This window comes from Lethenteron reissneri, chromosome 32, assembly GCF_015708825.2.
Source record: "Lethenteron reissneri isolate LAM-NWPU_2019-01 chromosome 32, ASM1570882v1, whole genome shotgun sequence".
NCBI lineage: Eukaryota > Metazoa > Chordata > Hyperoartia > Petromyzontiformes > Petromyzontidae > Lethenteron > Lethenteron reissneri.
Genome location: NC_083810.1, coordinates 14,053,032 through 14,112,064, shown reverse-complemented (window position 1 = coordinate 14,112,064; position 59,033 = coordinate 14,053,032). Strand labels below are relative to the sequence as shown.

At 49.0% G+C, this 59,033-nt stretch overlaps 1 protein-coding gene across 1 annotated transcript; it reads right to left on the bottom strand.

The window, feature by feature from the left end:
- Positions 1-2,696: 2,696 nt before the first annotated feature.
- Positions 2,697-52,239, bottom strand: NPNT (nephronectin). Its single transcript, XM_061564083.1, has 12 exons — positions 51,804-52,239; positions 45,991-46,133; positions 36,240-36,332; positions 34,963-35,082; positions 24,605-24,724; positions 16,659-16,793; positions 14,664-14,786; positions 13,042-13,704; positions 11,510-11,578; positions 10,362-10,457; positions 9,008-9,273; positions 2,697-5,628 (listed from the first exon to the last, which is right to left on the bottom strand). Exons 1-12 carry the CDS (start codon positions 51,893-51,895, stop codon positions 5,524-5,526), a joined length of 2,025 nt encoding a protein of 674 aa, XP_061420067.1. The 5' UTR covers positions 51,896-52,239; the 3' UTR covers positions 2,697-5,523.
- Positions 52,240-59,033: the final 6,794 nt, after the last annotated feature.

Below are 59,033 nucleotides of genomic sequence, written 5' to 3'. Positions count from 1 at the left end.
CAAGACGTCTCCCACCTGAGGACGACTGCTTGTGTGGCAATCGAAACGTCGTGATCTATTATTTTTAAATCCTTTATATTAAGTTCGCTTGCTTGCTTGCGTGCTTGCTTACGACCGTGCAAACCTTTCGGTCGTTTTTTAACCCATTTCCCGTGATCCAATCGAGCTGACATTTTGCACACAGACTCGTTGTGCGAGACAATTAATGTTCGTGAAAAAAAATTCCAAAATTTTACACTGTTTAGGGAAAACAAATTAAATATTTAATTACCAATTGTTTAATACTGCAGACAATCATCTGACCCATAGGTGGCAGCCATCTCAAGCCAGAGGACGAGAGGACTCTAGCCGCCACGCATATAAAGGATTTAGAGTGAAAAACTTTGTTTTTACGGGTTATACTTATTTCTCCCTACGTGACTTTACCGAAAGAACCACAGAGTATATATGTAGAGTTAATTTACTTTTTCTTCAATGTGCTGTGAATAGTTTTGTACGACGTTCCTTTATCATTGCCTCGTTGTGCCACCCATTAGTATCATCAGACAATGCGACTAACTGTATCGACGTCGTGTTGTTGCCTCTCCCCGTGAAGACCGACATTTCAGAGGGCTCCCTAAAAAGTAGGCTCGGGTCACATGGCCATACCTGAGCTGCTGTGCTGGGTAATCCCGGGCCACGGCAAAGATCAGCACGGAGTACAAACACGAATCCTTGAACCAGGTCAGAATGTGCTGCAAGCTACTCGCAGTAATTCACTTTTACCGATCGGCTGTTTAGCGCATTCCGAGCGGTGCTTTTCTCTCGCCGGACAGATTTAGTTTCACGTCTTCAGGCGGTGATGGATAAAACGAGTGAACTATTTTCACAAATTCTGCGACGCTAAAAGGCTGCCCCAGCTTGTTATGACTCATGGTGGCATAAAGAGAATACATCTCGAAGCTTTAATTTCATAAACCTTTACTTCTTGCATCTCCATATCTTGAAATATATTTACGTATGCATACCAGGGCAAAAATCGAAATATACCTTCGTGAAAATGCGTTGAAGGATGTGAAGCACGAATGATGCTGGTGAACAATTATTTCCCGTCATGTCACGTGGAGATTGCCTGGTGACTGAAAACCAATGACCCCGCACAGCGAGCGACACGGATCGCGGGTTGACCTGGCCGATGGCCTGCCAGGGTGCATCACGATATTTTACCACGCCGATTCACACTGCTGGCCAGTCCACATGACAACCTCTTGCAATTTAAGGGTGTCACATGGTAAACCCTTGCAATCCAAAACACGCCTCGCGATTTCTCAATCGTGTTCCAAAAATACAAGTTGGTGATAAATCTTGTAAAATGGAATGACATTTTAATCTGCCCTAGATTTATCATCCATGACATCTCTGTCAAGTTTCATTACACAGAGTAGATCACCGAAACGACAACATGGAATCGAGATGCTTTGTTAATTCATGATGCAGGACATTGTGAAGTGTTGACAATTTTATTATTTCGACAAACGTAATAATCAGCGACTTAGTGCTGCAGGAGACTAGTTGGCCAATGTGTATGATGTTAACTCCGAGCACTGCACCTCTGCAATGTGTTAGTGTGAAATGCACGGCTTGAGATGTTTGTATTTTCATTATTTTTAATACATTGCTGATTTTTTTAAATAATTGTTTCCCTCTCGTGTTGTTCATTTGTCTGCACTAAGATGAAGTTGTACTTTACTGTGCAGCCCAAGTTTGCCTCCCAAGACAGACTCGTCTCAGTGGACTCTCACGGGGTCATAAACAACGGTCATGCATTTGCTGCGCAGTCCATACGGATGCATGTACACACAAACATACGCAGCGGATCCCACACTTTGGCGAGAATACACAATTTAGCTTCAGGGCAGAGCATTTCCAATTGAGTCATCCAATGAGCTGAAACACACAATTGTGCCACGTGGAGGTGACCGAATCACTCGAAATGCCTCCATCATCATCACATTTCAGAAGCTCAGCAACATTTTGCCGTGGATCGTGCTCGGATTGGGTGACCACCGATCATCGGCCGGGCAGCGTGGGTCTCTACACGGCGATGTTACCAGCAGAGGGCACTGCAGGAGGTTCCGGCTGTTCAAGACTTTAACGCAACCATCACATTAAGCTCCATGCTTGCACCAACCCATTCTGACCATCATGGTGAAGAATTGTCATTACAACCCCCACCACTTGTATGAGGTGGGGGGGGGGGGGCTAGTTAAATATTAACATAATTGGTTCGATAAATTGTAATGTCACTTCATTTAATGGACCTGCCCAATCCCTCATATACCAATTATAACAAATTAACATAACTTAAAAAGGCTGATCATGCATTCTTATTTGGATTTAATTTGGATCAGCATTCATTAGATAACACATATCATCATGTGATGTAATTATGATATCTGTGTACAAACACTCTTGAGTCGGTATAGAGTTCAAAATCTCTGCGAAAACATCTTAATGCTGGGCTGTCAAAGGAAATTCTGAAAGTTTCAGCTTGAAATTCTTCTTAAACAGTAAATATAAAAACAATTACACGTGACATATTTTCAAGAGCAGCAGATGGGATGAGAATCATTTGAGACGTGTCACCTTGGGTGAACTACAATTCCCGTTGTTTCGCGAGCAAATGAATCATCCAAAGAGATATACGAGAGCAAACGTGATCTGTACAAGTTTATAAACCAGCGAGGAGACGTAAAATGCAATGAGCTGCAAGACAGCATCGAAGCCAAAGAGCAATTGTTGAAATAACTAGTAAATTCAGGAAAAGGTATTCTAAATTGATCATTCATTGGTATGAACACAAATGTTATAGGCAGAATAAAATAGTTTACTGATAAGCAGTTGATATAGAAATAGAAAAACACAGTTGGAAGCTAAGGAGTACACAAATATTTTAAAATTATAAACACAAGTCTTACAGCTAATTGGATATGTGTGCTACCCTCAAATTGTCTTTAAAATAATGTTAGTTTACATAAAAGGGCACCATGGGCTTGTGGGTCACTTTGCCGATTGAGACACACCATAAACATTGTGAATGACCACAGAAAGTGTCAGTAAGCTACTGGGAAACACGCTGGAAAAACAATGACGCATAACCTCTTTAGAATGTCAGTGTTTGTGAGAATTAAACGAACTTAAAAGTAAAACTACCACATTAAATTCGAATTTAACTTCTGACAAATATTCTTAATTAAAATCAAGTGCCCGTCACAGGATAAAACAAAAATACCCAAAGCGCGACTGTGATGGCACGAGACGAGAAGAGAATCGAAGCGCTGTTTTATTTCGCATGACATGTTTAAGTCGGTCTAATTCTATCCCACTGCGCGTAACAATTCATAGCCCATTGGCAATCCATTTCTGGATGAAGACCTCCCCCCCCCACACTGTGTTGTCCGTGGAGGTTGTTTTGACCATACTTCACCGCAATGGTCAGTGCACACTGGTGAATGGGGGAGCCAATACTGATGCAATTTATCAACGTCCACCGATGTTTGCCCAAGTCAGGAATAAAACTCAAATTCGGTGGGTTAATAACGGCCGTGCATTAACCAATGTGGCAACAATTCTAAAGTGTGGCTCTTGTGTTAACAAATAAAAATTGTTGAAGAAAAATAGAACAAACAGTTAGAAATGTTCTCTCAACATTTTAGGAATATTTAATCTACTTTGTAACCGCAGATGAAATATCTAAGAAGTTCAAGCAGACTTTGAAGGTAGGATAAAAAAACGTGGTATGTTATGCTCGGCAGTTATTTATAGTATGTATGCATGAATCTCACAAAGTATTCGGAAATAGCACCCTTTAAAGTTGTTGTTGTCATGATTTATGTAGAGCCCAGGTTTAAACAGGCATAATGTAAAGTAAATATACAATATCCACACGTAAATGTGTCTGAATCGAAACGTTACTAACACACTAATGCAATAATACAATGTATGCAACGATATAACTTGTTTAAAAAAACACACAAATATGTAGGACACAATAAGAGCTACAAATTTTTAACTTTGAACGACTTTGTTCATTAACAAATTGAAGTACTGTGGCGATAGAAAACATGACACACCGGGTCAATATTATCACAATCGTTGATGTCAATTGTCACAAACTACACGTTCGCTTTGAGCAACCTGGTATGTGTGTCTAATCGATTAAAACAGCTGAAAAGCAGATTTGATGAACAATGATTTGGTTTACAGAGCCCACCACTTTGGGAGTTCTCGTGACCTATGCTCACTGCAAACAGATTTGAAGTTCACATCAAGCTTGCTCATGGGGACAGCAGTGATCAGATCTGTCCAGACACGAGCAACTACATGTTTACACTCGGAAATGGAGCACCCAGCATTGCCAGCGACGACTTGAACTAAAACTGTCCCGGTGTACCGTGAGGTTGAGTGTATCGCAAGTAGCAGTACCACAGCACTGACAGTTGCTTCAATAAGCACAGTGGGAACTCCTGATGCTCATCACAGCTCATTTAAAGATTTTAATTGTCAAATGATAACCTTACAGCCAGCGGTCTCTGTAATAGAATGAAATAAAAGCATAGTGCATATTTAAATGCTTCAGTGGACTAGCCTTTCCATGAAACTGTGATCTTTTCAACGCAACGTTTGTCTTTCCAAATTTGAATGGTGAGCTATCACTTGGAAGAAGATGGAATAATTTATAATTTTAAAAAAACATCTGCGCCGATTCACCATTTGCAAGCCTCCTCTTAAACATGTTACGAAATAAAATAAAAATCGAGGATAACTACTGAATTGGACAATCCAGAGAGATGGCAGAGTTTACTGAAAAATGCCCATTTTGAAAAGACACGGGACTGCCCCCGCAAATCTCACCACAAATCTATGCACCCCACAGTTCCTTTAATTGGGGCAACAATTGTGATCCCCTGATCGTAGAGTGCACCGTTCTTCTCAAGGGGCATTTCTGTCGTACTGCTCCAATTCCATCCGTATCCATCCACCGTCGAGATTAATGCAATAATAGCAAGCTAAATGAGTTAATGGTTTCAACTAAATAAAATCCTACTACATGTACAACATGAAATTATCTTCAAGGTGTGCCCATACATAGATCTGTACTGGAGCACTGGTAAATTGTCGTGTGTCTCCCATAACAACAACAATAATAATATTAAGGGCTAAGGCATGAATAAAGACACTCACTGTTACGTATATGTATTTAAATAGCGGTTGGCCGAAAGTGCAATGAGAATTATGGACTGGGAGGGTAAAGTGGCAGAATGAAAGCTACCACAGGAACTGCTTTTGAAATGCATTTCTGGTTTGTCTTTATGCCAGTGTAGAATCACACCCGGTGTATATACACGCTGCAAGTCCGACGCACGCAGATGTGGGTGTGTGCGTGTGCGTGCATGTTTGTGCGTGCGCCTATGCGCACGTGTGTGTGTTGGTGTGTGCGTGCGTGTGCGTGCGCGTGCACGCACGCCGGATCGCCGCCCTCCACTAATCTTCCATGAGTTCTTCGGGGCAGGGTCCGGACTTGAGCATCACGTCGCCCAGGCTGATCTCTCCATTCCTCCCCTTCCCTCTCTCGGCTTCGAAGACAATCTGCACACACGAGCCGGGCACACGGGCAGAGACGCGGGTTATTGTGGTCGGTGGCCGCGCACAGCACCCTTGTCAATCCACTTGCGGCACGAAGACCTCCCCAGGCCACGCGGGTCGCAGCTGTGACTTGACCATACTTCCACTTGCTGCTCAGCGTTGATTGGTGAAGCTGGACAGCATAGACTGTGGGAGCACATTAGAGTGCAACAAATGCTTTTGTCACAAAGATACACATCCAGTCATGCATGTGGAAATTGATAATTACACTGTACCTAATTCTGGCATTTGCAACGGTTAAGTTAAAAGGAAGTCGCGTTCTCAAATAACACACACACACATTGACCTGCCACCTGTGCTCCATTGAATTTCGGTGTGTAATCGCACCCACATGGGAATCAACAGCACACCTGAAATTCCGAACATTCTGCTGGCAATCAAACTAGTCCGTGAAGCACAATGTAGGGGGTGCACTGCACAATGGCCCAAGCAGAGATAAATACAGCCCCAATCCTCGTTTCAAATTCTCTGCCAAAACCAAGGTTCAAGTTAAGCCCTATCCCGCTGTGGCACACACATCCCGCACAGTGTTTCTCAGATGTCGCAAATCGTTGTGTACCGCCATGCCACCTTCTCTCTGTCGCCCCCCGGACTGAGAAAGTAATCCCCATCTCCATATCCTTTACATTAGAATTGTGACCTTGTCAGTATTTCATGGAGCTTTCAACCCGGTCTCGTTCCAGTGAGACTGCCGTGTAATTGGATAGCTTAATAACGCGGTGAACGAGAATTGATGAACCCAAGGAAGACGCGTTACGTAAAATACAAAACCAAAGTCGGAGTTAAAACTAATGTATTTAAAAATAATAGTAATAAGAACCATTAACAAAATTGAAACAGCGAAAATGAGATTGCACAACGCAAGTGAAGAAAGCAACTAAATAGACCTGGCAGTGCCAAGCAGCAGGCGCGGGAAACGACCCCAGAGTTTAAAACAAGACACAAACACGTGCGTTAAAACCACCCAGCAGCAGCTTTCCGTGAACACGACATCAACAATGCAAGCAGTTACACCATTGGAACCTCATTTGCCAGTAAAAAAATATGATAATTGTTTTTTTACCCTTCTATCTGGCAACAAAACTGACACCTATTTTTTTTTTACAAGGGTAAAAAAACAATTATCATATTTTTTTTACTGGCAAATGAGGTTCCAATGGTGTAAATGCTTACCCCGAGCTCTCATACTCTGATGGTGCATTGTCTTTGAGTTGTGCGCCTTTTGGCGTCATCTGGTCCAACCCATGTGAGACTAGGCTCTAAGGAAAGCTGTCTCGGGTGTGGACCAATCAACTTCAAGGACAGTGCATACATTATCAGAGTTGTGTTTTTGTTTGCATTATGACTGCAGGTATAGTGGTCTATGCAAACATGACTCCATGTAAAAAAGGTGTCAGTTTTGTTGCCAGATAGAAGGGTAAAAAACCAATTATCAAAGCAAGCAGTGTTATGTTTAATGGCACTACGGCATTGATAGCGTACAACCATTATTTTTGCGGCAGAAATAAGACGCAGGGGCTTTATTGCTTACGCAAGTAACGTGAGCACGGCGTTTTATTGCGTCTTGGTGGCTCATTCCTCGACCGTGCGCTCGCGTTACCGGCAAAAATACTGCGCCTCCACGGGCCGCTGCTGCTTCTTCAATTACTGCCGCACGATCAGCTCCGAGCAGAGCGCGCTTTTTGTTTATGCGAAAAACATGATTTGGTGACGATGCTGCCGTGTTGAAAAAGACCTCGACACGTTCGTCAATGACACTGCGAGCCATCGGATGAAAAATACTTAATCGGTGACATTTGAGGCAATGGACCTTCTTGTATAATAATAACAACTATAATATGTTCATGCTTTCATTGGAGCAGTGTGACGGCCTTATGGAAGAAGTGTATATTTGCCCGCGATTATTTATCCTTATTTTTGACATAACCGGCTAAATAAAAATCACGGTAGACGGGTGCCAAGCAGCCTTTATCCCGAGCGTAACTTCAGCGGACAGCTGTCACTCGTGATCTTCTTAAACGGCAACACGAAGCCGCATTTAAAAAAAAAAAAAGCTCAGAGCAATTTATGCTCCATAAATTCTGACTGCGGTGGCGAGCCAGGCCCCGACTGCCGAAACATTCCCCCTACTGAGCTTTCAGGACAGAAATACGCGGCGTATAAATAACGGCACCAGCAGGGCCTGCTGTGTCTCCCCAAACACAATACCATGAAGCGCGTGCTCGTTAGAAACGCGGCTATTGTTAGCGGATATCCCAAGTGTTTGGTCAATTTATAGCTATAATTCTGAGATTCTGCGTTAATTAATTTATGGTCTTTAAGCATCCTGGGTATTTCTAAGTACAGAATTGTGCTTGATGCACGCTGTCCAGTACTGTACGCACACGATCTCACCAGATCTCAGATCTCAAAGTAGGATTTCGTCTTGGACAGAACTTGGATGGGCGACCACCATGCATATGAGTTGTTTCAGGCGTTGTGGCTATACTTTACCATCAACTTAGGGGAGTGAACAAAAAATGTGTGTTGTACTGTACTTCTATGTTCCCGTATCTATGTCCCCACTCCCCCGGCCTTCACCAACCCGCACTAACCAGCGTGGTGAAGTATGTTTATAACACTTATAAATAGCAGTCTTGTCAAAAGCTTGCTTTTCTTTTCCTTCACTCGTGGTGCCTGGCCCCACCGGCTCCTCCTAGCGATGACCCCGCCACAGGGCTGGCTTACTGTCATCACATTGATCTGTATAGAGGGACGCACGGGTGAAGTGACCCCCAGTGTGACCCCAGTCCTCCTTCTACAAACCAACCCCGGGGAAGAGACTCATCGCGCTCTCTTGAAGCAACGCGTGCCCCGAGCAGCGCCACTACCCGCCATTCCACCATCGTGCTTACGAGACGTCTACAATTTGAGGGATGGAGTGTCCTGTTTCAGCGGTTCAGAGTTAATTTTATTTAGAGAGGCATGGAACCGTTGTTTTTAAAGACGTCGCACTCACCGCAGAGAACCGTAGCGACACGACCGCACTCTACGATAGCTGGCGCCAAACTGTGCCACACGCCCCCCCCCCCCCCGCATAGCCTTGTGGGAGCCTTGATACAGATAAAGTTATTTTATTTGAGTTCTTCTTCCGATGCCGTTCCGATGACGTCCACGCACGTTCCGATGACGTCCACGTACGACATCGGAATGCAATCGGAAGAAAAGCTGATGAAGTACACGGAACGGGAAAGGATTTAATCATCGGCGTACGTTGGCCACGCGGCGAGCCCCCCGCCACCGCCCCCGCGCATGCAGGCGAACCGCCGGGGGGGAGACTCACGCTCTCCAGCGCCGTGGGCAGTAACGTGAGCCCCGAGTGCCGCCACTGGCCCGTGGCGGCGCCCCACCACTCCCACACGGGCGGCCCCACGCGGCCGCCCCTCTGCAGCATCACCCGCAGCTTCCCCGGGTGCTCGCCCGCCACGCGGTAGCGGAACGACACGCAGAAGTCGCCCTGCGGCACGGGGCTGGACAGGGAGAGGCTCAGTCGGCCGATCTCGCGGCGGCGGCTCGAGGTGGCCGGCACCGTCATGTAGCGCTCGCGGCCTGCGGAGCGCACGCACACACACACACACGCAAAACGTGCGTGTTGATCGCTTTCATTGTCGTCGCGAAGACACTCATTACTGACAATTGTCATCTTCATAATCATCACCGCTCGTAGCATCGAAATCATCATGATGATATTGTCGTGACTGATGACATTATAATCATCCTCGTTTTCATCATCATCAAGACATTGTCATTACCGATATGATGATCATCTTCATCACTGAGATCAACCAACATCAGCACTAGTATCACTATCATTATAATGATACTGTCGTACTGACGACATCATCATCCCTTTCATTATGAAGAAGACAACGCCATCATCGTCAAGACGTTGTCATTACAGATATAATGATCACCTTCAATCAGGGAGACCATCATCATCAGCACTGGTATCATAATCATCATCATGACACTGTCACTCCAGGCATCAACGCTTGATCACTGACACCTACACTCTCACCATGATCGCCATCCCTAATGTCGACATCCGTGTCACAATTGACGTGAGCGTCATGACTAACATCGCCATCTTCATCAAACTTTCTAGAATCATGATTTAATCTTGGCTGACCTCATTATCATCCTATAACTTACATCATCATCTCATGAATGGCAATAAAAATCAACACAACCAGCAATAAAACTGACGTGACTAAAATCTTTGTCATTTATCTCATTGCGATCTTTGTAACCATAATTTTTCACCATCGTCGTTCAAAACAAATGCAGACGACTCATTTGTGTAGAGCTAAGAGATGACGAGTCACGCTCATCGCGAGACTTTGTGTGCTGGTCTTCAGCAATGCATGTGTATGTATGTTGAACTTCTTTCACACCATACGTAGCCAACAATGCCAATCAGAGCTGCGGAGAAGTCGGCATTCGTGTTTTATTTTGCGTGGGAATTAAATCCAAACCTAGCATTGGGATTCCAACTGTGAGTAAGAAGTGGGAATTGCTTTCCTCCAAACAGGAATAGCTCTTAAGCTGCTGCTACTGCTGCAGCTGCTGCTGATGTTGTTGTTATTGCTGATGTTGTTGTTGTTGTTAATGAGCCAATAGACACGGGGGTTCCCTACCATCGGGCGATTCCAGGAATTTCCAGTCAAAGTCGTCTTCAGCGTCCTGCATCCACTCGCAGGTTCCTTGCCCAAAGGCGCAGTTCCTGTAGAAATCTGGCAGCACCAGCACAAGGAGAGGCAGCACATCGACATCAATAGCAGCAACAGCAGCAATGGCACAAACCAGCATTGATGCACAATCATTGAACTCTGATGCTGCGCGTGGTTACCATCAACGCTTCACTTCCCTGCTTACGCAACTGTTGGCAGAAGGGCTTCCACTAATGTGAGCTCTAGAGGGGGTATTTGGCCTACTCCTCCATACTGGCCAGAAGTTTGGGAAGAGGTGGGAGTTCCATATTTTGGCCTCCATCACACGTCACCTTCCGCTCGACTGACGGACTGACTGCTGTGCCGAGTTATACGGCTGGGTGGACAGAGGCCTGGCGGTCGGGTGGTGGGGGATTTCAATAACTTGATAGTCCTCCAGCCTGTCGGCCTATCAGCCTTCTGGACCAATGTTTGTCAACAGGAATTTGTTTAAGCAGGAAACACTGGTTTCGGTCTCATCACCAGAGTGTGGCCTGTTAAACAACTGCGGCAAGAAAACTCCACAAACACTGTGGCGCCCGTTCGGTACGAGACAGCAACATTTGTTGAATGTTATTTTTCCACAAGGTTAGTCGACGGAGTGGCAGCCAAGGCACGGAAAACGCATCTGAGAGGACATCCACCATCCACGCGATGAAATCAGCTCGTGTGGATTGTTACACTGCGGGGTCACGTGGTCACGAGATGGTGGTGGCTTGGGGAGGCCTTCATCCTCCAGTGCGTTGACCAAGGCTGATGACAATCGGTGTACTCACGCAAGTACAGTGTACAAAGATGCACGGGTTGTGAACCAGACCAGCTGGAAACAGAAGCTCCCCACGTGCGGAAAATGTGGGAGAACCTTTCAGTGAGGTGCTGCGATGCAAGACTGTTCGCGTGCACGGGGCATCAGAATCCAAGGCATTTGGTATCAGGATAATCTGGGCAGGTGGTGCCTCTCACTAAACGCAAAGATAACATGCCATTGGGGTGAGATATGCCGAGGCTTTTGCTCCTGAGCTGCGTGTCAGACCGTAACCATGAGGCAAGGCTCGCGAGAGATTTGCGTGACTTACTCTCTCTGTCCGCGCTGCTGCCCCAGTCGATTGAGATGGCGCCCTGAAAGGTTTCCTTCCCAGATTGCACTGCAGCACAGACACATTCACACACCACCGTCACACACACAGATATTTCTGAACGCTGTCCAACTAAGATTAGCTCTGTCGGTACATCTGTCTGGAACGGGTGGAGGATGGCCATGATAACTCTCGTAAAGATGATTCAATGTCAATTTATGTTTATAATAAAGTTCACGTTCAGGACTTTCTCAGCTGAAATCGGGCGACATTTATCAAAGGAATGCATCAAAGCAAAAATGACGACCGTGTATTTGCCAGTACACAAACACATTTCGCCTTGACACCTGCTCCTCGGCTTTCATACGAATGAAGCAATGTTTCCGAAGACCAAAGTGCGTTGGGGAAAGTGCCACGTGAATGAGTATGTGCGATTGTTTTTCTCTCCCAACTTGTTAATTTATTGAGTTCGTGAAAGGTGACCCAAACTGTGAACGTGGAGCAGTGGAGCGCACGCTCAATATTTGAAGATCACACAAGGTTCACATCCTAACAGAGGTCGACTCAGCCATTCAGTCCTCCGAGGAAAATTAAATTGATTTCAACTCTACGGGAATCCTGAATGTTCATCTTGTGCCGAGGGGCTGTGGCCAGCAGCTGGGCACCACCGCATTGCCACTGGAGTGGGAAGCCACCTGCAATTAGATTTGTATGATATTTATATTGATTTGTATGATATTTATATTGATTTGTATGATATTATTATTGATTTGCATGATATTAATATAGATTTGTTTGATATTAAAATATATTTTTACGATATTAATGTTGAATTGTGTGATAGAAATATTGATTTGTATGATATTAATGTTGATTTGTATGATATGAATGTTAAGTTGCATGATATGAATATTGATTTGTATTATATTAATGTTGATTTGTATGATATGAATATTGATTTGTATGATATTAATGTTGATTTGTTTTTGATAAACAGTAGTGGCCCCCTATGAGCCGGGGCATCTCGGAGCGCTTGACGCCTCATCTCAACCACGTGGAAAAGCCACGTCCCGTGGCAGCTGTCCATGCAGGCACACGGTGGTGGCTCAGCACTTGGCGTGCCAATGGGCGTTTGTCTGCCAGTAGGGCACAATGATTGTGATGTTAAGTTTCACAAACTTAACGTGAACATTATTTTAAAGGCATCTCTTTGTGTAAAAAAAATCCCCAGGAAGAAAAAATGCACAAAAGTTCAAGGTTATTCTATTGATGACTCCAGTATCAAGAGCAAGTCGCTCTCAGCAACATCCTTTAAATTTCAGTCTTCAAAATATTTTGACTGCTGCATGTAAATATTTACGTCACCTGGAACACAGCCGTTTGACTCGAGGCCATTGTATCCCGGAGCCTCCACCAGCCGTGGTCAGATTCCTCGGAGCAAAATCATTGCCAAATGCCCTCTCTGTGATGAAAACCAGAGCAGGTGAGAGTGTGCAGATGACGTGCAGTGCTTTGAAAACCGCAGGCTTTACCAAAGATGTCTCCGCGAGGCTTCTGAGGTTCGGGGTCGATGCTGTTGCTCGCGTGGACGTCGTCTCCGCCCTCCGGCCGGGGGGTCAGCCCCACAGCTCCCGCTCCGGCCGCAACACCGGGCCCTGCCGTCCCAGCGGATCCTCCCGTCCCACCGGCTTCTCCCGTCCCAGCGGCTCCTGCACTCCCCCCATCTCCTGCACTCCCCCTACCACCTCCGGGACTCCCCCCACCACCTCCGGGACTCCCACCACCGCCTCCCGTCCCACCGCCGCCTGCGCTCCCCCCACCTCCCACGCTCCCACCGGCGGTCCCCGCTCCTTCCGTGACCGTCGCTCCTCCTCCCAGGGCCGTGGTCCCCCCGACCGCGTTGCTCTCCTTCTTGAGGCCCTTGCGGCCGGCGGGCCCCTCCAGCTTTCGTGGCGCGCCGATGAACGCTCCGCTCTCGTCGTAGTCGAAGGGCTGGAGGCCGGGCCGCCGCTCGGTGCGGGCCGGGGTGCGCGCGGGTGCCGCCGGGGCCGGCGGCGTGGGGATCTCGTTCCTGAGCTCCTTGCGGTGCGGCCGGACGACGCTGTGCCGCCCGGTCACCAGGTTGCGCAGGTAGTGGCGGCTGCCGCCCCCGCCCAGGAAGACGGGCGAGGCGACGTTGGGGATTTCTGGCACCGCTGAAGGGTGGGGTTGGGTGGGGGGGACAGTGGGAGCGCAATGTCACCCGAAGCTCTGCCACGACCCAGGAACTCGAGGGGCTCCACCAGGAGTCACCAGCTGCTGTGTTCCCCGCCCGTTGCGTGGAATGGCGAGAGGCAACGGTGCAGCCCTGCAGTTGCCTGCTCACGCCACTGCTGGCAGAAGGACCCCGACGAGTAGAAAGCTCTGGGGAGCCCCTTTGGGGCTATTTTGGCCTACTCTTCCATGTTGGCCAGATATCTTGGAAGAGGTGGGAAATACCCACACTTCTAAATTGTGGTTGTAAGCACCGTTCTTCATCGTATCCATGCGCGACCTGAAACGACTGATAATTGGATCATCGTTAAGACGCTCGCTCACGCGACATTATCATTCGTTTGGCTGTGTCGGGGTGGTGGAGCGTCTCGCAAAAGAAATTTGTCTGGATCATTATGTACGTACGTTTGCCTGATACAAAAATCGAATGTGTATCAAAGTAAGCGGTGTATTTTCTTGGGGGGAGGAAGTTTGGGGTGGGTTGTGGCTATCCACTGAATCTTATTTAATATTTATAGAGCTCAAGGCGCTCTCTAAATATAAAATTGTTTAAAAGCAGTAACAAACATGAGAGTGATTTAGATGGCAGGGGCAGTGCAAGGGCCGAGGAATGAGCGACCATAACAGAGGGCACGTGGGGGTCACGACAGGGCAGCGGAGGCACGGCGAGAGCGGAGGGGCGAGGGGAGGGAAGAGGAAGGCAATGGGCGATGTAGAAGAAGTGGTGGCGGTGGTGAGGCTTTAAGAGAGGACTGGAAGGTGGTTAAGGAGGGGGGACTGCTTCACAATTAACACTGCGAAGGAGGAGCTTCCTCTTCTTTCGTAGATGCAGGTAAACAACCAGAATTTCACATTCAACGTGGTCAGGCGAGATAACGTGGCGGCGGCAGGCGGAGCTCACGTGTGCAGTCGGAGCCGCTGCCACGGAAGCCCGGCTTGCACTTGCAGCGGTAGGAGCCGGGCGTGTTGTAGCACACGGCGTTGGCGTGGCACCTGTGCTTGCCCAGCTTGCACTCGTCCGTGTCTGTGCACAAAGCCACTCACTCTGCGTCGGCACACGGGCTATCGAGACGGATCGCCCGCCCGCCCTTCACAGCAGCCACCTCTGTTGCCGTGGGTTACGGCTTAGGGTCACAACAATTGTAAGGAGTCGCTTTGGCTGCTAAGACGGAGGCAGCGTTGTGCACGTGGGGCTCATGTTCAGACTTTCAATTTTAGTTTTGCTGGCATTCAAAATTAGTTTTTCGAATCGTGAAGAACGTATGGGTTGAAGTAAAATAAAAAAAGCATTCAAGCAGTTCATTGCCCATCAAGGAACTCCTGGCAATATTTCTCAGTATTTCATGCTGCTTGTCAGCCCAATGGAACATTTGGGAATGTTTAATACAGTAGCAGTACCCATGAACCCGATTAAAAAGCTGAACACTCCAAAAGCATGTGGCTTACAGTTGCACCCACACCTACCTACAGAACAAGAGCAATGCACACCTGTGCACACACTTACGCACGCGTTTGTGATTAGCTGTGGAATTCAGCACGTCGTGGAGAGGTGCATTGAGTTAGAAGATTCGTAGATTTAACCTCCCAATCCATCTCACACTGCTGCTACCGCTGCTGCATTTCTGCATAGTACAATCCTTTAGTTTTACTATTTCTTTATATAGCTCTATTCCAGAAGCGACCTGGCCGCAAATAATAACTCAATGAAGTGGCTTATCACGTGGTAATTTATAGCAGACAAACGCGTGGTGTTGATTCTAATTGTGGAGGGACCGGAGAAAAATCCACACAACCACGGGGAGAGAGACACGCAAACTTCAATTAAACAGGTGTCAGGGTCGAACCCACGGCCTCCTGTATACCAGGCGAGACAGTTAACATCTTCGCCACCGTGAAGACCCCTCGCCTCCACGGTGCCCCTTCAATCATCCATCGTGGCGACAGAAACCACTGCTGCTGCGCTAACGTTCAAAGCGAGAAGGGTGCGGGATGAGGCTTCGTGTCGAGACACCGTGTCGCTCAGGGCAGGCCCAGTGCAGGGATCTGCTGAGAATTATTTTTTAAATCCCAAAGCCAGGTGTGTGTCTGGTTTCCAAAAGCACTGCATGTGCGGTCAATCTTCAGTTACCCCATTGGCAACACCTGGTGTGAATGGAATATCTAGAAATGTGCAGTCTGGGTCACTTCACGGGAAGCTAAAATAGAGTCCAGTGCAGCCACCGTCAACGTTGAGACATGGTTGCCTGCCACAGCCCGGCGTTCCATTGTAACCGGGGACTGCAATTCATAGAGGAAATGAGGTTTGTAGTAAAAGTATAAAACAGTGTGAAGGCATTTATTTTGAATCCCTTTCCTGCAGAGATGAAGGTAAAGGTGCAGCCCTGCCATGTTTGCACATGCCAACGCTGGTGGAAGCGCCCTCGACTCGAACAAAGACGGTGGTCACCACATCGCTCGTGCTTTCAGATGCGCTTCTGCGGCCGTCTGGAACGCTCTTCCTTCCAATATTAAGAAGCCACTGGGAAGCTATGCACTTTTAATCTACATTGAACACTTATTTCTTTAGAAGTGCTTGTTGTGTTTAGTTTGTTGTCCTTCCCCCCACCTCGGATTAGCACGGTTGGCTACGTACGGCGTGAGAGAAGTTCAACTTACATACAGACATGGAGATCTAGAGCCGCTCTGAGAGGGTATAATGGCCTACTCTTCCACGATGGCCAGACATCTTGGAAGCGGTGGGAGTAGCCATGCTTGACTCCATCACATGTGACCCACCGATCGACGGCGGCACGCCCATGACTGCATAGCCGCTGGGTGGACAGGGACAGGGGGAGTAGAGAAACCCGCCCATTGTTTTAACTGCCGCGCCGGGAGATGGACGCCTGCGGCCTCTCACCTTTGCACTGGTACTTGCCGCTGTGGTAGTTGAGGTCGTAGCCGTCGATGCACTTGCAGAGGTAGCTGCCGAAGGTGTTGACGCACTTCTTGTGACGCGGGCACACGGCCTTGCCCGCCTTGCACTCGTCCACGTCTACGGCGGGACAAACGTGGCTCTCCTCAACGCTCAATCGTCTGCCACCCCGACAAGCAGCGGTGGCGCCGGCTCAATGGGGGCGCGCAAAGCAGGAATCATTCTTGGCTGCCTGACCAATTGGATTATAAACTCCTTCACGAAATGACGGAAGAGATGCAGACAGGAGTTAGAGATGTAGCGAGATGAGAGAAATGTGGACAGGAATTAGAGATGCAGTAAGATGAGAGAAGAAAGATGGAGAGAAGACATGTAATGAAATGAAAAAGATACAGATACACTATGGGGACCTCATTTGCCAGTAAAAATATGATAATTGGTTCTTTACCCTTCTATCTGGCAACAAAACTGACACCTTTTTGCAAGGAGTCATGTTTGCATAGACCGCAATACCTGCAGTCATAACACAAACAAAAGAACATAACTCTGATAATGTGCACTGTCCTTGAAGTTGATTGGTCCACACCCGAGACAGCTTTCCTTCGAGCCTAGTCTCATATGGGTTGGACCAGATGACGCCAAAAGGCGCACAACTCAAGGACAATGCACCATCAGAGTATGAGAGCTCGGGGCAAGCATCTACACTATGGGGACCTCATTTGCCAGTAAAAATATGATAATTGGTTCTTTACCCTTCTATCTGGCAACAAAACTGACACCTTTTTGCAAGGAGTCATGTTTGCATAGACCGCAATACCCGCAGTCATAACACAAACAAAAGAACATAACTCTGATAATGTGCACTGTCCTTGAAGTTGATTGGTCCACACCCGAGATAGCTTTCCTTCGAGCCTAGTCTCATATGGGTTGGACCAGATGACGCCAAAAGGCGCACAACTCAAGGACAATGCACCATCAGAGTATGAGAGCTCGGGGCAAGCATCTACACTATGGGCACCTCATTTGCCAGTAAAAATATGATAATTCGTTCTTTACCCTTCTATCTGGCAAAAAAACTGACACCTTTTTGCAAGGAGTCATGTTTGCATAGACCGCAATACCTGCAGTCATAACACAAACAAAAGAACATAACTCTGATAATGTGCACTGTCCTTGAAGTTGATTGGTCCACACCCGAGACAGCTTTCCTTCGAGCCTAGTCTCATATGGGTTGGACCAGATGACGCCAAAAGGCGCACAACTCAAGGACAATGCACCATCAGAGTATGAGAGCTCGGGGCAAGCATCTACACTATGGGGACCTCATTTGCCAGTAAAAATATGATAATTGGTTCTTTACCCTTCTATCTGGCAACAAAACTGACACCTTTTTGCAAGGAGTCATGTTTGCATAGACCGCAATACCTGCAGTCATAACACAAACAAAAGAACATAACTCTGATAATGTGCACTGTCCTTGAAGTTGATTGGTCCACACCCGAGACAGCTTTCCTTCGAGCCTAGTCTCATATGGGTTGGACCAGATGACGCCAAAAGGCGCACAACTCAAGGACAATACACCATCAGAGTATGAGAGCTCGGGGCAAGCATCTACACTATGGGGACCTCATTTGCCAGTAAAAATATGATAATTGGTTCTTTACCCTTCTATCTGGCAACAAAACTGACACCTTTTTTGCAAGGAGTCATGTTTGCATAGACCGCAATACCTGCAGTCATAACACAAACAAAAGAACATAACTCTGATAATGTGCACTGTCCTTGAAGTTGATTGGTCCACACCCGAGACAGCTTTCCTTCGAGCCTAGTCTCATATGGGTTGGACCAGATGACGCCAAAAGGCGCACAACTCAAGGACAATGCACCATCAGAGTATGAGAGCTCGGGGCAAGCATCTACACTATGGGGACCTCATTTGCCAGTAAAAATATGATAATTGGTTCTTTACCCTTCTATCTGGCAACAAAACTGACACCTTTTTGCAAGGAGTCATGTTTGCATAGACCGCAATACCTGCCAGATAGAAGGGTAAAGAACCAATTATCATATTTTTACTGGCAAATGAGGTCCCCATAGTGTAGATGCTTGCCCCGAGCTCTCATACTCTGATGGTGCATTGTCCTTGAGTTGTGCGCCTTTTGGCGTCATCTGGTCCAACCCATATGAGACTAGGCTCGAAGGAAAGCTGTCTCGGGTGTGGACCAATCAACTTCAAGGACAGTGCACATTATCAGAGTTATGTTCTTTTGTTTGTGTTATGACTGCAGGTATTGCGGTCTATGCAAACATGACTCCTTGCAAAAAAGGTGTCAGTTTTGTTGCCAGATAGAAGGGTAAAGAACCAATTATCATATTTTTACTGGCAAATGAGGTCCCCATAGTGTAGATGCTTGCCCCGAGCTCTCATACTCTGATGGTGTATTGTCCTTGAGTTGTGCGCCTTTTGGCGTCATCTGGTCCAACCCATATGAGACTAGGCTCGAAGGAAAGCTGTCTCGGGTGTGGACCAATCAACTTCAAGGACAGTGCACATTATCAGAGTTATGTTCTTTTGTTTGTGTTATGACTGCAGGTATTGCGGTCTATGCAAACATGACTCCTTGCAAAAAGGTGTCAGTTTTGTTGCCAGATAGAAGGGTAAAGAACCAATTATCATATTTTTACTGGCAAATGAGGTCCCCATAGTGTAGATGCTTGCCCCGAGCTCTCATACTCTGATGGTGCATTGTCCTTGAGTTGTGCGCCTTTTGGCGTCATCTGGTCCAACCCATATGAGACTAGGCTCGAAGGAAAGCTGTCTCGGGTGTGGACCAATCAACTTCAAGGACAGTGCACATTATCAGAGTTATGTTCTTTTGTTTGTGTTATGACTGCAGGTATTGCGGTCTATGCAAACATGACTCCTTGCAAAAAGGTGTCAGTTTTGTTGCCAGATAGAAGGGTAAAGAACCAATTATCATATTTTTACTGGCAAATGAGGTCCCCATAGTGTAGATGCTTGCCCCGAGCTCTCATACTCTGATGGTGCATTGTCCTTGAGTTGTGCGCCTTTTGGCGTCATCTGGTCCAACCCATATGAGACTAGGCTCGAAGGAAAGCTGTCTCGGGTGTGGACCAATCAACTTCAAGGACAGTGCACATTATCAGAGTTATGTTCTTTTGTTTGTGTTATGACTGCAGGTATTGCGGTCTATGCAAACATGACTCCTTGCAAAAAGGTGTCAGTTTTGTTGCCAGATAGAAGGGTAAAGAACCAATTATCATATTTTTACTGGCAAATGAGGTCCCCATAGTGTAGATGCTTGCCCCGAGCTCTCATACTCTGATGGTGCATTGTCCTTGAGTTGTGCGCCTTTTGGCGTCATCTGGTCCAACCCATATGAGACTAGGCTCGAAGGAAAGCTGTCTCGGGTGTGGACCAATCAACTTCAAGGACAGTGCACATTATCAGAGTTATGTTCTTTTGTTTGTGTTATGACTGCAGGTATTGCGGTCTATGCAAACATGACTCCTTGCAAAAAGGTGTCAGTTTTGTTGCCAGATAGAAGGGTAAAGAACCAATTATCATATTTTTACTGGCAAATGAGGTCCCCATAGTGTAGATGCTTGCCCCGAGCTCTCATACTCTGATGGTGCATTGTCCTTGAGTTGTGCGCCTTTTGGCGTCATCTGGTCCAACCCATATGAGACTAGGCTCGAAGGAAAGCTGTCTCGGGTGTGGACCAATCAACTTCAAGGACAGTGCACATTATCAGAGTTATGTTCTTTTGTTTGTGTTATGACTGCAGGTATTGCGGTCTATGCAAACATGACTCCTTGCAAAAAGGTGTCAGTTTTGTTGCCAGATAGAAGGGTAAAGAACCAATTATCAAGATGCAGATATTAAAGATGGAGTATGGTGGGAGAGAAAGATGCAGGCAACGTAGAGGTTGTAGAGATTAATATTATCTATTATGTAAATTCGGTTTTTATATTTATTAGAATCTCAACTCGAGCTGATATTTGGTGCATCCCCATTCATGAATTTGGGGGCGCTTGGGTTGCTTCGGGCCATATAAAGCCTTGCCTTAGCTCGGTTTGCTGATGGCAAGCACCACCACTGGTGACAAGTGGACGCGCTGTCCTGGAGTATGCCATCATTCGGGAAGGAAGTTACTCTGACTTTTGAATAACGTCTCTACAGGCTGAGATAATGCTGACTGCAGCGGCCGGTTTGAGAGGTTTTGGTGTCCAGGTCAAATGAACGGCTGGCGCTAAGTGACACTCTCCAAAACAAACACAGTGCTTTCCACGTGAACAGGAGATGTACATTAACACATGGGAAAAGGTTGAGTTGAAAGATTGGCTGTGAATATCAGAGAAAATACAAAGAGTTATACAGGTTCAGGCACAGGTGCGTACTCATGTCAGAGAGATAGATCTGCAGACAAATAGACAAAACGTATTGTCATCTCTGCGATGAAGATTATATACACAACGCCTAAATCCCGCGTTGGAACAAAAGCAGTTCTTGCTGCATAACTCTCCAACGTTTTTTGCGGGTTGTGCCGTGTGTGGTGTGGAGACGAATCCAGTGCCAGGATAAGCTCCCAGAACGTGGAGCGAAATGTCGGACATCGTGCCAAACAACACGCGGCACAACCCAAAAACATATCACAACCAAAACACCTACACAGTACCTTGTGCTGTTACTCGGGGGGGGAGAGAGAGGAGTTAAATGTCCAAGATTATTGGAAAATGTTTCCGCTGTGGCAAGCTGTTAACTTCCTCGCCTGGTATGCAGGAAGTCGTGGGTTCGATGCCGACCCTGACGCCTGCTGTATATTTAGAGTTTGCATGTCCTCCCCTTGATTTAATGGATTTTTCTCCAGATCCTCCGTTTTTTTTCCCTCCACATTTAGAATCAACATAAACGCGTTGAGAGTATTTGGCTGCCATACATTCCCACGTGACGATAAGCCACTTCGTTGAGCTGTCATTTGTGATAGCAGCCAGGTCGCTCCTGAAAAGAGCTGCATGGCTCAGTGGGCCTTTCCTGGGAGAATAACAAAATATTTATTGTTTATTTTATTTGTATTTTTACATCCAAACCTAATGAGGCCAAGGGTGTTCCCACATAATGTCTTTGCCTCCTTGGCTGGGTCTACGTCGCAAGTGCAATTAAGCAGCAAATCCTTGAGAGTGGCACAGGATTAGAGCCAGCATAAGCCCAGGCACATGCACAACTTCTTTCACTGAGTGCATCCAGCTGAGTTTCACTTCTCAAACCCTTAAGCTGAGCCCAAATGCAAGCAGTGCAATGGACTTCACTAGCAGGTGATCCTTATTAGTGGGTGAAGAAATGAACATTCCAATTCCTGAGAGAATTCACGCAGTAATGTACTCGGAATACTAAGAGTTGTTCGTTGTTGCAACTCATGGATTTCATCAACAATTAAACTTAAGTTAGCAGAGCATCACCTTACCAAGGAAATAGATCAGTCCAGAAAATAAAAACCACAGATGTCCTCTTTAGTGAATTCGTAATGCCGATTTTGAACAACACTCTATTCACTCGGTGTTACCTGATTATTTTAAAAAGATTAACCATTTTATTCCTCGAATGTGGATGAGGCCAATGCAAATGAACAACTCAAATGACCTCATGTATGATTTTCTACAGTTACCGTCGATTGCACTGAGACTATCAACATGCTATGCTTGCTAATTTAATATCAAGTGGCAGATTCAACTCAAAATCAAATAAGTAGCGAGAATGGACAGCCATCCCATGAACCACCCAGCCACTCCTACAAATGCTAAAAACCAACTTGGATTTTTCATGAACTCTGCCTTATGATAGAAATATAAAAGAAAAAAAACCGGGTCATGTTGTGGGGCAATGCTGCTCAATAAGAGTTTCACCAACTGCTGGGCTTTTGTGGCTTCCTATCCCCGTGACAACTGACCAAGTTCCAATAGATTATCCTTTGGTAAACATCAAAGACCATTGGATGCAGGTGTCCTTCAGGGGACACTCGTGACGTGGTTTAAGTACTCAGGTGGCTCAGGCCAGCTGACCAATGCTGTCGTGTTTTCAAGTGCAGCCATGTGTGGGACTGCAAAGTGAGAAGGGTGAGAAAGAGTAAACCACAAAGATGACAGCACGGGCTATATTTGAGATGTCGCTATATTTGAGATGTCGCTATATTTACGGTGGCTGTTATGGAATATGGGCTAATGTGACCACTTGCTTGCGCACGTGCATGTGAATGTAGAATGTATATGTGTGCACATGTGGTTATGCCACTAGGTTGAGTTGACCTAGGTGAGACTCAGGACCCATCCATATATAACATGCCATTGATGTCAGCTGTGGGAATCACATCGAGGCCGCAGAGTTTGTATGATCAGCCCTAAACGAGTAGCCGGCGTGATATGTGTAAACGTCGGTACCCGGAAGGCAAAGGAGGCTGGGTACGGCGCTGGCCACACCATCCCCTCCGTGTGTCATTCCGGCCTTAATAGGTGCTCGCTAACAGCACCCCAGCAGTCTGTTAAAGCTACTCGGGGAATTCATTTGTTGTGCAGACAATAACACCTTTGAGAAGCCGTTACAGTCTGACCACAGCCACTGATTTTCAAGTTCTGAAAGTGGCTAATCCAAAAAATATTAAAACTTTAAAGTAGATTTACTTCCTGGTGAAAGGTGCTAATATAGCATCTGCATATATATAGAACTATACAGCCTTAAAGACCCTTATGTTATAACATGCGCAAGCACACCTAACTGATAACTTGTCATTAATTGCCCAGAAAAGCTTCGCTCATTGCCAACACTAATTTCTCTTTTTTAATGTCCATGTAAATAAACTTGCATGCCAGAACAAGCCCATGCTCAGAGGCAGCTCAACATCGTCCTTGCTGGCTAATCTGACGCATAGACGCAAACTCTGCACGTACGTACGAGTCGTATTTTCACTGCTGGACAATTTATTGCAACTTGGTCAGTGGCTGTAGCCAAGAAGCCAAAACATCCTGGCTGGGTGGTAACGCTGCCAATTGAACAGCATTGCCCCCAACATTATCAAATTGCACATTTCTCTGTTATAAGGCTGTGAATGTTTTATGTATGTGGTGAGGATGTTTAACATTGGTAGGATTGGCTGGGTGGCTCTCAGGGCTAACGTCTATTTTGCGTACAGATTAGATTTCGGGTTCAGATCCAGGTTAAGAGCTGATACTAAATCAAATTCCCAAGCAGGGGATAATGTGTTGATGGCCTCAGCACCATCATCAATAACTCAAATGGATATTCATCAGAGACACACGGGTTAAAACTCACTTTTAGCCTGGTCCAAATCTGATGATTAACAAGTTCCCTCTGGTGTTGTTCAGAGAGGGCATTGCCAGGTGACTCCTTCACAGGCCACGTGCTGATTCCTCTTCATCTAGAGTCATTCACTGGGCTGACGTGACACTACGAAATTTCAAAATAATACTACTTAACCTCCTATAATGTAGTTGAGGTATAAATGTTGATCAAATCCATATGACATATTTATAGATAAAAAAATATATAGACGATATCCTGTCCGAGTACAATCAATATTGCATAATTTATCTTTGAAATTGAAACATTTTAATTCACTAAATCCCTTTACCCAGTAATAAGGATCTCCAGCTGGTGAGGTCCAGACTCGGAACCTTTCTTGCACTTGGGGCTCGGATTAGAGTTCACCAATCGCGCCTCGCCGCCGAGCAGCGAGCAGGCGGCGTTCCAGCTCTCCACAATCCACCAAACCCCGCTGCGCGTCGCCGGACCGCAGGCAACGAGGGGTCGACCTCACGCGGCCGTGGGACGTCTGTCCGCGATGCGACGGAGTGGAAGTCGGGCGGGGGGAGGGGGAGGAGGGGGGGGGGGCTCTCACCTATGCAGGTGCGTCCGTCAGGTCCCAGCTGCAGGCCGGTGGAGGGACACAGGCAGCGCACCTCCCCGCCCGTCTCCTCGCAGCCGTGCTGACAGCCGGCCATGCCGCACGTGCGCATGTCTGCGCAGGAGGGGGCGGCACGTGGGGGGGGGGGGGGGGCACACGGCCTGAGCGAGAACTCGCGCCACGACACCCACGCCAGCCCGTGGCACGTGCCGTGGCACCTGCTGTGGCGTGCTCTGTGTGGCGCCTTGCAGCGGAGCGGCGGTGGTGGTGGTGCGGTGATTGCGCTGTGCCGTGGACCCGCCGAGCAGAGTTCAATTCCCACTCGTGGACAACACCGGTGACGATTATCTGAACCGGTCCTGGGCCTCCAGAAGATTGACTCGGCCAAAAATTTTTCCTGTACCCGGTACGATATGTACATGTCGTCACTAGAGAGACAAAGGCGACCGGGCGTGGTGCTGGCCACCCACCCCCTCGTGTGCCGTGCCGGCCTTCATTAGGTGCTCGCTAACAGCACTTGCTCCAGCAGTCTGTTAAGGCGACACGGGAGATCTGTGTCTTTGCGTGCCTGCTGAGCGCGGGCATAGGGGTTAGCTGCGCTCTACACCTGGAAGCCTGAAATCGATTCCCGATCGCGGCTAATATCAGCAGCGATTTATGTGAAATGGTCCTAAGTCATGTAAATCATCAGCTCCGAGGAGAGAGAGGCAGCCGGGCCTGGTCCTGACCACACCACCTCCTGTGCCGCCCTTCACAGGGGCTCACTGCGAAACTCGTCCCGCCATAAACAGCTATATGGGGAACTTTGCCTGTGTAAGTGCTCACTTGCACAGCACTAACAGCATACTGTCCTTAACGTTAAATGAGCGAGCACTGTGTGAGCGTGAGTGGATTACAAGTGAAGTCATTAGAGATGAGTCTGTCTCGTGCCAGCGAGACTTTGGCTGTGCGTGTGGTCTCAAAGTAAACCTGACCTGGCACAACGCATGGCATGGCTGTCACCTAATGCGGCAAGGTGTTCAACATACATACATGTGTCGGGGTTAGTGTGAATAGTGCACGAACCACAACCACACAGCATCTCGAGTGACAGCAGACATTGACACATTAATGCAGCTAGGATAATAATACCCACAACACAGTCCCATCATAATGATCATAGGAGTGTAGTCATCGTTTCTAATTTTACAACGGTGTCACAATCATTATTACATGTATCATTGGTATCATTATAATAATTTGCCAACTTCTAATGAATGTATGTTGAACTTTTTGGCACCGTATGTAGCCCTACCGTGCTAATCGTAGGTGCGGGGGAAGGACAACAAACCTAACACAACAAAGCAGTTCTACAAAGGCAGATGCGCCTTCGATTAGCACGGTTGGCTATATACGGTGCAAAGAAGTTCAACATACATACTCAGGAAATTAGTTTTCAATTTAGTAATAACTATCATCACGGTTACCTTTGCAATAAGCAGCACTCTGTTATTCCACAGACTTTTAAAAAGTGCTTGGAGGTTTTGAAAGTTCACGGTGTCTATTTAGAGCAGTGGTGAGTGCAGCTGCATGTTCCTGGCACCGCACAAACCCTCGCCAATGGACAGAGAACAAACATCCAAACTTTTGCACGCTCTGTCAAAGCAACGAGATCCAATTGGGACATTTTGGCAAAAACAAAGCGGTGGTTATTTTTCATCTGATTCAAAACACTGCGTGTGCACCATAATTATACAAACGCGAGTGCGTTTTGGCAGCCGTGTTTTTAATGTAGGAACCACTCAAAGTGGGAATATTCATTCGGCTGCGTGCGTGAAATACATCTGTGGAGCCACACATTGGCCAACTCTCGCAGAGAGCACGTTGGACCATTATTAGCACGTGGCGAGCAGAAGAGCAGAAGGTCAAACATTACTTCCATAAGTTTGCAAAATAAACACCACTTGTAAAACAGGAGCGGCGTAGTCGGCCCTGTACAGCGCGAGGCTTAACAAAACTCAGCAGAGGGCAAATCAATCCCGCGGAGCTGTCAACAGCAGACGATCATGGCAGAGGGCACCCGAGTCCCAGGCGTTAGGCGGGAAAGCAGCTGCCAGTCACGTCTCGTGAACTCCGCTGACCACGACCGCCGGGAACATCTCCCGGCGTGGGCACGGCCACACGCCAGGAGTTGGCGGTGTCCGTCTGGAAAGCGGTCCGCGCGCTTATCGCTGAGACTCACGGAAAGGGTCCAAACGGTTTGCCCACTCGCCTCGCTTCAGAATTCTCCCACACTATGATTATAAGAACAAAAACTCAACACATTTATCAATAGCACTGCCTTAAATCCAATTATATATTTGATCGGTGACATTTCGGCAAACTGGCCTTCTTCGTAGCCACGTCGTGAGGTTAAATCTGCACAACATGCGACTGGCGGGGCGCTGCACTAAGTTGCTCACGTGATGCTGTGTCTTTAAAGCTTCTACCGTCACCATTCACGTCACCTTGCTGAGGGGGAGAAACAACGCAGGCCGAAAATTCCCATGTTTTCTTTCCAAAACTCGGTGGGTGTCTCTTAGCCAAATACAAATCTACAAATGTCGGGGGTGTCCAGACATCCGCGGGCATGCACAGCGGCAGTGAGAAGAGGCCCCGGGGAGTGTGGCGGGCGCTCTGGGGGTCATCGCTCCACCTCTGGGCCGAGCCTCCCCCTGCCAAATGTGTGTTTACCCCGGGGCTGAGATTGCCATGGGTAGTGCACGGCTCTCTCTCTCCCGTCACACGGGACCCTGCGAGGCATCACGTCCTGCCTCAGCTCGGCTTCTCAGGTCCATCGCCCTGATGACACTTAGCTGGTTCTGGTGCCTGCGGGCACGGCCACTGGAACTGGTTTTACATTTCGTTGTTTTTTGTTTTCTGTGAAATGTTGTTATTTTTTCCCCTCGCCGTGCGCACAGGATAGCTCTTGAGTAGCCACTGAACCACTCATCAAGTTGTTTGTGTTGTTGTTATTGTTGTTGTTGAAATGGAAACTTGGACGGGAACAGGTTGTGTCGGTGAAATGGGGATTGTTTTGTGAAAGAAGTAAAAAAAATGTACATTAAAAATGTTTTAGAAAGTGAGAACGAACATTAATACAGTATGAAGAGCATGACTTGAAGAATGTAATTATAAAATATTAAGCGTGGAATTTATCTCACTTGTACAACTTTCACCGTGATGACTGAACTGATAGGATGCCACTGTGGCGAGATGTTAACTCCCTTATTGCCTGGCGTGAAGGAGGTAGTGGGTTCGATTACGACTCTGACGCCTGGAAATTTTGAGTTTGTATGTCTCTCTCTCTCTCTCCCCGTGGTCGAGTGGATTTTTCTCTGGGTCCTCCGGCTTTTCCTTCCACATTTAGAATCAACATCTCGCGTTTATAGTATTTGGCCGCTATAAATTTCCACGTGATGATGATGATGAGCCACTTTGTTGAGATATCACTTGTGGTCAGGTCGCTTCTACGTAGCTCAGTGGGCCTGACCTGGGACAATAAAAACATATATATCTATTGTAAAAAAACTAATTCGTTTAGTGGAAATATAAAAAACGTCATTATCTAAGTGTTAACAAGATAATAAACCACATACTATACAATTAACAATTCACCTGCTTAGCGCTTAGCTCCCACGTTCCACCAGACAGAAACCCGCGGTGCTGGTGGCAGGCACGGAGTGGCTGATGTCACCACCCCTCAGTCAGGGCGCCCACCGAGAGTGTGAGGAGCCACGACCATCGTCCACAAGTGTGCGTCGCCTCTCCAGGGTGACCGCAGCATTCCATGCGGGGTGGCTTCCCCGTGTAGCCACTCAAACCTCCCCCCTCTAAGCCCTGTCCTTGCATCCTACGCGTCGCCATCATTAACATAGTTTTCACTTTTCGTTGGCAGTAAAGGTCAACCCTAACCAGGGCCAACTGGCCATACCGCGTCAGCTCCCCACCAGCCCCATTGGATCAGATGTGGGAGCAGTGGCTGGTCCAAGGGAGGGGGGCGATGGGGGTGATTGGTTGCCTTCTGAACACCCACCCCTGAGACCTGGAAAAATAATGTCTTAATGATATTTACCTGAGAAAATACATTGCATATTTGTATTATTGTTATCATTCATGTAGGGCCCTATTTAAAAATCCTGACATTTCAGGTGCATCGTCCCCTGGGCTTGGGAGCGTTTCTCGATCCCTCTGTGAGTTCTGTCCTCAGTGCTCTCACCAATGCCCGATTTTCACACCACGGCGGCGTCACACCTAAAAGCTGCACTTCTAGTTGGAGATCCCCACACTATACCCCACTGCAAGTGGTTCACCAAGCAGGCCACTGCAGTGAGCTACATTTACCATCGCGTTGATGGAGGGTGATGTCAGACTGAGAGAGATCGACAAACTTCTGGGGGGGGGGGGTGGTGGTGGGAGCCAGCTCCAAAATGTAATTCTCTTTAAACAGGGCCCTACTTTTATAATTACAAAAAGTGATTTATTGTCTTTGGAAATATCAATACAATTACAATATTTGGGGTCTCAAGGGGATAAATAACTCGATCACCCCCCCCCCTGCCCACCCCCTAGCAGAAGCGCATCTGAAGCGCATCGCGATGCGGTGACCACCGCCTTTGCTCGATGGCGAGACAAAATCCGCTGCTGCTGCTGCTACGAGGATGACCAGCGGAGTTCGCGTGATGGTGGGTCATGCTCCTTGACGAGATCAGCGAGGTGTTGTGGTTCATTTGTGGCAAGCACTTTGCGTTTAATGAGTGCGACCTTATAACGTATTCATGGGAATGTTTTTTCAGTATCAAAATATGAAAAATAACAATAGGTTTTACCCTTTCCGGCAACAAAGCAGGTGTTAAGATGTTCAAACACCGAATAGAAACCTTTTTGCAAGGAATCAAGTTCCTGCATGAACCACACGCACTTGTGGTGAACATGCAAACAAACTCTGACGACAGATGCACTGTCTTGATGTAGGCCAATCAGTTTCTTAGGTGTAGGCCAATCAGTGTTTTATTGTGAGAATGGGTAACGACCTATTCTTATGTTCGATATAACGTGTCCGTTCACTGATGTCAGATGAAGAAACTCGCCAAAGGTTATTTTTAATGAGAGCTCGGGGTGAGCATCTACATCATGGGACCTCCTTTGCCAGTACCAAAATATGAGAATAGGTTTTTCCCCTTTTTTCTGGCAACAAAACTGAAACCTTTTACAAGGAATCATGTCTGCATTAACCACAATACTTGTGGTCAGAATGCAAACATTAGTCTGATAGTGCATTGTCTTTGAGCTGTATGCCTTTTGGCTTCCTCTATTCTAACACCATTTGAGATGAGGCTCAAAGAAAGATGTCTCTGGTGTGGACCAATCAGTTTCAAGAACAATGCATACATTATCAGAGTATTTTTTTTTGCATTCTGACCACCAGTATTGTGGTCAATGCAGACATGATTCCTTGTCAAAGGTTTCAGTTTTGTTGCCAGAAAAAAGGGGAGAAACTTATTCTTATATTTCAGTACTGGCAAAGGAGGTCCCATGATGTTTTCAACTCCCCCGGCTGGGAGCGTCGCGTGAGCGCAGAGCGCTTTGGACTGCCGCCAGCTAGGCTCCGACGCTCGATTGAAGCGACGCAGTCGAGATCGCTCCCCGCGTGCTCGCGGCATCACGCGGGGCGCGATCCACGCTTCTCGCTTACCGTTAACGGCTTTCCTAAATTATCACCTTCCACGGCGATTAGACGCGACCCTGTTTAAGGCACAAGAAATATGGCCCGCGAGGAATTCTGCCAAGCGTCATACCTGTTAATAGACGTCGATGGCTCCGTCACTACTTATAGTCAAATATTTAAACATTCTGCTCGAGTCATGAGCTTACACACATACGTACGAACCGGGGGTGCAACGATGCATCGACCCATTAGTTACTGTCGGTTATGAAGATCACGGTACGTGCATCGAACCGCAAGTGTAAATGTCGATGCGTTTCAATGTGTCTATGTTGTACATCTACGTAGATGGATCAATGAATTCAGCTCGTGTGAATTATTTCATCGCAACCTGGGCAGTGAATTTATTGTGGCTGATGATGATGATGTAAACAATGTCTCCACATCACCACTACAGCCGCTAGAAGCAAAACTATTCACCGCCAAGTGAAACTAAATCTAAGAAAATATTGGCTGAAGTCTCACGTACGTAAGAGGGTCAATGAGCAGATGGGTGGGTAGATAAGTGAGGCATTGAGTAGATTGGTGAGTGGGTAGCTAAGCAGGTCGGCGAGATCGCGAGTAGGTGAGTGGGCGAGTAGGTTGGTAAGTTGGCATGGAATCATTTACCACCCTCATCCCATTCCCAACGATTAATTGAACTGTTGCAATTAAGGGTGATGATTTGTTTCGATAATTAACCCAATATTTTGAACACTGTGGTGCGTGGTGATAGCGTGGACCCACTCGGTGGGTGGCTCAGTGGGCACGTACACAGGTGAGAGCAAGAGAGGCCTCGGGTAAAACAGAAGGTAGAAATAACACCTAGAAGGAACAGAGGCGCAGATGTTCTTTAATGTCCACAGCGTGGACAAGAGCCTCATGCAACGCGTCAACGTGGTTAAACCAATACAGCGGTAACATCAAACGAACGCTGGAATGACACAAATTTAGCTTTCATTATTGTTTTACCTCCCCACCCCGTCGCTGCTGATATTGCAATAACAATGGGGGTGAAAGATTGCGGAGCACTTGTCATGTAAATCAAGCTGGCGAGACAGAAAATAGTTTGGGGATGAGGGACGAACCGCCAGTGTGGCAGTTATTCTCAGCCGAGCCACATTCCCTTGTGGTCACACACATATATATACACACAAGTGTGTGTAAGTGTGTCCTGTTATGCTTTGCTCTCTGGTATGGCAGCTATTTCAATGTCGTGCGATTGAATGTGTGTGTTCTTTCAAATTATACGGCGAACTAATAAAGGATATCCTGGGCGGAAGAGCGTACGAGCCTTCTTAACGAACAAGCGGGTCTAATAAGGCAAGGCCGCGTTATAATAATAATAATAACCGGTGGCTCTCGACGAGGGAGGAGGTTTATTCTGCGGTGAGCAGCGACAAGAGAGACATTCGCACATGTCATGTCCAGCCCGCTTGTTGTCTATCCACTGTGGGGTGAAGACTTCCCAAGACATTGCAGTCCACGAGGGATATTTTCACCACGCTGGTCAGTGCGGCGGATAGGTGAGAGTGGGGGTGGGAGTGCAGAACGATAGAATTCCCCGCACTGAACCCTGACTGCCCACAACGCCGACCGCGCCGTGTTGTTTATGCACGAGGGTGGTCACCCAGCCGAGCACTCTCCAGGCTCAACGCCGCTTCGCTTCTGAGATCTGACAAGATCGAGAGCATCCCGGGCGATGGGTCATTAGGCAATTCGCACGTTTGTTGTACTCGATAGCAGACGGACATCGAGATAGTAAGAAGAAAACAAGCGGTGTTTCGTTTAGCGGGCAGAGAAGGGTATACTGCTGAGTTGGGACGACGTCATCATGGTAAGATGAGAATGAAGATGCTTCATAGAGAGAGAGAGAGAGGGGCAGTCAGAGGCAGAGGAGAAGCGGAGAGTCTTGAGCCTGGACTTGACAGGAGAATGGTCCCAGTGGTGCAGACTGGCAAGGGGATACATAACCAAGGGGATACATAACCAAGGGAATACATAACGAATGGAATGTTGCAATTGGCCCTGAGGTGAATGTGATTTAGCTGTGGCTGAAAGAAACAAACAGCAAGTGGGACATTGCCATCTGGTCAATAATTGATAACATTCAGCCCTGAGCGAAAAGCTATTTTCCGCTTAGATCGGAGTGAGGGTTGGTCACGGTGAGGTGATACTGCTCCGAGGTTATTTTGTGCGGCGCGTATTACTAGCGATGGCATTCGGAGACCTTACCAACACAAATGTGCCACAGCACATTGAGCTAAAGTTCTCTCCCGGCCACTATGCAAGGTGAACAAAGGCGTTCAGAATCAAATATCTACAGCCCTTTGTCAAGCCACTGCTGCCTGAATGTCTTCCCAAGCCACGCCTGTCGTGGTGGTTGTTTGACCATACTTCGCCACTCTGGTCAGTGTGGGCTGGTAAAGTTGGGCAGCCCAGAGCCAGTTCAGATACTGCTCGCCACTGACGTTTGCCGTCTCCAGGAATCAAATTCAGGTCGCCACGCTCTGGGTGCAGTGTGCTAACCACGGTGCCACCACTCCCCCCTGTCCAGGGACCTGGACGAGTCAATATTCATGATTAATTGCACAAAGTCACTAATACTAGTTAGAAACCCAGAGTGCTTGTGCTGTTAATATCATGATGACCGAGTCACAATCTACCAAATTTAGTACTCAATAATAGCTCCAGTAATATATATTTATTTTACTTTCTGAAGGGACAACTTGTCCGTTCGGCTTGTAAACAAAGATGGGGGAAAAAAACAACTCGAGAACAAAAACAAACTCACGGTGCTTCTGCAACGTTCAAGTGCTTTGAGTAGAACAACAGCGAGTGTGGCTCACAAGCACAAGCCGACGCAAGAGACGATGGACTGTGACCTGCGCTAGGGAGCGTGACCGGTCACAGCGATGGTGAGTGTGATGTCTGTGTGTATCACAGTGATGGTGAGTGTGATGTGTGTGTGTATGTATCACAGTGATGGTGAGTGTGTGTGTGTATGTATCCCCCACTGGGCCAGCTACTTGACGTGAAGACATTAATCCAGTGATCGGCAGCAACTGACAATCAGCGACAGTGAGGGTCATTGAAATTCTAATAACCCTTAAGTGATATTCAATCACCTTTTCTGTTGTTTTGAATGACACTTGTTTGAGAGCTGTGACCAAGTTGTATATAAATACACTTTGCACCATTCTAACTTAATAAATAAGCCTCTCTCTCCGTTCATCTAGCAGGGGTGCATTTCGAGTAATCTTGCCAGAGGAATTATGGTCATTGGCAGTGGAAATTACATCGTGTCACAGAATAAATAATAATCATAGTTTACAGCCATTTGTCAATCCATTGCTGGATCAAGACCTCCCCATGCCATCCCGGTCATGGCGTTTTATTGACCACACTTCACCGTGCCGGCCAGAGAAGGGAAGCACCCATGATGAGTCCCGATATAAATCACCACTGTGCCATCAATCCCCCCTAATATTTATTCGTCAGTCTTAGACCTGCATATATTAAAAGTTATATTGTTACTTTAATAAAATGTATTAAATACGCTGAGTGACACAGGCTTCGTGGTTGCGGACAGAGATGCGCACGTGCATATTTGCGGCATCACAATTTGTCACAATATCCTACTTCTCGCACCGCTCCCGGACACGGCTCTGCTGGCCGTCATGATCTCCGGCGCAGATCCAGAGCCACGCAGGAGACTGAAAAAACCGCAAAAAGCTGCGGATAGCCGCAACGTAAAATGGCCACCTCGCAGCGACCCGATAACTCGGACACGGGAACCGACGACGTCACGGCGGTAAAACATTCACAACCCTGAGCCCGTAGCGCCCGCACAAGCCGCACGGAGAGCCAAAGTCACGGGCGGCGGTCCGGCAAAGGGGCATTCCTGCTCTCACTGGACGGTGACCGCAGCGGCCACTCGAGATCGCTGGCACCGAGGCGGACGTCCAGCGGGCTCCAGCCGCCCGCCCTCTCGTGCGCAGCCGCGCGGCAATCCCGATGGCGACGTTCGTAAGAGGGTAAGAGGGGACACCCGCGGCAGACGCGGCGTTGCAGTCACGCCACGCCTGGGTGGCCCCCCTACCTCCCTACTCCCCCCTAATATTTTTTTGGCCTCCCTCCATTGCCGGCCAGACAGATTCGATGACGCGAGAGGTGAACCCAAGACGGAAGAGAACTATCGAAGAAGAATCTATAATTATTTAAAGAATAAAAAATAACGATTCGTGTCGTTGTGGAGAATATAAGTCACAAAATAAAAAGGCAAACGAGATGTCTCCTTCATACATCTGTCCCTGCGCTCGGCAAGCATCACTACTGATGGCTCCAGCGTTTGCTTGTCTTGAATGCCCCCAATATGCAATGCGTAACAAATACTTTTATATTTTTTTTTCGTGGGAGAACAGACATATATACTAGAGAGGCATATTATCTGCTCATTCATTTTCTAATTTAAATCAGCGAGTAGCCCAGCTCTGCTACCACCTGATGCGTGCCGTGGCCCCTGCTCGGTGGTGGAGGGGTGGGACGTGGTGGAGGGTGCGACGTGGTGGAGGGGTGGGACGTGGTGGAGGGGTGGGACGTGGTGGAGGGTGCGACGTGGTGCACTCACTGGTGCAGCTGCCGTCGTGGGCGAGCATGTAGCCGTTGAGGCAGTAGCAGCGGTAGCTCCCGTACGTGTTCATGCAGCGGTGCTGGCACGGCCGGGGCTTCAGGCCGCACTCGTTGAAGTCTGCCGGCCGTGGCGCAGACACAGCACACACAGCAGAGACAGCAGACACAGTGCACACAGCACACACAGCAGAGACAGCACACACAGCAGAGACAGCACACACAGCACACACAGCATACACAGCGCACACAGCACACACAGCATACACAGCGCACACAGCATACACAGCAGAGACAGCAGACACAGCGCGCACACAGCACACACAGCAGACACAGCGCACACAGCACACAGAGCAGACACAGCATACACAGCGCACACAGCATACACAGCACACACACAGCACACACAGCAGAGACAGCAGACACAGCAGAGACAGCAGACACAGCAGAGCGAGACGAGTGGTTAGCGGGGAGAGCCCTCGCGACTCGCGCAGTGACAGCAAGCTGGGAGCAAGGGAGCCCCAACGCCTTCGCTGCGTTGTTTTCACCTCCGTTGTGATAATTTGCGATTGTTTATTTGCGTGCTGTTGCTTGTAAGAAAAACATGTTTCGTGTTTGCTTAGACATAGCAGCACTGCAAGGGCACTTAAAACAAAAGCTAACAAAGCTTCCAAAAGCTGTTTGATTAAATAAATTGCTGTGGTTGACGTGCCTGAGGTGACAAAGTGACTGCGCTCCGTACATTTTCGAGTCGTTAAAACGTCCACGTGTATATCCGTTGTCCCACACACCACAAACACAGGCAGTGGACAACACAGGCAGGCGGTGAACCTCAGGAACATCCGAGCACGAGGAGCTCCTCGGCATGAGCCTCCACAACCCACGGGGCCAGGCGGTACCACCGGATGGAACTTGTTTCTTACACAGGCAGCCGACACGCGGAGTATGTATGTGTACTGAACTTTTTTCGCACCGTACGTAGCCAACCACGCTAATCGGAGGTGTCGGGGGGGGGGGCAGGACAACAAACTAAACACAAAAAAGCAGTGCTAAATAAATTAACTTTCATAGCTCCGGTGGCTTCCTAATATCGCAAGGAAGAGCGTTCCAGACGGCCGCAGAAGCGCGTCTGAAAGCGCATCGCGATGCAGTGGCCACCGTCTCTTGTTCGATGACCAGCCAGCTTATCCTGCTGCTGCTGCTGCTGTTGTTGTGAGGGATGCACACACGAGGGCACAGCAGCTGCTGCTGCTGCTGTTACCCCACAGGTGGCCGTACCCTGGTTGCAGGTTTTGCCGGTGAAGCCCGGCTGGCACTTGCACTTGCTGGGCCCCACGCACTCTCCGTGCTTGCATCCCAGCTCGCAGATCGCTACACGGGAGGGGGTTGGGGGGGGGGGTACGGAATCGGGGCCACAGCAACAGGGCAGAGGAGACATGAGCGGAGCGGTGGCCACTCAAACGTCAGAGCACCAGAGAGTGTCGGTAGAGGCCACGGTTCACACAGAGACCCACCACTCCTTCTACGTGACTTTACCGAAAGAACCAAGAAGATGAGACCCACCACTCTGTAACGGTGCACAGCAAAGGCGTGAGGTGAGCTCGGTCGATGCTTTCACGGTGTTATTCCTTCGTTTTAGTAACTGGCCTTGATTATAACGTACGCTTTCGGGAGTGTTTAACTATATTGCCTGGGTACATTGCTTTCTTGTTATAAACAAGGTGTATTGCATTTTATCTATTCATGAAGTGCTCCGAGACAGTTGTATTCGCGTGGAGCACGTGTGATGTAAATGAAGTTTAACCGCTTAGCGCTTCCCTGGTGGTCGGGAGGGAGCCGAGTCGCATCGCACGCAACCCAAAGCGAAGCTCCCAACGACACGAATCGAGACTTCTTCCCGCACCGTTGCGTGCGTCTCGTTATATTTCGAGGCACGCGCACGTGACACGCTCGTGCCGTAGCGCAGACACACGCGGGTCCGTGACTTTGGGAAAGGCAGTCACGGTTTGTTATACCGGCACGTCGCTATTCGTCAGACAATGATTACACTTGATATGCAGGCCGGTGTCAATCCACTGCTGGATGAATGTCTCCCCATGCTGTGCCAGTCACGGTGGTTGTTTGGTCATACTTCACCGCGCTGGTCAGTGTCGCTTGGTGAAGGGGAGAGGCCCTGGGTCGGTTCCGATGTCACTTTCTCGTGGTTGTGAGTCGAGTTTATAGCGCGGTGCCCTCACCACTACGCCACCACTCCCCACTATTCGTAAGGGACAATAATCCATAGATGTTTGCATGTCTTCTTACCACATTCAAGTTGGCGCAGACGTGACGCGGGTAGCACCTGACAATAGCGGTTGCTGTTTCGAACGCTTTAACACAAGCAAGGACCCGGCAAACGCAGCGCAGACCCAACACTTGCAGCCGCAGAGCCACGTGGTGTCAATGACCGTGGCCGCGGGAGGGGTGAACGCTCGCGCTGACCCCGTGGGGCGGTGCCCACCACGCGGGGTGGTGCCCACCACCACGCGGGGTGGTGCCCACCACCACGTGGGGTGGTGCCCACCACCACGCGGGGTGGTGCCCACCACTACGCGGGGTGGTGCCCACCACCACCCCGCGGGGTGGTGGTGCCCACCACCACGCGGGGTGGTGGGCACCACTCGTGGTTGTGAGTCGCGTGGTGCCCACCACCCCGCGTGGTGGTGGGCACCACGCGGGGTGGTGCCCACCACCCCGCGGGGTGGTGGGCACCACTCGTGGTTGTGAGCCGCGTGGTGCCCACCACCCCGCGTGGTGGTGGGCACCACCCCGCGGGGTGGTGCCCACCACCACGCGGGGTGGTGCCCACCACCCCGCGTGGTGGTGGGCACCACTCGTGGTTGTGAGTCGCGTGGTGCCCACCACCGCGGGGTGGTGCCCACCACCACGCGGGGTGGTGGGCACCACGCGGCTCACAACCACGAGTGGTGCCCACCACCCCGGGGGTGGTGGGCACCACCCCGCGTGGTGCCCACCACCACGCGGGGTGGTGGGCACCCCGCGGGGTGGTGCCCACCACCCCGCGGGGTGGTGGGCACCACCCCGCGTGGTGCCCACCACGCGGGGTGGTGGGCACCACGCGACTCACAACCACGAGTGGTGCCCACCACCACGCGGGGTGGTGGTGGGCACCACCCCGCGGGGTGGTGGGCACCACCCCGCGTGGTGGTGGGCACCACCCGCGTGGTGCCCACCACCACGCGGGTGGTGGGCACCACGCGGGGTGGTGCCCACCACCACGCGGGGTGGTGGGCACCACCACGCGGGGTGGTGGGCACCACGCGACTCACAACCACGAGTGGTGCCCACCACCCCGCGGGGTGGTGGGCACCACCCCGCGTGGTGCCCACCACCCCGCGTGGTGGTGGGCACCACCCCGCGTGGTGCCCACCACCACGCGGGGTGGTGGGCACCACGCGACTCACAACCACGAGTGGTGCCCACCACCCCGCGGGGTGGTGGGCACCACCCCGCGTGGTGGTGGGCACCACCCCGCGTGGTGCCCACCACCACGCGGGGTGGTGGGCACCACCCCGCGTGGTGGTGGGCACCACCCCGCGTGGTGCCCACCACCACGTGGGGCGGTGGGCACCACGTGGGGCGGCGCTGCCTAAGAAACCCAGAGTGTTGTATGAGCAAGGAGACCACAGGTGACATGTCGGGAGGGCTAAAAGCGTCGGCATTTTGGTGTTTTCATACTCGTGCTTCTCAGAGTGGACACACAGAGACATGTGAGCTCAGAGGCTCTCGCGTGGGAACTTGGCAGAAGAGCTCACGTTCACTTTTCGTTGTATTATCACGAGACACGGGCACAAGCGGGCGGGCGCTGGACGAGGAAGGGACTTTGCGAATGATTAGGTTACGGGAACACATCACTCTCGTTCTAACGAGCGCAGGCGCCACGCACGCACGCCCAGGGGACCCGGGCAGCCGTCGTTTCGGTGGTGCATCCACGCAAGTCGACAGCGAGCTCGCCCCGGGGCTAACCGGGAGGGCAGCGAGCGCGAGGCGGAACGTCGCAACGGGGAGTCCTGGACGGCTCCGGGGCGTCGAGTGGCGAGGCCCGAGGGGGGCTAGGTGGGCAAGAGGGCCTTGATCTCCGTCATCTCTGGGATGGGGCTAAAAGGGGACCGGTGGGAGGCTGCGGCCGCTCGGTGCATCCACCGGCGGCGCGGGTGGACGGCGTGACGAGGCGGCGCTGCCTCCCTCGTGGTGCCGGCGAGAGGTCGAGCCCGCAGGTGGTGGCCGTGGAGGCTACGTCGGGCCCTGCGCCCAGCGGGGCCGCGATGCCACCCAGCCGCTGATCCTGGCTGTGGATTTCATTGTCCGCAAGTAACTTTGCTATTTGTAATCGCTGGTGAGCAACAATATTGATGGAAAGATGGCCTTCATTGATTGTCAGAAAAAAAACGCTCCGTTGGTAATAAAATACCATATTTCTGCAATCTAAGTCAACATGCACTTAAAACCAAAACACTATTGCAAGAACAAACTTCAGAAACCTGTGCTATAATTATCCCAACGCACACCTGCTGAAACAACACACAGACTAATCCTTGCACACAGATACCATCTGTGCACCCAGGGTGTTAATGCAGCGTCAAGACTCGACGTCGGCAGGCGTGAAGGCAGAGATTGAGTGTCGTGCAACAGCAGTCCATGGAACATTTATTTTCAATTCTAGATTTGAAGCTTTCGTGACTGCAAGGATTCATATTCTTAAGTTTTTTCGGTAAAGTCACGTAGGTAAAAAAGTAAAATTTATAAAAGTTTTTATTTTACTTTTATTAATTAAAATTTTTTACCTACGTGACTTTACCGAAAAAACCTAAGAATATTTATTTTCAAACTTGAGCATTCTCACCTGATAAATAGTTTTGCCCGAGGAGAGGTGAGACGCGGAGCGATGCCACGCGGAGACGTCGTCGCGACTGAGCGCGGGGACACATCGCTCGAAGGGGTGACGGCGGCCGACAGACGAGACTGGTGACCGAATGGCAGCCAAATAAAAGAAAGCCCCAGGTGGAGGTAGAAGAATGCAATCGGCTGAGATCGCTATTTACTATCACGACTATTTTTACTTTACCAGGTAAGGCCCACTGAGCTGTGTAGCTCTTTTTCAGAAGTGACCCAGCCACAAATTAAAGTTTAACTAAGTGACTGATTATGTGGAATTTTATAGCGGACAAATTCCCTAAACGCATGTTTCTAAATGTGGAAGGAAAAACTAGAGGGCCCAAAGAAAAATCCACGCGACCACGGGAAGACCATGCAAACTGCAAATATACGGGCGTCAGTTTTGGGATCGAACCCACGACCTGCTATATTCCAGGCGAGGCAGTTAACATCTCGCCTCGATGGCGTCTCAGCTCACGCACGGGGGCACGATGGATTGTAGCATCTCGGGAGGATGAATGAAGGTGACAGCTTGGAGAGGCCTTCATCCAGCAGTGGCTAGAACATAGCTGGCGATGCTGATGATGAACAGGTGACTTGTTCAGAATACCAATGAGGTCATCATAATGGTGGCTCTTGCCAGGCCACGTGGCCAGCCCCCTTCCCATGATGCCTCTGGAGAGTGGTTTCCACTAAAAATCTATTCGTGAAAAAACTTTGTAAAACAGTTCAAAAATTTCTGCGATAAGCTCACGTGGACCTAAATGTTGTGAACTTAATGAATTTAATAATGAGGCACGGTCAGATAAACCCCACAGCCAGCAATAGATAAACACATTATTTGGAATTATTATTTATACTGTACATATAACAGCAATGTATTTGGAAAGTATTTATCACAATGCAAGATGCCTTATCAACGGACTGTGCATTATTAACATTTATCTTTGGAGAAGTTTCATTCACGAGCCTTAAATCCGCTCGACGTGTCTCAACGCAGAGCATTAACAAAATGTACAAACGCATCCCTTTGATGCTTATCTGCAAATAACAAATATATCTTCTAGCACGTTACTAATGTACGCACTATACACACGCGCGCGCACAACGCACACTGCACATGCTTGTGCTCAAACATAAAAAGAAAAAATAGACCGCTGGGCTGAGGTGGGGGAGGGTTTTGAGGTGTGGTGTTTGGGAAGCCCTGGGCTAGGGTTACGGGGTGAGCGTTGTTACAATGTCCGCCGGCGTTGTTGGGAGCGCGACACTGATGTAACGCCATCGGCGTGGGTGGGAACCAGAGCCCGGTATGAGCGGAACGGGCAGCAGACACCTCCGGATGGGTGTGAGGGGGCCCAACAGATGTCTACAACTCGCTGGCTCACTTTGGGATGGTCGGCCTCCCAGCTATGAACTAATGTCCACTTTATCGAAGTTGGCATGCTTTGGTCATTCCCCACTGGAATCACCAGGTGGCTGCGAGTATTGAATAATTGACTCCATGCACACTGGCTCAATGGCAAACACTCTACGGTATATTCTATGCAGCCGCACTTTCTATATATATAAAAGAGTAACAGATAGCGGGCTGCACGTGTTTTCTATCGGCTTTGGTGTTACAAGCTGCAGGCGGAACATTTGTTGATTCACTGACGATTGGGATCATATATTTTTCAGTTTCATTATGAGACCTAAGCTGGGTTATGACACAAATAATCACACATTATCCCGGTTTTTTTCATTTGGTCCGCAAAAAAATGGCCTGCAGGTTTTACTCAAAGTGGAATGGTTAGCCTAAAGTTATAAAATGTCATCATTATAATTAACATCAGTTACTCACTAAGTCAGTCACAATTATCTATTTTTCATTCATTACGGAAACATAATCGTGCTCATTAATAATCACAAAGTGTGTGCACCAAAGTATGTACACCCACGTGCCAGGCGCACACACGCACGTTCACACACGCACACATACACACACACGCACGTACACATACACACATACACACACATACACACACGCACGTACACGCACGTACACACGCGCACACACACGCACACACACGTTCACACACGCACACACGCACATACACACACGCACGTACACACGCACGTACACACGCATGTACACACACACGTAGACACACGCACGTACACGCACGTACACACGCGCACACACACGTTCACACACGCACACACGCACGTACACACGCACACACGTACACACACACGCACGCAAGGCCACTTACAATCTGGGCTACTGGATTAGCGCTGATTCTGTTTGTCTTCTCTCAACTCAACCTGGATAACAACACGGGTGCTCTGTGAGCATTCCTGAATGCTATCCTCGGTCCTGCCAATGGCCCCATTACACCCACCATTACCTTGAAGAATTAGCCACAGGTTTTTTTAGGAAAGCCCAAAAGGTCCCCTGTTGCACGTTCCAAAATGAAAGCAATGATCGTACGCAGCTTAAGCAGAGCCCTTTGCCATGGCAGCACGGACACTCGACAACAAAAAGGCGCTTCAATCGTCTTAGCAGCGGAAATTGTCCGTGCCACTCAGAGAGCCGTCGTGTACAGCACGAAGCAAAGTAAATTCCTCCTGCAGCATTAATAAAAAAAAAGGCATATTGTGTTTGACCGTGAGAACAGGATGAATTTTCATTTGTTTAGGTGTCTTTCTTTCACGAAAAAAATATTAAACAGTGATGGACCACGCAGATTAGAACTGCCGCCAAAGAAGCGAGTGTGTCGCTAAATGGCTTTGCTTCGTACCGTGAAGTAAGCAGGCGGATTTTTTAACGACGGCTTCTACTCCGCGCGACGTGGCGTGTCCGTGCAGCGTGACCGGAGTGCGACTCGACACGAGGCGAGGGCGATTGCTTCGAATGAATAAAAAAAAGGTGATGGCTGGAAAGTTGGCAGTGCAAAAAGTTCCCATTCAAGCGGCTGAGCGAGATTGGAGCTTGCCAAACGTGGAAGAGAATTCAAAACACGTTCTGTTTTTCATTTGCAGCGAGAAATTTCATAGGTTTAATCATGTTCAAGTGATGTGAGCGTCTTGTGATAATGACAATGACCTGCTGCGTGACTGGGCAGGCGATGCTTGTGAGTTCATGCTTCCTTCGCAAGCTCGGCTTTCCTATGGGCACCTTTGTTCGCCCATGCATGCATACGCGGAATGGATTAAACATTCTACATACGCCTTTCCTGCATGAGATAATAAAAATGTCAGATAAGTTTTCCTGGGAAAATATATGCAAGCGTAAAATGAGGGTTTATTCCGCCAAACATTTGCGACTCACTCCCCAACTGGCAAGCCTCCGAACCACTCCGCTATGTCACCGTGCCAAAAAGAGTCGCATGAATGGCATTTTACAACTTACAACCGTGTCAACGGAAAACTGACATGGGGTTTACTGATTACGTACAGAGCTTGTGGTAAATACACTCGGTAAGGGCTCACCTGTAGTATGTTTAAACCAAAAAACATTTTAAAATTCTGAATAAATACTGCGCACAGGCAAACACGACAGGTCGGTGTATGGGAGCCTCTGATGTACGCCTGGCATTGATAAAATCCCCAGCACACTTGACAGGTAAAATCGATTCACCTTCTGATCTGTCAAGCAGGCGTGAAGACTGGATGTACAACAAAGCGAACCGGTATTTTAGGAATCTGACAGCTGCTTAAACACATTATTTTTTTGGAAGAAAATTTTCTGCACCACTTAACCAGTTATGTAAGCGGATAATACTACAGTATAAACCAAGAAACAAAAAATCACGTTATTTTGATGTTCTTAGTTTAAAGAGGATACAGAGTATAAGTATGGCGTTCCTATTAATAGTAGAGGTGTTTAACGATAATTATGTGAAAAGAACTGCGATGTGAAAGTCACCGCAGTGTTTTCTCTTTTAGACGAGCATGCAGTGATAACCATCGCTAGTTATGTTTATAACTGCCGCACCTCCGATTAGCACGGTTGGCTACGTACGGTACGAAAGAAGTTCAACATACATTCGTATGGTTTCAGACAATTACTGGATAGTACAGTCAACATTCTATACAATCTGAAATATGATTAAAATATGCAGCCATTTAGCAATCCACTGTTGAATGAAGGCCGTCCGATGCTGTGTTGGTCATGGGTTTTGTTTTCCCATACTTCACCGCACTGGTCACTGCGGATTGGTGGAAGGACCGGTTTAGATATCACTTGCCACTGATGTTAGCCGTGGCAAAGGAACAAATCCAGGTCGCCCGAATCGTAGCGCAGTGCACGACCCACTGCACTACCACAGTTATGTTTTATGTTCTTGGGGTGCACTCATCCCATCATCCTAGTAGGGTCAATAAATTGTGCACCACTTAGTCAGAATCAACAGTGGCCCTCTTATTGTGAGACTTTCTCTGCACGAGAAACGAAATATGTCCACCTCTTCGCCGATGGGCACTGAGCATCGTGGTGAATTATGGTCGAAAAAGAAACATGACTGAAACAGTGAGGCAAGGCCTCGCCCCAGCAGTGGGCTGAAAAGGGCCGTGCGTACATTGTTCAGACTCTACATACCACAGCACTGCATTTGGATATTGTTTATAAAAACACAACATACCTTATACGATAATTTTTCTACAGTGTTTTCTATTGGTCCGTGTGTGCTGTAATTAAACGTGTAATTGTATAAGAAGCCCTATTAATGCTGAACCCCTATTCTAAGTGGCACTTTATTGAGGTCCACCAGAGCTAGGCAGAAGTTCTTTGTGTGTGTGTATTTGTATTTGGTTAGTGTGTGTATCTCTCTCTGTGTGTGTATGGGTGTGTGTCTCTCTGTGTGTGTATGGGTGTGTGTCTCTCTGTGTGTGTATGGGTGTGTGTCTCTCTCTCTGTGTGTGTGTGTCTCTCTCTGTGTGTGTCTCTGTGTGTGTATGGGTGTGACTGCCCCTTCAAAATTTACTGATCCTGTACGGTCGAACTTGTTTTCACTGCCCTGCATTACGCCCAGGAGGATGTGACTATTCTCAGTCTTGAAGGTTTAGGCTGCCCAATCCAACTGTCACACCACAAAAAGACCTAACACGGGAACCAGAATACGATGCACAATTCGAAAAAACCCACCCCGAGTCACACACACTACGGTGTACAGTAGCGTGCAAGGCATCCTATGAACCCCACTGTGTACAGTATTACCACATTCTCCAGAGTATAGGATGCACCCCCCCCCCCGTAGTTTGAAGCAAAAGTTGGGGGCATGACTTGTACTGCCATCGGTGTGTATGTGTGTGGCCAGATTTGCACGTCTTTATTGGCACTAGCCAAAAGTTTGTGGTGGGTTTTACTTTCCTGAGGGTCTGATATTGCAGAGAATATGGCCTTAAACAGAAGTCCCACACCTGCAGCGTGGCTCGCGTGTGGTATGTTGTCTATTATGATTGCTTGGGGTGCAGCGCTGGCGGCAATGCAGCACATTTATCCCCATTCTTCAGCACTGGCCACAGTGTGTGCAACAGATACTTGTATTTACAATCGGTTGGACAGGACGCGTCGCTAGAAGGGAGGATGGCCGATGGACAAGAGTGGTGACAGAACGTCAGTCAAGGGAAGGAATGCACCGGAGAGAGCGCGACCACCGCGGAGACGGAACGACGACATCAGTTGACGTGGAGATGACGGATTGTCGCATCGCGGGATTGTTCGGGATGGTGACGGCATGGGGAGGGGCATTCATCCAGCTACAGATAGACCGTGGCCACAGGTGATAAAGATGATGATGATGATGAGACCCCCACCACGAGCTTTGTCCCAATATCCAGGGCTTAATTTCAGCCAGATCTGCCCGGATCAGTGACCAGGGAGATCTTTCCGCACCTGCCACACCACATCCAATGCAGCTACTCGTTCACGTGTCGACCCCAGTCTACCACACAATACTCAGAGAGATATTAAGCCCTGCCAGTCGCTCTTGAGTTACACTTGAGGGTGCATGGACGGCAACATCTGTTGAAGTTTAATGTCCCATCCCCCCCTGAGCATTCCTTTGGGTGCAGTGCTGTGCAAGGTCATCGTCGTCGTCGTCGTCACACTCACGCTGGCAGGTGCCCCTCTCGGTCCAGTGCCAACCGTAGCAGCAGTCGAGGCGCGTGCCGAAGCGGCAAACCCCGGGGTGGCTGCCGGCCGGGATCCCGTAGGGAGCACGGGGCCCCACGATCAGCTGGTGGTACTGGCGGTACCTGCTCGCACGACACACACGCGCGCATCGTCCCCGATTAGCGGGACACGCGCTGCTGGAGGGGCAGATGTTTGGTTGCGGTGAGGCACCGCCAGAGGTGGAGTAAAAACCATAGGCGTGCCGCGGATCCAGTCCAGGTTGATGGAGGCGATCTGTCTCGGGGTTTTGTAATCGCGGGTGACATGAGCAGGCGATCCATTGACGAGAGCAACAGCAAAGAAGTGATGTCAACGCAGCCGCGGGTGCAGGGGCTATCGCCGGACCTGTTCTACTGGGAGGCCCGTGTGGGATTCTTTGGCAGGAAAACCTGAACTGGAGCTACGGGACGCCACGGGAGTGAGCTTCGTTATCTCCGCGCTGGAGATTGCGGAGCCGGTCACTCCACCACGCACCCCGTTCGTGAAAGCCGAGGCGACTCAGGGCAGCCATAGGCCAGGCCGAGATGGTGTTGGTGCATGGCCAGGAATCCAGCCCTGGGTCATTGGGATCAGAGGCTGATCCAGAAACTTCCCAAGGTGGTGGGAGGGGGGTAGTTCTGGAAATGTCCCCAAAAAATAAACACGACTCTAAATTAATCAAATTAATAAATAAAAACATTTAAATATTTTCTCTGGTAAATATCAATAGAATAGTGAATGTTCACAGTCTGTGGATGGGGCAATGCCCCCCCCCCCGTCTTTCTTGGCTGCTCCACCGAGGTCGCTGCACGGCTGCGTCCACCACCCCGCGGTGCCACCACCACAACTTGCACGTTTAGAAACAAGTTTTCTTAAACAAGGTTTCTGAAACTAAGTTTCCGCGCTGTAGCTGTGAGGACCCGTGCTATAATAGATCACCGGCTGCGCGCGGGCATAATGCGCGCTGCACGTGTATGCGTTATGTCCCAAGATGGGATTGCTCGGTGCTCCAGTGACTGAGTTGCGAGCTATAAAAACTAAGAATAGCGCCGGCTCGAATCGTTGTGTACGTTAGACGCACGACGCGGCAGCCTCGTCATCCCCGAACACATTCCCTTTGTGGGCCCTCATCTGCATTGCCATTCACACGCTAATGGTGCATTCATAATCAGCTGTGCGAGGCGAGCCGTGCAAACCAGCCCTGCGTGTGTGTCGGTCGGAAGGGAATTGTTTTGGGGTTAAGTCAAAAGTTGTCTGCACTTAGGTGAAGATGTCTTATTCATGTTTTACAAAGGTTCGTGCTTGCACTGTCTGCATGATGCACGTCTTTGGCACACGCACAGAGCCCGCCGGAGGTGTTCATTGTGTGTGGGTGGGATGCTTCCCCGGGATTGCCACACGGGGCCCTGCAACCCAGAGGGGCACCAGTTTGTGTTACGGCGCGAGAGTCACCACCACCACCACCAGCCCGTCACTGTCCACCCGGCAGTGACATGTGAATACCGCAGGCCGCGCGTGGTGGGGTGATGCGTGGGTAATACCCCACACATTCAGAGACAACGAACAGCGCAGCAAAGTCGGCCACGTGCCCCCCCCCTCTCTCGAAGGGGCTACCCAGAGCGGCCCGACTGCCAGCAGCGGCGTGAGCAAGCAATTGCAGGGCTGCGCCTTGTATGTCGAATAAGCCATTCACATTCAGCGTAAACTCATTATTTTATACTTTGTTTTAAATGAGCGTATTGTGCTATTAACATCAAATGCAGGCAGACCCTCGGATGTAACGCAGTCAACGTGGGTTTGTAAAGTAGGCGAATGTGTGAAGAGAGTCGGTTAGCTTATCTAGAATTAGGTTATCTAGAGTTAGGTAATCTAGAATTAGGTTATCTAGAGTTAGGTTATCTAGAGTTAGGTAATCTAGAATTAGGTTATCTAGAGTTAGGTAATCTAGAATTAGGTTATCTAGAGTTAGGTCATCTAGAATTAGGTTATCCAGAGTTAACACACCGAGACACGGACAGCATGCTTCTGTATGGGGTTATTCCAGCTGCCTCGTGCACAGCTGACTGAAGAGTAATTGGCTTAGTTCGATGTACCGGGGCGAATGCGATGCTCTTGGGATGTACATCACAATGACCATTGTCATTGATGTTGATGATGATGGGATCAAGACGTGGCAGCAACTGTGACTCCCACGTTCCCACGCTCGTTAACAACTCGCGTGGCGAAAATGTTGATGGGCACTGGGCACCGAACAGAAAAGCGAACACATTTGTTTGAACAGTTTGTACAAATCCTCTTGTGTGCAATAGTTTCCACTTCTCAAAACCTGTAAAATGCAGATCATGCGCCTGCAAAGAATGCTAAAGGATGTGTTTTTATATTTATAGCGTTGATCTCCAACGCAACACTCGGTCGCTTGATTTTCATGAACAATTTAAGGCGTTAAAAACGAACACGTCTCGCTAACTAGTACAGCGTATGTGAAGTGTGTCTTGTCAACCGCGTTGTCCTGCCAAGTTGCCATGCCACAAGCCTTGAAACTCTGAGTGGTGCGTACGTGTGGGTGGTGTGTGGGTGTGGGTGGTGTGTGCGTTTGGGTGGTGTGTGCGTGTGGGTGGTGTGTACGTGTGGGTGGTGTGTGGGTGTGGGTGGTGTGTACGTGTGGGTGGTGTGTGGGTGTGGGTGGTGTGTGCGTGTGGGTGGGTGGTGTGTGGGTGTGGGTGGTGTGTGCGTGTGGGTGGTGTGTGTGTCTGGGTGGTGTGTGGGTGGTGTGTACGTCTGAGTAGTGCGTGCTCTGTGCTCGCTGCTATTGATGATTATTGGTGACGCTTTTTCGTGATGGTGCATGGGACAATTGTTAAAGAGCAGAGATGCGCAATAACAACGTCACTGGGCATTTACAAAACACTTCACAACACTCGCGAAACACGCAGCAGCTAACAAGGTCGACTGCACGGGCTTCTGCGAGTCTAGATGTGTACAGGACGAGTGGATCGGGTGGTGCTCGAATAGGCGGTGGAGCGGGGGGGGGCACAGCGGTTCGCGCACGACACTACAAACCCGCCGCATCCCATTGGATTCTCGGTCACGGCTAACATCAGTGGCGAGTGACATCTGAAGCGGCCACGGGTGCCTCCTTCACCATCCCGCACTTTGCGCTGTGCAGTGAAGTGTGGTCAAAACATTCCCCCTGGACTGACACAGCGAGGGGGGGAGTCTATCATCCAGCAGTGGAAGGCAGGGGGGGGGGGGCACGTTCACGAATGCGCTGGCAGCGTCTCAGGCAGAAGAAGTCGCCTGCGATGTCGTCGACAGGCTTCAGAGTGGAGGGGCCAGGTCGAGATGGTCCAGCACTCGCTCTGATGAGAGACCAGCCGCCTCCTTGTCGCTCTGCTATCGCTACTGCCATGGTCAGCGTTCGTGTTCACTACACACAGTGATCACTGCTCCTGTTTAGAGGACACGGTCTGCCGAACTCACTGTTTCATCTCATCCACAGTGTGTTCTAGCATCACGCTGTAGGTCACAACACACAACACACTCGCTCACCCACTCACCCACTCGAACACACTCACCACACAGAAGGTCACAACACACTCACACACTCACCACAATGAGGGTCAACACACACTCACACTCACCCACTCACTCACTCACACACTCACCACACAAGTCACAACACACTCACCCACTCACCACAATGAGGGTCACAACACCCACTCACCCACTCGAACCCACTCACCACACTGAGGGTCAAAACGCGTCTCTGTTTTTCCCCAAAACAGTCTTGCTCACGTATAAAAACAAAACAAATACGCGGCATAACTTTCATCTACTGCAACTTTGATTGTGCCGTTTGACGTGGCCTGTGTACAGCAGCTGCTGCTGTGTGTTAAACATCTCGTGCACCTGCCCACCTGACGATGCACCACAAGCTCATTGTCCCAGTACATGTGCCGAATAGATTATTTCATTCACGACCTTATTGTTATTATTATTATTGCTGCTGCTGCATTCCCCGCAGCCCCGATGAGCACGGCTGGCTACGTACTTTGCGATAAAAGTTCAACATACAATGACACAAATGCATTGTTGTTTCATAATATAATATACTATTCAATTGTATACACCTAAATACTATTAAAATAAAGAAGGTCACTGTTGGATGTGTAGAATATACTACATCGCATGTGCTGATAATAGTAATATCAATAAAACTGTACAGTGTACCGACCTAAAATGCAAATATCCGAAGCACTAATCGCACAGCGAGTCCAAATTGTAGTTTTGACTGAAATCAATGAGAAGCGCTGAAGTAAAGTTATCGTTAAGGAGTCTCAAGACTCATTCAAGACGGGCCTGCGGTGGAGTGTTTGGGCAATCGCATCCACGTTTGGTCTACGGGAGGTAACCAGGGCCCCCTGAGAAAGCCCATGCACACACTCCACACAGATAGATACAATAATTCGTTGCTATACTACCTTTTTACGGTCAACTCACAGCCAAACCAACAACATTGGGGCATTACCAAGCAGTCTACGTCCGATCAAAGTGCAATTACTTACCAGGCTCACACCTGCTTGGCTTGAGGTCTTACGAGATTGGGTGCATTCAAGGTGATATCTTCGTATGCCAAATCAAACAATATCTCGTTTCAAAACAAAACTGCCCATCACGTATAACATGTACACGACATTAATGTGCATCACGTGTAACTCAGATGGAGGGTATAAGGAGGGGATATTCTTCAATACACGAATTTCACTGGGCATGTTTAGACCACATTTTCATAACCCTGTGAGCAGTTCACTTGCTAATCATGAACATCGGAGTTAACATCTCGCCACGGTGGTTAGGAGATGTTAACTACCTCGCCTGGTGCACAGGAGGTCGTGGGTTCGATCCCGACCACGACGCCTGCTGCTGCTGTATATTTGGAGTTTGGGTGTCTCTCTCCGGGTCCTCCAGTTTTCCCCTCCACATTTAGAATCAACATCACGCGTTTTGAGTATTTGTCTGAGAAATAAATGTCCACGTGATAAGCCACTACGCTGAGCGATCATTTGTGACCAGGTCGCTTCTGAAAAAAGAGCTACACAGCTCGGTGAAGCTTACCTGGTCAAATAAAACTGCTGTAGCCTATAGCGTAGTGTGCATAGCTTAGCTTAGAAAGTGACTAAAGTTCGAAAGTGGAACTGGTGCATTCGTCACGCGAGTGCACGCGTTCCTGCATCCAACACAAGCCATGCGGCTGCTGATGTCAAGAAGGCACGCACCAGTACAGCACAGGGAAGGAATGGTTCTCTTTGTAGACAATCTGCTGTGCCGAGTGTATTTGTGTCCCACGCACGAGCTGCATGCTTCGGTTGATTAGTCAAAAGAACAAAAAACACTTAAAAGTGACGGCCTCCATAGGTGCTCGCAGACGGCACTTGTCCCAAAGTCTGTCAAGGCTATACGGGGGATCTCTGTCTTTGTATACGTTATGCATAACCTTCACGGCGTGCGCTACAGCAGGTGGTGAATGCGCGTACGTCTGCGAGTGTGCGTGTAGCATCTCCCCTAGGTCAACTCAGCCTCAAGTGATGTGTAAACATCAACACTGGGGAGACAAAGGCGGCCGGGCGTGGTGTTGGCCAACCACCAGCCCCTCGTGTGCCGTGCCAGCCTTCATAGGCGCTCGCAAACGGCACCTGCCCGAACAGTCTGTGAAGAGGGGCCACGGGGTACCTTTGCCTCTGATATCGCAGCAGGTGAGTGAGTTGGGCCCATACCTGCTTATGCTTTGGTGCTGTCCATTGGTCGGCAGTGTCCACAGGCAACTAATGCCCAACAGCAGCAGCAGCAGGAGTGGTGGAGGGGTCATTGTGTCCACTGCTGTGCCACAGCGCCGGGCAGAGGGGAGCCAGGGAGAGAGCGCCCAGTCGAGATGTCTTCAACACGCCAGACAGCCCAGCAGTGGAGCTTGTCAAAGTTGTTGTTGTTGTTTGCACAACCTTCAAAGTAATCGCAAGTACCGTAGAAGAGTATTTGTTCTTATGAAATGCAATCCTGCGTGGGTGACGAAGCCAACTCGCCGTAAGCAGCTTACACGCACTCGGCTGCCCGTTTATATCGGAGAGGAGAGTTGACAAGACTCGGAAAAAGTCCACCCCCCACCACCTCCACCGCACGCAGCGAAGCCCACGCGACCGCTGAGCTGCGCGTGAGTGCCCCGCGTGTGTGCGGCTCCAGCCAGGGCGACGCGGCAGCGCCTCCCTCGCACCTCCCCCTCCCTCTCGCTCTCCCGGTCACCCGCACCGCCCGCCCGCCTCGCCTGCGCTTGGGTTGTTTTTCTACATCCACCCACGCACTCACCGACTCACTCGTCCACCCACCCACTTGCCCGTCCACCCACCCGTCCACTCACCGACTCACTCGTCCACCCACCCACTCGCCCATTCACTCACCCACTCGCCCACTCACCCGTCCACTCACCCACTCGCCCGTCCACTCGCCCACTCACCCACCCACTCACCCACTCACCCGTCCACTCACCCACTCGCCCGTCCACTCGCCCACTCACCCACCCACTCACCCACTCACCCGTCCACTCACCCACTCGCCCGTCCACCCACCCGTCCACTCACCGACTTTACTCGTCCACCCACCCACTCGCCCACTCACTCACCCACTCGCCGGTCCACTCACCCACTCACCCATCCACTCACCCACTCGCCCGTCCACCCACCCGTCCACTCACCCACTCGCCCACTCACCCACCCACCTACTCACCCACTCACCCATCCACTCACCCACTCACTCGTCCACTCACCGACTCACTCGTCCACCCACTCACCCACCCACTCATCCACCCACTCACCCGTCCACTCACCCGTCCACTCACCCACCCACTCACCCACTCACCCGTCCACTCACCCACTCACCCGTCCACCCACCCACTCACCCGTCCACCCACCCACTCACCCGTCCACCCACCCGTCCACCCACCCACTCACCAGTCCACTGACTCACCCGTCCACCCACCCACTCACCCACCTACTCACCCACCTACTCACCCACCCACTCACCCGTCCACCCACCCCAGTGACTCACGCCAGGTGCTCACCACTCTGAGAGGAGGAAGGCGCGTGCAGACAGCGCCCACACAGCGCCTCTCTTTCGTTCGACTTTACTTTGATTCGTTTTCCCGGATGATCCCGTTCAGCCAGTTGCCAACCCGGCCTATTTTACAAGGGGGCCCGTGGTGCGTGAACGCAGCAGCAACACAAATAAAATACAAACACATCAATATCGCAGAGAACGAGTACGGAGTTCTCAAGGAACACTTCACAACTAACAAACGACGTCTTTAACGGCCGTAAACTAAACCCACGATAACCGTAAAACAGCAGAAATGTAACGTGAGTGCAAGATGCGCCAGAAAGAGTTAGGGACAGATACGAACTCGCTCTATATTTTCGTCTTCACACCGTTCCTCTATCCCTCTCCCGTTCTCTGCTACAGGCGGCTACACCTGCAGGACTGATGCGATACAGAAGGACGTGAAGCTGAGTGGACTTGCCAATGACCGGCAGCAGCAGCAGCAGTGTCAAGATCGGCCTTTGTGGAGGAGGTTCGTGAAGGATGCTGCCGGGGAGATGGAGGCAGTCGCCCTCCAGCAACAGCGGAGGGCTGAGGAGCCACGCTCACAACAACGAGCGGAACGCCGGGTAGATAAAACGCAGAAAGTTGGCACAGTGGGGAGCACAGTTGGTGCATTTGCCAGTCACCTCAGTCAACCCATGGCACCTGGATCAGCTTCGTGACCTCCTGCCAGCGGGCATTCGACACTTCACGTGGCCTCAAAGTGAACCTAGCCTGGCACAAGCGCCGTAGTGATGTCACCGCCACTTGGTGGCAAACGGCGGTTGTGGTTTTGGTATTATTAAGGAAGGACGAGGCAGAGCTGGCGATGGTGCGGATGCTTCATGGTTGTGTTTTATGACAGACGTGGGTCATCCAGGATTTATCAATCTCACTGCAGTCGCGCTCTCTCTCTCCCTCTCTCGTCAATGCTCTCCGAGTCATCCGTTTGCTTGCTCAAGAATGGAGGATAATTGATAAAGTCTGCACAGACGCACAACACAAAGACCCCCCCCCCCCATATAGCGTTTAACATACTTCTGTTTGCGAGCACCTATGAAGGCTGGCACAGCACAGCCACTTGTACACGCGCATGCAAAATAAGGTGTCAAACCCACAGCTGAGCAGGTGTGTTGCTGTTAGGGAGGGGCAGAGCGAGCAAAGGTGGAGATGTTTACCGTTTGTCTATTACACTTTGAAAGTACAACTGGGTTTATTCCATGACTACATACCAGATATTTCACTTTTCAGTAGCACGCGAAGTGGTAAAACTAGGTCGTGTCTTTTCAGAAGGTATATTACTCGACATGACAAAGAATTGGAAGATAACCCTTGCGAAATGTTCATAGAGCGGTTATCACAAATGTTCTCTTTTGTTGGCCATACAGAATTTTTTCACTCAGGGTTTGCCACCAAACTCCGCACCGGCTCATGTCCAAGAGCAGACTTGCGCACATACAAGAGAGTGTGTGTCTGCTTAAGATGTTACGCCCTAAATGGAACACTTTAGCATCTGCAAATATACAAACTTGCACGCTATGGTACATTGTAAACCGTCAAAATCACTGCATCAGGCTCTTGCCCATGACGCAAGTTGTGTTAGTTTAACAGGCCACACTTTAGTGATGATACTCAGTGAAGACAACCTTACATAGGTTCCCAAGTACAAATCTGGAAGGCCCATTGGCGAATTGATTCAACATTAACTAACCACTGACATTTTTTATTGACACATATAGTAACTGTGTATAATTGGCAATATTTACTAGTGCAAATGTTGTTCATGAACATAAATAACAACAAAGAGAATTGTTACAATTCACAAGGTTACAGAGCATGTGTTTAGTCCCTGCCACTCAGAGTGCGAGAGTGTTACAATTCACAACGGTTACATAGCATGTGTTATAGTCCCTGCCACTCAGAGTGCGAGAGTGTTACAATTCACAAGGTTACATAGCATGTGTTATAGTCCCTGCCACTCAGAGTGCGAGAGTGTTTCAATTCACAACGTTACAGAGCATGTGTTATAGTCCCTGCCACTCAGAGTGCGAGAGTGTTACAATTCACAACGTTACAGAGCATGTGTTATAGTCCCTGCCACTCAGAGTGCGAGAGTGTTTCAATTCACAAGGTTACATAGCATGTGTTATAGTCCCTGCCACTCAGAGTGCGAGAGTGTTTCAATTCACAACGTTACAGAGCATGTGTTATAGTCCCTGCCACTCAGAGTGCGAGAGTGTTACAATTCACAACGTTACAGAGCATGTGTTATAGTCCCTGCCACTCAGAGTGCGATAGTGTTTCAGTTCACTTCTCCATTTGAATTTCGACTTAATTTCACCCAATAAATGATCTGACTTCTCAATTTGACCCAATACATTATCTGAAAAGTAATATCTGCTATACAAAGTATTTTCCGCAAAATTAGCGAAAGGACTCTTGGCTTTTTCCAAAATGATAATTAGCTTTGTAAGCTGTGCACTGATTAATTAAAATAAACTTTGACGCTCACGTTAGGCACACCTACTTGTGCACGAGGATCAATTCACAAGCCACCAAATCTGTGTCGGGCGAATTAATACATGTCTCAGTAATTAGACCCACCAGGACGACATCCCACATCTTGGTATGTGGTTGCAGGGACAGATGGTACGTATACAGATTTATGTGCCCCATCAAACACTGGTCAGACTAGTCTCTGACAACCACAGTCAGCCACCCCCAGGGCCCCCACTCGGAGCCCTTCCTCCTGCACAAGGGAGAGTGTCCCCGTCTTCCTCTCTCTCTCTCTCTCCCCGTGCGATGTCCACTCGGGCTGCCACTCAGGCGTGGAGAGTGAGAGGCTCTGCTTAATGGGCAGGCCTCGCTAACAAGGGCGCAGAAGAATGGCCATTGTCCAAGTGTGCGTGGCACTCGTGCACCAACAAGGTAATCCTGTACGGTGCTACTGTGGTTCAGCGACTCGGGGATAAGCAGCTACAAACACTGCGAGCACCCTCTTTGGGGTTTAGTGGAAATTCCTTTGAAGTTTTTTCACAAACGAGAGAACGTCTCTTATCCACGACCCTATTACCTATTACTAGATGGTCCATGAAAAAACCCCGTCACCCGTAGCACTATTGTTGCTATGATCCGTGGTTATCCACAAACCTTTCCCATGGATGAGTGGAGTCAATTTGCAGTTCACCCCGCCACTAATAGGATCCGTGATATTGGTGGGCCACGCTACCGCAGATCACAGGAGATCTGTGTAGACTGCAGAGCGCCTGCACGAGATGGCAACAGGGGCACGAGCTGAGCGAATGTGTCGCGTGCAACGTAAGATGATACCTCACCTAAAGTGTATAAATGCATTACATACAGGTGTCCATAATGTTATGTTGATATCAATTGCCTAAAACTGCCGGGTTAAAAAAGCTATCGCATGTAGCATTTATAGATGTATGCAGTGGTGCATTCATCACTTGAAAGGCTTCGCATTCGTGCGATTCAAGACTACACAAGTCCATTTTTATTTTCATTTTTAAGTTTTTGCCACAATTCACAATCACATCTCACGTGATCATCTACGTAAGCACTTTTGGACTAATTACTGGAGAATTAAGATGTGTTTAAGTCATTAACTAGAGTGTTCGAAATATATATCATAAATTTATCCGTTGAGATCAATATTCTTCTCTCGAGCAAAACCCCACATTCTACCTTAAAAATAAAAATATACTTAAACATTTCTTAAATATATAATTACATGAAAAAAAATCTACATTTTTGGGCTATGGCCCTTCTCTGCTAATAAGGACCATTGGCAGCATCGCCACTTCTTAAACAAAAACCTTTTAGGGCAATGCTATTGACAAATTTGTTGGTGGTTTTGTCATTTCTGTTTATGCACCAGCAACAACGAAGTATATCAAAACTTGTTTTTAGTGGGTTTTTTCCTCTCTTTCAAATATTTGTATCCAGGAGTTATGTTCCAGTGAAACAACCGGCGACTTGATCTCCACACCCTGCACGTCCCGAGCACCCAAGACCTTTCGCGAAAGCTCTGCAGCATCCAATAATGACACATTTTGCCCTTTGCAAATTGTCGCACACTCTCCTTGACCCCCCCCCCCCTTTCCCGTGCTCGTTCCCTTCTGACCAAGGGCTATTTTGTCTGGCGGGAGAGACAGGGGGCGGAACCCTGGGGGATTACTAGGGAGGAGAGCGACGTTTCGTTGAGCGTCACAGCCCTGACACCGCTCGATCAGCCCGGGTCGTAACCTCGTGCTCCACAGAGGCAGGTGGCCGCCTCGCGTCTCGGCTCCGCACCTCCACCAAACTCGCCGGGCTCGCTCGCCCTCTGCGCTCTACCCGATGAAACTCGGCGTATAACCACGAGCAGCGGGTCTCCGCGAGACAAGGCGGTGTGGCCACGCGTGGAAGCCTGTACCGCCGATCCGTACGATGCGCGACGCATCGAATTGCCCCGCGTGACAATTGCGTACAATTTCTACAAATTGTACGCGAATGATACGTCATATTTTTGCAGCCAGTGCAGCCAACAATCATGAATGTGCAATAATGCAGTGTTGCCATTGTAGTGATTTTGTCGCAAGATTTTAATCATTTTGTTGGGTTTCCCCAGTGACAAAATTTAGTTAAAAACGACTCACGGCAAACCGAGACAATTTCTGGGACATTTAAGAGCGATACCCGGTATAGTGTATAATTAAACTTGTATCAATTTACGATGAGTAACACCCGCTATAATCTAGTGACACTATTCCCAGTGTCTGTATCGAGGGTTCTGTATAATATGAACGACGTGAAATACTTAAAAAAATTGTCTCGTGACATAGTTAACACATTTGTAAAGGTCTGCCTCGTGACGTCAAGTGACTTTTGAAGGTTCGTTTCGCGACTTGCTGCTTTAAGGAGTTGAGAAACACTGCACACAAGACTGTAAGATAAAAATACAACAAATAATTGATTTTTCAATTGAATCACAAGCCCAAATTGTGACATTTCATCAAATCGCCAGGTGATGAATCCTTAAAAACCTGGTTACCACCACCACCAACCAATACTTTTCTTCGTATAAAGTAGAAGAAAGTCACTAACAAGACTAGATCAGATGCTGGCAAACGCCTTCAAACCTGCAGCCCCCTGCACAGCTTCCCATCCCCCGAGACTGGGAATCATGGTGAACTTCTCAGCTCAGAACACCTGCGCCCAATGAAGGGGGGGAAAAAATACAAAAAGCAAATAATGGCCAGCGAGTCAGGTCTCAACATCTGGCCTCCGTCACTCGGTGTAACTAAGCCAGCAAAAGAGCCAAAAGCATTCAGCAGCGTGACAGACAGGACAGGGGGGAAACAGACTGGCACTTTTGTCTATTAAGACACCGGGGTTTGTGAATCGCAGACCCATCCATTCTTCCTCGGCATACACGTGCTTTAAAGGTGGTAATTATATGTTTGCATGCGTCTGTCATTTCTATTAAATGCCGGGGGATTACCGAATGTAGAACTGGGGCGGCGCCAACTAACACAGCTTGAAACACGCGACGCTTTTATTTTGGCGCGTATCGGTCGCTGTTTGTGTGCTTTCGTTAAAACACACATCATCGCAATGTCCATTTCTTTAAAGATATATATTTTGCAATGTTGACCGTGTCCCATAATGTATTTGATCATTTTCAGCCTCTTAAGTGCGAGGATGTACCAAAGGAATTCTTCATTGCGAATCATTTAGGAATGTACGCGTGGATATTTTTTTGCACGCACATTCAATCAGGCTTTTAGCGTATCTCTCAAGTATTTTTGTTCAATGCAAACATAACCGATGAGGACCGTTTAACAGTGGAGCCCACAAGAGCCATCTATCAAAATGAGAAA

What these genes read in the sequence shown, in the direction of transcription:
- NPNT (XM_061564083.1), bottom strand. Translation starts at nt 51,895, where the DNA reads ATGACCCCTCCACCACTCCTGCTGCTGCTGCTGTTGGGCATTAGTTGC. An exon ending in CAGCGGCTCCGACTGCACAC is followed by an intron (nt 13,705 to 14,663) that starts GTGAGCTCCGCC and finishes CCCACCCTTCAG; the next exon opens with CGGTGCCAGAAATCCCCAAC. An exon ending in GCCTCGCGGAGACATCTTTG is followed by an intron (nt 11,579 to 13,041) that starts GTAAAGCCTGCG and finishes TCTGTGCTGCAG; the next exon opens with TGCAATCTGGGAAGGAAACC.